At 40.5% G+C, this 59,448-nt stretch overlaps 1 protein-coding gene across 1 annotated transcript; it reads right to left on the bottom strand.

Moving 5' to 3' along the window:
- Positions 1–18,875: 18,875 nt before the first annotated feature.
- MMP2 (matrix metallopeptidase 2) lies at positions 18,876–47,078 on the bottom strand. The gene is made up of 13 exons (XM_058034033.1): positions 46,860–47,078; positions 43,187–43,413; positions 41,596–41,744; positions 39,315–39,443; positions 38,419–38,592; positions 34,785–34,958; positions 32,443–32,616; positions 30,760–30,915; positions 28,828–28,975; positions 25,212–25,348; positions 23,314–23,473; positions 20,576–20,685; positions 18,876–19,847 (listed from the first exon to the last, which is right to left on the bottom strand). Exons 1-13 carry the CDS (start codon positions 47,001–47,003, stop codon positions 19,744–19,746), a joined length of 1,986 nt encoding a protein of 661 aa, XP_057890016.1. The 5' UTR covers positions 47,004–47,078; the 3' UTR covers positions 18,876–19,743.
- Positions 47,079–59,448: the final 12,370 nt, after the last annotated feature.

Below are 59,448 nucleotides of genomic sequence, written 5' to 3'. Positions count from 1 at the left end.
AATCATATTAGTGATACATGAAAACCCAGTAAACATTTCCATAGTGTAAAACAGGAATTTTTTTCTCTCATAAACAAACAGCTCTTTTTTTTTAAAGTGTGTGCAGCTTTATAGTTTTTAATATAAATTGTATATATACAGTCTAAAATGAACTAAGATATCTGCCTTATTTTAGCTGCCTTTGGGACAGTTTACTCTGTTCTTCATTTTTGTAAAAATGTACCCTAACTTATCTTCTTATCATAAAATGTGTGATAGGCAAAAGCATATGCTAAGAATATGAAATATTTGCAGACATTTTTTTAAACTCTTCTGTCAGTAATTCCTAATCTGAACCAGAGGCTAAAAGGAGGATCCCTTTTTAACATTTGTCTGTTTAATTCTTTTGAGGCTGCTGTTTTACCTTGAAATAACACGTGTACAAAGACATTTTTGATACAGAAATTGAAAACCTGCTCGTGTTTGACCTGCTCCCTGATGTTGTCTGACAAAAATCTGCCATCTCCTGGCCTGGCCATGTAACACTGCTGCACACAGCAGTTGGGGAGCATCTGTTCACTGCTTGTGAGGAAAACAACTCCTCTCAAGGACTAGCTAAAAACTTCTTCATGCAAAGTGCCATTCTGATTTTCCAGTTTCTTTCTGTGGTACTAAGTGTGAACTACTTTTGAGAAATGTATATGAATACAGCAGTAGATGGCCATGTGTTTCTGTTCTCAATTCAACAACTTCTTGCTTGATTGCTTGCTTGCTTTCTTTCTTGTTTTCTGGCTTTCTCGCTTGCTTTCTCCCTTGCTTTCTTGCTTGCTGTCTAGGGCATGGTGCCCTAGTGCTGGTTGAGTTTGTGCCCCCCTCCTGGAAGAATGCCCACCAACACCTTCTACATGCTATCTGTGCCCAGCTGACAGCATGGTCTCTGCAGCAAGCAGGGCAGCCAAAAAGTGGGACACAAGTCACATGGAGTTTGTCTTTCTCCACCTGGGACAGTCTTCAGGGTTATCCTGGTAAGCTGTGTGTACTCAAAGGCCTTTGTGCACCATACAGCCTCAGCCTCATGCCGTGTAAATGGCACTGTGGCAGGCTGGATAACACAGGCTGTGAAAGTCCTTAGGGTTCTGTCAATCAGCTTCAGTCTCCTGGGAATCCAGCTCTGCACATCCCTCAGTAGAATTCACTGGTTTAGTGAGACTTCAAGCAAGGAAAGCAGTTCTGGACTGTTCATTTCCCAGTGCTCAGGTACTTGGGGAGTGGATGAGGTGCTGACTTGCTTGCATGCACACATGGGGGCATGCATGTGTACACAAACCCAGACATATCTTTTCATGACTTCTCAGGCAGGTGCTGAGGTAGATGTATCTTGGAATTTTCATTTAATGTCAAATAGAATTGAAGCACCCCTTAAGCTAATCTTTCTCTTGGGTATTCCTAGATGTTTTCTCTTACAGACATTTGTCTCTCTGCCTCTGTCCGTTCTTCCCTAAATGTTAGACTTTCTGCGTTTGTCTTATATTCCTTATATTGATACACATAGGGTTCACAGTGTTTGCTTGGTAGGTTTTCAAATGCTTTGTTCAATTTGAGAGACTTTTAGCTGTTTTTGTCACAGGGATGTTGCTGTCCCCAGTGTGTTATCCATGCCAGCCCATAAGCGCAGGTAAAGGAGTCCTAGTGTGCTGCACCAAAGAGGAAAACTTCATGCTGAAAGTTTTCTGAAGCTTCTTCTGCTGAATTCCCTTATCTTTGCAATGCTTAATAAGGCAAATAAATAAGAGACAAGAACCTAATCACTTCATTTGGCAAATAATTCCTCGTACTGACCTCTGCAAAGGGAGACACTTGAGTAGATGCTCAGCTTGTGTGGTGTTATTCTCAGTGGAGTAGGCAGGACTTGGCTGGATTTTTGGTCCTAGACAGGCAGATAGATTGCTGAGCCAGCTCTGATAACAATTTAGGGAAAAACAGCATTGACTCTTGCTAATGCTGAGTGAAAATGGAGGTGGCATTATCTCAAGGAGTCCACTGGGTATGTACCCCTGGAGATTGCTCCTTCCTCACCTGAGCTGGCTGCAGAACTAGACAACTTGACAAGAATTTCTCTTCTGTTCCTCTGGGAAAGGAAAGCTCTCAGCTGATGATAGGGCATCTCCAGCTCCCAGTGCTCTCAAACTGGCACCTTCCCTGATTATTGAACTCACCTGAAAACAAAAGGAAAAAAGTAGATTTACAAGAAAAAGAGAGACTCCAGTGATTTGTGTGAGAATGAGATATAAAATTACTGGTTGGGTTTTTTTTCCTTTGAACTGAACCCAGGAGCCTCAGTAAAGTTTACCCTATTTAAAGCATTAATTAGGGAGCTGACTGTACATAAAGATAAAACAGAACTCCTAAAAAAGTCTCCAGGGACTCCAAAAAACCCAGGTTTGACTGCATGAGGCAAAAGAATTTTAATTAGCAGCAACTGAATTGAAGTGAACTGATATGAGCAACAAAAAGAGAATTTGTCCCACAATGTATTCAGAGAACATAATTGAATGTTCATTAGCTAAGAGTTATATACTGACTGTTAATGAGCAGAAATGAATATGTATTATTTCTTATTAAGCTGGAAATGTATGGAACTAATTGCATTTAAATATAGTAGCTATAAAGCTGTTTATTAACAGTCACTACTAAGAAGAGGAAAGACATAGGTGAATTTATATTCTTTACTGCAGTATCATTTTAAATATTCATTATGCTAAGTGGTATTAATACATAGTTTTTCAGGGAAATGGTTATTATGTTGTGCTAGTAGGGCTCGGTGATGCCTTCATTTGGATAGGATTTATGCTTTATTTACTTTAAATTAGGGAAGGCAGCACAAACAAACAGAAGCTCTCAGATTCCTTAAGGCAGTATTATTGTTACTTCTCAGGACGAGGGTCCTCTGTTACTTGTGATCAAATAACACTTGGCTTCTAGATATCATACCTTGATAATAATCTCAGGAGAGAGTTTGGGTGAGGTTTCTTTGTTGCAGATGTGCAGGAGAGAGCCGTCTTGTTAGTAGGTGTGGTGCCAAGAGCAGAAGGAATTTGTATAAACACTCAGGATGTGCTGTGCATGCACCCAGGAAGGGCCCAGGGCTGCCCAGGAAGGCTGTGCTTGTGTGGGCACATCCTAGGTGAGCCTGAGAGGGAACCATGGTCACCCATGGTGGGCACCCTGTCTGGTGAGGGACAAAGTTGCAGGGTTGTTTAGGTTGAAGGGTTCCCTTTGGAGCCTTTAGTTAGTGAGGGGTGATGAAGAAGGGAAGGGTAGAAGGAAGGATTGATGTAGCTGCCCATCCTTAGGGCAGGGTGTGAAATAGAAACCCTGGTGTCCAACAGCTCCTCAGCCTTGGAGTTTTGTCTGATGAGGGGTGGTGGCTTTGCCTGAACATTTTATGGCTCCTGCCCTGGTTTCAGTGCTCTCTTGGTAAAGGAGAGGGACAGCAGACAGAGATGGAGAAGGAAAGGAGCAGTGACACCCTGAGTGTGTGCAGAGCAGCAGGGAAGAAAGGAGTGCCACAAAGAGGATGCTCTGTAAAAATAACTCAGTAGAAGTGTGATGGCTTCCCAGTGTTGAGCTAGCCTGTTTCCTCTGGAGTGCTGGACCAAGACCCCCCTGCTCCTGTCTGCAAACTTCACTGGCATCTGCAAACACATTTGGATTTACACCCACAATTAGTGTTTGCAGTTAAAAGGCCACATCTTCTGCATGGCAAAAATAGTTGTTTTCATCCTCCTGCTCTGTTTGAAATTGAAGGATGTTTTGGGGCTGCAATCAGGGATTAACACACCTTTGAGCTAGTCTGTGCATTTGACATCAGTGCTTTAGGCAGTGATTTTGTTGAATTTAGATTACTGTCTTCCTGCTTACATAGAAAAATATCTTGCTAGTTCTGATTTGAATTAGAACTATTTTTAATTTTGAAATTTATCATTTTCTTATAAAATTATTATAGGTTAATAAATTAACCAGCAGACACACCTTTTTATTAACCTGAATTTCTGTTTATTAATTGTACAGATGTGTTTTTACTACAGGATTCTTTAGCAGCAGCAACAACTGCACATTCACTTTAGGAAGATTGTAACTTTTCCCTTATTCACAAGAGGGCGATAAATCCCCAGTCATCTTTATGCAGCCTCTCGTGTGTGTTCAGTACCTCCCTGCAAAACGTCATTAAGAGCAGCTTGCTGTCAGAAAACAGATATGTACTGATAGGATCTGTATGAAATACTGTGATGCCTTTTGTTTTGGTTTATGGGGAGATTAAGCTATGCTCTGTTTATTTCATCCCACTGCAGATCCTACTATGAGCAGAAACTAGATGTGGAAATGTTATTTATAACATGCATCCACCACACACTGCAAATGTTTTCTTCCTGGTGCACATACAGGTATTAAATTCAGACAAATGTCAAGCACATAACAAAAAAAGTGGTTTTGAGCCCAGCACTCAGGAGAATTTCCCATAACCTAAGTGTTTTGTGTATATTTATTTCTTCCTCATATTGAAACTTTCTTTGGTAATCAGAACCTTCTGTTTCTTAATGTTAATATTTTCTTGAATTAAAGTATATTTGGTTTTGAACCTTCCCTTTAAATATAATTTTATTTCATCTAAAACCAAGCCTTCTGTGGTGACAGTATCAGTATGGACAGCTGTCATGAGAACTGTAATTTCTCTATTTTTGTTGACAGTTTTGTAATCTATTAACATGCTATTATATTTCCAATATTTGTATTTATTCACATTCACTATCTCTTTTTAATAGTTTCTATTTCACATTGCATATTAAGAATGATTTAATGAGTCTTACATTGAGTAAGGAAAAGAAAAAAAGAACCACTTGTTCAGTGTGCTGAATTTTATGTCTCTGTTGGTGTTATCTGAGTTCAATCCAGCTCCTGTGTTTGAAGGAGCTGGTTTTCCTCCAGCTCTAAAGCTCCATGACCCAGCCCATGCAGTTTTTAAGCTGTCAGTATTAGAACAAATTCTTAATAATTTACGGTTAGTATGGCCTCTGAAGAATGTTTTCACTTTGTATCTTAATATGAAAAATAAATAAATGCTGAGAGTCTCTAGCAATGCATTGAAGTATTTGCTCAATGTGTTAGCACAGTGTCCAACTGAGTTTAAGGGCCTCAGCTGATGTGACTGCCTTAAATAATAAGAGAAGTGCATGACTCTTGAGGTCCCTTCTGCAGTCTCAGTGGAGTTCTGGGGCTGTCTCAGGTAGCTGACACAAAACCACCTTTATATTGTCTTTCAACAGCTTCAGCTGTGTTTGGTTGCAGAGACTCAGCCTTGCCTGGCCCCTTGCCCAGCTGTTGATTGCCTCAGGCCTGCAGTACGAGGGAGCTCTTAGCAATCAGGGCTACCAACAGCTTATTTATTTTGATATTACCTTGCCTGTAACCTTCACAATTCACCTGCAGCCCTCCTGCAGTGGTGCCTGAGGGGCTGCACCAGTGCAAGGGCAGAGCTGTCCTGGAGTGCAGTGCTGGCTGTGTGCTCTGGCAGCTGGGATGCCAACAGGAGCAGGACTGGGCAGCAGCCACAGCAGCCACAGCTGGGGAGAGGTGCAGATTGCACCTCTGGGGAGAAAAATTTACCCTGGTGAAGGGAAATTAGAGTCTGCCCCGTGCCTTTCCTAATCACCAGATGAGGTCTGTGGCCTCTTCACTGTTTTTGCCAGCTCTAAAACTGGAGTGCTTTAATGGGGGTTTTACAGTCAGTAGTTCCAGGTTGGAAGAACCGCTGTGAACACAAACTCCTCCACAGAGATTCTCTCAGCACAGCCAGGCATTTTGGCTATTTTAGTAAAGACCAAAATTATGTAACAAACCCATGTGACTGTGGCTGTTGGTTTACTATCAGCTTTCCTCTGGACAGCAGCAGAGTCCTGTGTGCTTCATTAATGTCTCCTGACTGCCTTGGCAGATGCAGCCCCAGCTCTGAATGTGTCTGGGGTATGAAAATCTTAACAGGCACATTCAATTGTAAACATGATCTGCCTCACTGTAATGTATAACTCATGTATTTCCAGCCAAAGAAAACAAACTTTTCTTACCACAAAAATTCACCCTTCAAAACTCCATCCGTATGTCAGAAGGATACTTAAGTGATATTTTTGTCATATTATTTGGAGTTTTATGTACACCACAGTAGCAGGAGAGTAAGTATGCAGATGGGCCAACTCTTTTTATACCATTTCAAGAAATAAATAGGAGTTGAGAGTGAACAAGCAAGAGTAAATGAGGCATTTCCAACTGACCCACTAAGTGTGACTCGGCTGAGGTGTCTAAGGAGACTGAGAACTAGAGGTAACTAGAGTTAAGGGGAGAGTGGAAGGAATGCAGTAATTCTTTTTTATTTAGCAACTGGAGGAAGATTCTCCTACCTATTCCTTCTGTAGTACCTCTTAACAGATACTACAGGTATTGAGCTTTGCTCAAACCACTTTCTGCTTTTTTAAGTGCTATCACTGAAGCCATTCTAATGCTATTAATTTGACAGGTGAGGATGCAAGATTGTAAGGACAATAGCAAAATTCAGGTGTGTGAGATCAGTTAATGCTAACATACTCTTCCCTGAGCCACACTGCATCTTCAAATACTGAAGGGGAGGATATTGGGTAATTTAAAGCAAGACCAAGTATTCCTGCAGTCAGGACCCTTGAAGACCACAGCAGTGTCTCTTCTGCACAGGTACTCATAGATAAGGTTGATCTGACATAGGGACCAGCCTAGACACTTGCTGTGAAGCCCAAAGCAGTGATCTCTTATAAGCTTTGGAATACAGGTTAAAAAAAAAAAAATTCTGGAGGAAAAGGGCAGGAAGGGTGGAAACAATGAGACTTGCAAAAAAGGGAGTGAATGCTAGGAAACAGGCTTGCTATAACTTGGCAGTTTTCAGAGATGTGCTGCTAGCTGTGCCTGAAGAATAAACATTCTGCTTCTCTGCTGACTGTAGCCAAAGTTTGTGGCCAGCAAAAAGGCAGGGGAAGCTCTGAGGAAGTGTGTGTATCTAGCAGGACATTTCAGATGCTGATTACAGGTGTTTTGCCAAGCTTTTCGTTCTTTATTTCAAAGAAGGTTTGAGTCTGGAAATGTGCTGTGGGATTAGAAACACTGTCTAAACTCTACCCAGCTGGCTTGGAGAAGCTTTTGGACACTGATATGTAAGGCAGGTTCAAAAAACTGAGACTGGGCCTTGAACAGTAAAATAACCTCTTTTTCTTCTGTGGAATCAGATCACAGATGTGGATGTTAACAAAGGATTATGAAGCTGTAGCTCAGTTCTCATAAAGAGAAATGGTGATTAGTTACAGAGGCTCTCTGCTTCCTTCCCAGCAGCAGAGGGGCATGGACCCAAAGGGGCTGGGTGTTGGAATTTCCCACATGCTTCACTGGGCAAATGACAGTAACTCTGTGCTGGTTTTCCAGCCTGTAGTATGAAGTGGTTATCTTACTGGAGGGATTGAAAGGCAGAATCAGTTGTAAAATGTATTGAAACAGTGCTATCTCAGTGCAAAGTGGTTTTATCTACTGCTGCACACCCACAGGATTTACTTTTGAGGTGGAGACACATTTCTTAATGCCTGTGATGTGTACCGAGACAATTGGAAATAATAAAGCCTTGGGGTAGTGGTGTTGGAACCTTGTTCTTATTGAGGTCACTGGCAATTCCCTCACTGATTTCAGCAGGAAGAGGATCAGGCTGCTTTATCAAGAGGCCTTAGGTAAACACAAGACTTTCCAAGACTAAGGATCTGGGGTTTTTGGGAGGCTAAATTGTGCAGTGCCAGTCCCTGCCTTGGTAGTCCAATGGTATAGTGTAGACACTTTATGTCAATTAATTACTCAGGGATTTATTAACTTGAAATTTTAAGAAAACTGCTTGCTTCATTGTTGTCTGCAAACAAAACATGCAGAGTGAAGAAGGTTCACATACCCTAGGCATTTTGGCAGAAAGTGAACATAAAATGTGTTAATTGAACAGAGGACAGTAATACAAAAGGACGTGTGCCATTCAAATGGGTCATACAATCCATGAAAGAACTTAGAAATAAACACAGTGTTTCCACCACTGTTGTGGAAACTGAAAAATGACAGTAGATTGGGAGACAACAACAGAAAAAGAACCAGGAAAATCTCCACAAACACAAAATAAAAAAGGCCTTGTGGAAATTTACCCGAATGTAAATCAAGTTGAAAATGTATTGATATTTGGGAGATGCCTCTGACAGTTATGAACTTAAACAAGAAGGATGGATATTTCTCTGAAGAATTTCAGAGTGTATAGATCTGCAAACAATTTATATATCAAAGCAGTCACCAAATGGGCTGGAGAGGCAGAGCAACAAATCATTTCCAGAAACTGCCATTATCAGAATTTATAAGTAGTGGTAATCTCAGTGTTGTTACAAAAGTGAATATTAATGTCTGTATTTTAAATAAAATCTGATTTTGATTTTGTTATGGGGCCTTAGAACTCCTTGGAAATGGTCTTGGAAAATTGTGTTGTAGCCATGTCAGCTGAAGTCTTTTGACATATAAATGACAGAAATCTGGAAAGTATTCTAAACTACCTGTACTGTCTTGTTAAATCACAGTGCAGTGTTTCATCTGACCATTGAAGACGTGTATAGTAAGCAGAGTTAACAGACAGATGCACAGTTAACAGACAGATGCACAGGTGACTTTCTTATTAAAAAACAGACTATTCCTTATTTATTTCTAATGTTTTACTAAAGAATTTGTGCTCCCAGATGATTTTATGCTTTTGCATTCATTTCTTGTTTTGGGAAGGAAGATCTTTTAATAATGTTTAGCATCAACCTCTCCCACCTATGCAATTTGCTGCTCTAGTAAAAGTGCTGTTCCCCTGCAAAAGCTTATAATGTGCTATATGAAATGTCAGAAATGATAAAGCAAACCCAAGAACCTCTGAAAGAAAATGTACTGCCATGAATATCTGAAATTTACCGAACCACTGCTTTTATTATACTTAAATTTTAATAAACACTTTTCTTAAGAGCTTGTGCTTCAGTAGGCAAAGAAATGTGTTTTCTATGTAAATAGCAGTGTTTGACTTTTTAAAAAAACTGTATTCTGCTGCAGTAATAAATCCTACAAGCAAACTAAGGCACAGTTTAGTCCATGAGATATGGAATAAAATCTCTGAAACCTGTCTCTATGCTTGTTGGGTTGCCAGTTGTGGCCGTAGGGCAAGAATGCCTTAGAGAACTGATTTTCTCAGTGTTCTCATGTACGTTCAAGTTTTGAAAATAAGAGAGAAGGGAGGAAGCCAAAACCCATGAAAGGGTGCTAATAAGCTCATTTTGCCTCTTTGTTGCTTTATGCCTTGCCCCAGATTCTATAGCTTCACTCTCAAATAAAATGGTATGGCACAGGATTTATTTCTGAGCGCTTATCACTTCTCAGTAGAAAGCATTTACGTTTTCCATAAGAATGCTTTCTATTCATAACTCCCTTTATAGCATTTTTATCCCCTCACTTCACCCTGAGGTGTCACTTAGAACACTGCTCAGAGGTTGGCAGGGTTAGTGTCAATGTTAATGCATTAAAGTTGGCTGCTGGAGGTGGTGATGCTTTGCTGGAGGTTGTGTTTCAGAGCTGCTGTCCCTCGTGTCAAAGGACTTCCTTTCCTAAGTGCCAGGCCAGCACTTCCTTCCATCTCAAGTCTTCCTCAGTAACTCTACCAACTCTCCCAGTTACCACTTTTAGTCTCCCAAGATATCAGGCTTAAAGTCTTACAAGTTTAAATATGTATTTGTGACTGTTTTTACAAATGTGTGCGAATACAACTGATTTTCCTGAGTAGTTCTTTCAGCAGGTCTCCTGTGCATCTCTTCAGGGCCAAGTCAGCAACCAAGCCAGAAGCAAGTGAAAAGGGTAGATTGTAACAGGGCCAGTCTGTGACTCCATCCTATGCAGAAATATCCCTTGAGTATTTTCAGAATGAAAGGCAGTCTCTCCAGTTTTATATTCTGCTTGTGCTTTTTACTGCTCTTCTCCACATATCATTGGAGAGCTTTTGTGTAGTTTTTCAGGCAAGACAACCATTGACTGTCATGCAGAGCTTTCTCTTTCTCTTTTTTCCAAAGATCACAGTAAGGGACTTGTACAACAACAGTAATGCTACCTGTATTACAGTAAGTGATGTGGTGGTTGTTTAGCTTTGCATGGACTAGCAGAAGGCTGGAATTGCAGCATTCTAAAATCTGTTTATGGTTTATTTGGTGAGGTTGCATTGGTTCTCAAGCTGGTTTAGATCTGTTTTTGTGTGGCTAAAACTTATAATGCTTATCCATGAAAGCAAAGTTGCTTGCTTTAACACAGACCTAGGCACATCTCCCATGGAGATAATGTCATGGAAGAATGATGGAAGAATGGAAACATTGGAGAGTTCTTTGGGGTTTAATGATGGAAGAATGGAAACATTGGAGAGTTTTTTGCGGTTTTTTTGAGATTTCTTCCTGTTCTCTGTCCCAAAGTAAATGTTCTGCCTTTGCATGAGTAAACTGAATTGGATGTTAAGACCTCTGAATATCCTTGGATAACTTAAACAGGCTGTCATAACGTGATTGAGCACAAAGTTTGTGGCTGAGTTTAGAAGTATCTGAGAAGAGAATAAATGTGTTTAAGGAGCTTTGAGATAAAAGGCCAGGGATTTTAGCAAGCACATTCATGGCATTGTGGAAATTGAACTACTTAAGAGGACAGTCATTTAATGTGGTAAATTTTCTGTTGTTTATAGCCCTTAAATCAAGGGTAAAAGTGACTGATCAATGTAATAATCAGTGGTTGAATTTGAGGGGACAATTAAGGAGATCAGGTTAAATTATGACAATGCTCCTTCAAGCATAAAAGCTACAAAAGCACTACTGAGCATATGCACAATCAGAATTTTATGTACCACATTTATGTTGAAATGAGCATCTGCTGTTCTAAAGTGCTCTGAGTGGGGAGGAGGGGCCTTCACTTTAACCCTTCCTTCCCCAAACTCAGCATGAATGCTGAGCTGTTTTAAAGTGCCTTGCAAATAGGAAGAAAAGACCGTTCCTCCTTTATCCACAATGCAGTGCTGTTGTGTTTAACTCCAGGTAAATGTGTTGCTTTTTAAAATAATGGTAATAATATAATCGTCTTGCATTTTGGTAAACTGAAAGTGTTTTTATGAATAGCCACCAGTGATACAGATAAAACCTGTCCACACTCATCCCATCAGGGAAATGGAGAGGTCTTGCCAACATAGATTAGATTGTGATGGATATTAGACAGTAAGTGAGAATGGATTAATCTATATAAATGTGAAGTATTTAGTAGTATTCTTGAACTTCAGGTAATGAAATGCCATCGAGGCACAGTTAAATTTCTGTTTATTGACAGATATCTGCTGCAGTAAAGAGCCTGCCAGGAGCATGGTCTATGTTTTGAATTGATTTTATATCCTGATAACTCTCCATAGTTGTGTGAAACATGCCCAGGTGCTGGAATGGAATTCAGTAGTTCTGTCTCTAGTAATAATTTATCTGTTACCTTCCTTATGATTATTCCTCTTCTGGTGATCCCTCCCCTTCCCCCCTGTAAATAACAGCAGAAGAAGACCTCTAATGACAAGTTAGTTCATCTCAGAGTTTTGAGCTGCTTGCATATTTATTTTATACTGTCAATACTTTGTTAGCATTTCCATGATGTCTGAAATTTTGCTGCTGGCCTAAGGGCAGTAGCCGCTGTAACAGCTGTCTGGTCAAGAGGAATCATTTTTGTATTCAAAATGTAGCTTTGTGTTGCTGCCCCTCCAACAGTGAGTGCTGAGAGATGTTCAGGTGGGATGGCACAGGGGAGGTGAGGCCAGTGCAGCATCCCAAGGGTGAAACAGAGCCATAATCTCTGTGAAGATGAACCACATGGCGACTTAGCTGCTCATTTGCCACTTCCCTTGCTCTTTTGCTGTGGCCATTCTCACGTTTTGGATTATCCTGTGGAGTTACTGCCTGGTAGCTCTGTATTTGCACTGTTAATGTGAGACTAGGTGGCACGGCCCATCCTCCTTGGTTTCTCTCCCTAAGTTGTGTGTTTAAGGGTATGAGTGTGCAGCAGTCATCTCTCCTAATTAGCAAGGTTTCCCACTCTATCTCCTGTGTTCTCAAGCACACCAAGATATTTCAGGCTATACTTTAGTTTTATCCATAGAGGCAAGATCTGCATAATTTCCCATTCTCTGAGTTGACATACTAGTCACATGCCAAGATCTAAAAAGAATTACTTTTTAAAGAAAATTTTAGAGTTAAATAAACAGTTTCAGGTGTTGAATTATACCAGAGAATTGCACCAAGGTGACTTGTTAAAATTACATTCAGGTGGTATCAGTTTAAAGAACAAAGACATTAACAAGTCTGGAAAAAATATAGATAATGGGTTGGAATACCCATAGTGTGTGGTGGAGATAGTGCTGAGATGTGGCCAGAGGTCTACTGGCAGCACACTGTGCTGCTCTAAAGACAATATTTGCTCTGCAGACTGGCAGGAGTTGCTGTGGGGGACTTACCTCCTACAGAGAGGAAATTCCTTGAACCTGGCCCAGCCATTTCCCAGCCTGTCCTGGCTGAAGGCTGTGCGGCTTTGGATGGCTTTCCTCGTTTGGCTTAAAGGGATGGTGGCAAAAATGAAGGGCCTGAGGGACATGAGGAAGGAGAGACAGACTCAGGGAAAACCTTCCCCTAAATGAGTATGGAGCATACACATGGCAGAGTGTATATGGGAGTTGTGGAACGGGATTCAACAGTTCTCCCTCTCTTTATAGAACTGATTCCCTAAAAGAATTTTCACACTTATTCCTAACTAAATGTGCTTTTCTTTTGATGTTTAAGCACTCGTTATCTTTTTAAATAGCTTGGTACTACCCCAAAATAACTGACCCTTCAAGCCTCCTGCTCGGTAGCGTCTTACAGCGAAGACTCTGAGGGATGCAGCTGTTCTGTGTGCTGCCTTTGGTGCCGGGGCTGTTGTGGGGCCGTGCTGGAGGAGGAGTGGATGTCGATGCTCCAGCAGCCCTGCCCCATGCCCTGCTGGAGGATGAGCAGGTATCAATGCCCCAGCAGCCCTGTCCCTGTGCCCTGCTGGAGGAGGGGCAGTATCAGCGCTCCAGCAGCCCTGTCCCGGCGCCCTGCTGGAGGATGAGCAGTGTCGGTGCTATAACAGCCCTGTCCCGGTGCAGTGCTGGGGGAGCAGTATCGATGCCCCAGCAGCCCTGTCCCGGTGCCTGCTGCAGGATGAGCAGGTATCGATGCCCCAGCAGCCCTGTCCCGGTGCCCTGCCGGAGGATGAGCGGGTGTCGATGCCCCATCAGCCCTGTCCCGGTGCTGTGCTGGAGGATGAGCAGTGTCAGTGCTATAACAGCCCTGTCCCGGTGCCCTGCTGCAGGATGAGCAGGTATCGATGCCCCAGCAGCCCCGTCCCGGTGCCGGCGCTGCGCGGTCCGGGTGCGGTCCGGCCGCGCTCCCGCAGGGGCCGCTCCGAGCCCGGAGCGCGGAACGCGCCCGCAGCGGGAATTTCAACACAGCTCCCCTTCCCACATGTTTGTGACAGCTCCTCTGCTGGCTCTGGAAGGAAAATCAAACTGGAAGCAATGCTGTGTCAACTGCAATAACTCTCCCTCGGTTTGCTTTAAAGCTGTCAATTATTGTAAGCCACTTCTTGGCTCTGCAGAGGCTTTTATCCCCTTGAACTCCAGGAATTGTTCTAGTTTACATCCACATTTCATAAATGTCCTTCTGAATTAGCCTACTTTGGGCTAATGAGGATGCAGCTTATTCCAAACTTAGGAGAAAGTAAGGCTCATGAACTTTGGTTGTATTTTTTCCACCATAATTTTTGCAGAGCCTCCTTTTGCCTTTTCACAGTGTGCGTGTGGTGTCTACAGCAGCCTAGCTCATGTCACAGTTATTCAGATCATACTCCATTACTTACATTCCTAAGAACTTTAGCATTGGCAAACAATCTTACATAGAAATACAATACTGTGCATGTAAATGTGAGAATGGATGAAAGTCCTACAAATGAGGGGTTTGGAAACCCCTTTGACAACATTAGAAACAACAGAAAAAGGATTTTCAGTGTAGGTCTTCCTACTTCATTTTTTGAGCTGCTGATGAATAGAATTGTGAGTGGCCTTGAAAAGTACATTTACTCAATGGAAAAGCATGAAAATGCTAGAATTTAATGAGCCTTGCCATGTCTTCAGCTAATGAGAAATGAGTCCCTCTTTTCTGAGGCCTGGGTTCAACAGTCAATGCATTGACCACAGAGAGGAGGCAGAGCCCTTGTCTTCCTTCTGCACGCAGGACTTGCCTCTCTGGTGAAGTCCTGTGCCTTGGTTTGCCTTGTTCCCCCTGCTGAGGCACTGAACTCTGCTGTGGGGGTTCCACTGGGTCAGGCAGCTGGAAAGGAGAGCAGTGGAGAGTGGCCGTGGCCAGAATTGTTTAGGTGCAGCCACAGCAGAAATAATCTCTCCATGGCTGAAGTAACTGTGTGATGTGGCACTGGGTGGGAGACCTGGGCTTGAATTTCCCAATTCCTTGGCTTGTGGTGATTAGGAACTTTATGAAGTGGAGCTGCTGGGTCTGCATCATTGCCTGGCACCCAACTGCAGAGTGTGAAGCTGCTTTCAGGCTTCAGCCCTTTTGGCAGCAGTATGGTGCTGTAAGAAGCATAGGCAAGGAGAGTATAGCTGTGAAGCAGTCCAAGGTGGAAGCAGTGGTAAGAGACATGGAAAATGAGCCCACTTGGATAGCTTAATATTGTGAATTCCTGTCTTTTAGAAAGTGGAGACCACCTCCACCTAATTCCAGAGACAGACTGCCAAACTCCAGGCTAATCTAAATTAAAACAATTATCCTCTTACAATTTTAGTTTATTTTGGCAATGCTAACAAATTCTTAACAGCAAAGCAAGTCACTCATTTGTGAGTAATTCTGAGAAGTCCCAGAGGAGAGGACTGGGCAGTAAAAGACAGCTGAAAGTTCAACAGATTCTGTTTCACCCTCTGGCTCATTGTGTAGAGAATCTGTGGCAGGGTTTGCAAGGAAAACACAGACCTGTATTGTCATGAGGCCTTTTATTCTTGTATCCCTCTTTCAGGCTGGCTTGTTGGTTGTCTGGAAGATTCTGAACATGAGTATGGTGAATCTGGCTGAAGCTGAACTTTAGAAGCCTCCTGGGAGTTTGGGGATTTGCAAAATTAGGTGGAAGAATGATCCAGTGATGATATAAGAAGGCAGTGTGGATGCAGCCTTCCCAGTGCTACTTAGGCTGATAAACTTGCCAGTGCTGGTGTGGCCTCTCATGCCGCTATTCCAGAAAGTGTTTGAGCAATAAAACAAATTATTATCTTGGATTTCTTGGCTGTTATCTCCAGTAGTGCTACCAGGGAAGGTCACCTGTGCAGGCTGAACACTTTTACTTTATCTTCCTCTGTTGTTCTTTGCTCAGACTCTGATTTATTTTCTGGAGAAGGGAAAAGCTGGTGTTGTGTGCTGAGCAGGTTTAGGTCAATTAGCCTTCACACAGTTGGACTAGATAATTGTCATTGGTCTCTTCAAACCAAATATTCTATTCTAATACCTATAGGAAATAAAATATTCTAATATAGCCATGAGCTATTTCTTTGTGTGTGCATACGTATTTATGCATGCAGCCATATATTTAATATGTAATTTAGAAAAAGCTATTATAAATACTTCTTAAATTATAGAAATTAATTTAATGGCCTAAGGCAGTTTAAGACTAGAAGAGACTATTTGTTCACTCAATCCATTCCCTTCTTGGTCCAGGCCAGGAATTTGTTTTCCCAAAAACCATGAGAAATAATATGTCTGATGAAGAATATTCTCTGAAAAGGCAAGGAGTCTTGATCTGAAAACATAGCTGTTGGCTTGGTTGTGGTTTTGAGGTTTTTTTCTGATTTTGTTTTTGTTCTTACTACAGTTTCCTACCTGGAAACACCTAATACTTCTGATTGTTTTACATAACCAGTCTGGAACAAGTGTTTCTCTTTGCATGTACCAATCTCTGTGACTCCACAGAGCTCAATGCCTGCTTGTTTGCTGATTTCAGCTCTTCCAAAAGCAGAAGCATGTTCATTCACTTAGTCTTTGCTGCTAAAAACATACATGTCTGAATTTATGAATAGAAATAATGTGTCCAAAATGGACCTAAAGGGCCTTCTTCCTCCTGATTTTAAGAACAGCACAGTTACAGTCAATTCCCAAAATTTATGGGTAACTGCTGCTTTGTAAAATCAAGACAGAGTAGCAGGAAGAAACTGTATTTTTAGCAAATACAAAGTGTTAGTGAGACACAAAGTGTTAAGCATGATTCAGAGTTCAGGCTGCTCTGTCTGTTGAGTGTTTAAGCTGTGGCATTTCATTATAGCCTTGGCTGCTTTTCATGTATTGTGATGGAGCAGTTGCTAAACCACTGCCCTTTGCCCTGCTGGACTAGAGCTGCCCTGCTGGGGGCCTGCAGCCCATCCTGCTCAGAACTGGGAGAGATTTCCTTCAGCCCAAGGAGCAGGAGTGCCTGAACTCTCCCCATGTTGCAACAAGCTTTGATGCAACATGTGTGCAACCCTACCCTGACACCAAAAAGTCCTAAGTGAACCCAACTTCAGTTCAACAAAACTCTAGAAGTAGAACAAGTTCAATAAATGTTTTTGCTGGATTTTGTATGGCTTTGAGGTAAACATTTATACTTTTTCCCTTTGCTTATTTTTGAAGAAGGTAGGTAAAAACTCTTGGTTCTGTTCTGGAAATGTCTTGGGAGAATTGTGTTGAGGGCAGGAAAGGCAAGGGCGGTGTCCTCCTTGACAAGGGCACAGTCTCAAAGTGCACAAGAGAGGTGAAAAAAGAGGCTTGGGAAGGATAATCTGGTTCAGCCAAGGGTCTAGGGATTGTCAAGAAAGTCCATAGTGTTGGGACAGACCTGGAGTTAAAGAGGGAAGCAAATGAGTGGGATGGGTTTGCATGGGACATGTTGGGTACAGGCTGAGCTGCAGTGCTTCTCAGGTAAGGACTTTCCATCTCCTGGTTAACTCATTACCAACAGGAAAGGAGAGGGAGCTTTCAGAAGTGGCTCTCAATAAGTGGAATTAGACCCAAAGACCTTTTCAGGACACGTTTCGAGACTTAGTGTTTCCCAGGTCAGATGTGAAAGGCTAATGAGAAGGTCAGTGTACTCCCCCAGCTTGTCTGGCGTACGTAAGTGATAACCTGGCAAATGTTACAGCTGATGAACAGAAACAGATGTGTTTAGAAATGACCTGTGTTAATCTTAAAGTCATCAGTCTGAAACTGAACCCAAAGAAGTGTGCATTGGGTTAAGGATAGAAAATTTATTTCTGGTTTTCTGCCAGTGATTTAGTCACTGGAGAATGGGTTTACACAGGCAGGAACAAAAGGAGACGCTGAGCAGAACTCCTTACACCCACCAGATGTGCAGAGTTTTGTAGGATTATGGTGCTATTACTACAGAACATAAGATGGTAGATTTGCCAATATTGCAAAACATGCAGGAGTTGTAGACGAAAAGGAAACTATTTCAGTAATCAGTAGAAATGTGATTTAGCAAGTTCAGAGCTGGAAGGCCCATTGCAAATGTTCTACTATATCTGTGTTTGAAACCCCTTCCATATTAAGTACAGATGCTAGGGTAGGCATGTTGGGGCAGTATTGACATAAGAACATAAAAATCTTCAGGGAATGACTATTGAGGATTCTTAAAACAGCTTAAATTATTGCAGTGGAATGCCTGGCAGTCATTAAAGCTAGAGAATATTTTCAGCACTAGTGCAGGAAGATGTTTATGATCAGGACAGATCATACATCCCTGAAATAGATCTGAGAAAGTTGCCAGGTGTTTGTAAAAACTGAAACATTAACATTTTGCAATTAGAGCCACTATTGTTTTGTGTTTTCTTTTGTTGGCTCTGGTGCAAGACTAATTGTGAAGGTGATTAATGATTTCTAATGAGAATGAGTATTCTGAGGAGGAGATAAGGCATCTTTTCTTTTGGCATAAGTAAAAATAGTGTTGGCTCATCCAGGTGAGGATTGTCTATAGTAATTGACAGCATCCTAAAGTGAAGTTATATCTAGATGAGTGCAATTAAAAGATGATTTGGCAAATGCCATTTTAGAAAAAGTATCTTTTCAGAATATCATAGTAAAAAAAACTCTGCTTAGAGCAGGAAAGCTCCGAGTGTAAACAAACATGAAGGTGTAGAGGACATGAGAAGAAACCAGATCATGGGCTCAGGTATTAGTTACTGGTCAGTTCTGTGGATCATGGACTTAGAGATGTTTTTAGAAGGACCTAGGTTGACCCCTTGCCTGATGCATAGAGGATTATGAAGTGTTTCATGTGCATGGAGCAGGATAAGATCTTTGGCCAGATGGTGTCTGATCTCATGGGCAGGATAAGGGTTTACATCCCTGTTTCTCAAGCTTCCATCCCTGTAGGATACATACACCCTCTCTTCCTGCCTGGGCTGTGATGGAGTGTGGAGGACAGACAGGAGCAGAAACTGTTCAGGGAGGGCAGCAGGCTGTGCACAGACATGGGGCCGTATCATCTCTTTAATTAAATTGCTGCAGTTGCACCTTGGAACCAACAGAGAAAATAACCAGGGTTTCTAAATAACTCCCCTGTGTGCTTATGTACTGGGGTAATGTTTTTACCTTTGACAGGTAATGCACTGAAACATGCTACTGGATTTATAATTTCAAGTGATACAAGGAAGCCTGGCCATGAGTAGTGTTGACAGTGTAATTTGATTTTATTGGTATTGTTGGCACTTCATGTGTGGGACATTCTTTTCTGGTTTATTTTTTAATGAGAAACATTCTATCAGATTGTGAAAAGAACAAAGCCTAATTGAACAACTCCCCCAATATTATAAAGAACAGAAAAATAAAACACGTTAAACAATACTTGACTTTTATGTATAACTCATTATCTTCAAAAATCTGAATCGTTTCCATCCATATAAACAAGTTATATAGTAGTAACAAAGTGCATGAAGCAAATTGCTAAATTTAACTAAGGTATTAAAATAAAAAGTACTTTAAAACAATACTTTAACACAGTTTTTTGCCATGATTCTATCATGCATCAACACAAAGCAGATCCTGAGGCAACCTGTGCCTTTCTGTATTATTATGTAAATAAATGGAAGTAATGATCAAACTTGTAAGAGGGTGAAAAACATCAAGACAAACCATCCATTTATAACAGAGCTGTATTTAAAAAAAAATAAAAATCAAAGTGCACTGCTGGTACATCTCATTTGAGCCTATCTGGTATGTGAATAACAGAGGGGCATGATCCAGTCTCCAAAGGTTCCAAGGCTTTGTTTAAGCACCAAGGCAATAAAGAATGATGGCTGTTCTGTTCATAGCACTATGACTCGCATGACAACAGAAAAATTGTACCAGAATATATAGTAAACATCTTTTGTATACTGAGGAGGCAAATACTCTTAAATTATCTGATGTGTACAGTACTGGTACTTAGTGTCTTGGTGCCAGTACCAGACTGGTCCAGTAATTAACATTCAGATCTATTTCTAATTACAGATAAGGCATATAACAAAAAAGTAAATATTTGGTTATTGATATCTCATATGGTTCAGCAACCCAACCAGTCAGAGCTTATCTTGCCAATTTTAACAATCTTCAAACTCTTGTCTTCCATTTGTAGATAGTACTGATCTTTGAAAAAGTAGGTATATCCTGTTAAAATAAATAAATAAACATGCTCAGATTATGGAGCACATAATTCTTGATGAAAGATGTTTTGTCTTTGTGATTTCATGAAGCTTAATGAATTGAATGACTTATTTCCCAAAATATTAATATGTATTTGCATTATTAAAAAGATATATTTTTAAAATACATTGAAATTCCCATCCTGTGTAAGAGAGCTCTTGCTAAATGGAGCCTTATTAAGGTCACTGCTTTGTGAGCCAGAGTTTTCTGGGATGAAATGTTTGCTGGCAAAATAGATGTTGAAAATGTGACTGAGTCAGGACTCATGTGACACCAGCGTTGCTCTCAGACTTTAGTGCATATCTGTGCAAAATTTAAGGCCCCTTAAAACCACGGGCCAGGATCTCAGCTGGAGTGCACAGGAAATAAGAAAAATTGCAACATAGAACCCATTCATGCCTGTGATTGGGGAGATTATCATCCTTGAGTTCTGGCTGTGCTAGGGCAGGATGGTGCTGAAATGGTGCTGGGACTGTGTGGAGGAACCTGGGGAGTGTCAAGGAGCTGGGAAATGTCCAAGCCACAAGGACTGGCTCGGTCATGCACCCTGGTGTCAGGACATCCTGTGCATCAGGCCTTGGGTGGCTCCATTTGGCTCCTGATCATGGACCACAAGGAATTAGTCTCCAGTAATTTTTTCAGCAAAAAAATAAGAGAGTTTGTTAGTGATTTAAATCAGAATTACAGCTTACCACTGTCGCCAAGGCCCAGGACAGCATCGAGGTTATCTGGAACACCATTCCAAGAGTCAGCAATGAATTTAGGGGATGCAAGCTCCATTTTCTTCTTTTCTTCATTGTACCTGAAGGAAATTACATGTCTACATTACAAATCTGCATTTAATGTTAAATTGTAATATAATTTTTCAGGGTGTCTTCAGCAAATGTGACTATACAAAACAAATAGAAATATAATAACTGAGATTGTAACATGGTTTGTATTTCATTATAATTATTACTGATTCCTTTAAAACCCTGTGAAATTTTACATCTTTCCTTCAAAAATGCAATTCTGAATTGAAATTACACTTCCTAAGGAAAGTTCCTTCCAGAAACATAATTTGGATGGGAATCAGTGCTGAGCAGGAGGTGTGGAGGTGTCCTGAGCACAGTGATGTGCAAAATAGTCTGAACCAGGCTTCAAGTACAGCATGTGAGGCCTCAATGACCCCACAGGAGCTCCAGCACCTCTTCAGGAGCAGGAGACTTCAGAGGGGTTGTCTTTGACAGTACTGGAGGGAGAAAACCATTTATGTTCCCAATTTCTATTTATCCATGTCCATAAGTATCTCAGATTACTTTTCCCTCATTGCTCTGTGGAACTACTTGGAATATATCCAAAGTTACACCAGTACTAATAAGCACTAGCTTGGTCAAAATCAATTTAAACGATTAATTTAAATGCCTTATGATTTTTTTCTGGGCTATTTAAAGGAAAATCTAATACCTTGCTGGCTAGCTTTAAAATTTCAGCTGTGGAATCTGAGCCAGCTCCTTTTCCCCTCCTTCACAAAACTTTGCTCTGCTCAACAGTCTTGTTATAATAACACTAAAATAGCTTGTGGCTGGAATGAAGGAGAGAGAAGGCTTCCAAAAACCCCATTTAAAGTAAGTGTGATAATGACACAGGAAGGACTATGGTATGTAAGTATTTTGATTCCACTGACAGAGTCCTTGTATAAAATGTAACAGCCACATACTTAAGGGTTATAGAGTCTCTTCAACAGAGATGCATTTTTTGTTCTGAAATGATTTTCAACTGCTTGCTTTCTTCTTTACACAGATAGAAATCACTTAATCCTATTTTGTTTCCTTAACAATAAATTATGCATTCTTCAGTGACTGCACTTGATAAGGTGCTTTGATAGAAATACTGTCTGTGATTGGAGTGATGAATTACTTGGAGGCCCTGCAGTACAGTTAATCAAAACAATAGTTGGTACAGAGGAAACCAGCAGCTTTTTAACTCATAGTTTGTAGGTTTTAGCAGCAGTCTGAAGTGCTGCAAATGGCTGTATTAGAACTACTTGTGTTTAAATGGTCTCTACAATATGACAATAAAAATTTAATAACATTCTTTAAGTTTTTACAGTTTTTTTTTAAAGCTAATGGGGAAGACTACTGTCCTTAAAGTAATGGAAAATTATGATCAAGTGGCAATTGTATGGAAAGAGTATTTTATTTACTTACAGGAATCCACAGCCATTAGGACAAAATAAAGTCATTCAGTTTAATCATAACATGAAATTATTGTTCACATAAAATGGACTCAATTATAATGAGACATCCTTTGATATCTTATATAGAACATCTATCAGAATGAACCCTTAAAGACTGCAGAATCTTTTAGATTTCTGGTGGTTATTTCTGATATTTAACTTTCCTCTAAATTGTCAGTTAATGAATGGGTCCACTTTCAGCCTGTTGTGTAATGTCTGCATTCCTGAAGTGCAGTCCTGTTCCTGGGACAGGCCTCTGACAGTGACTGCAGGAGTCAGGGCCTCTCTTTTGTTCTGATGCCATCTTGACAGCACAGAGGTAACTCACAAAGATTCTCCTCTGCTTTTTAAGATGGTCTTTTGTGCCAGATCTTCCTGGCAGTTATGGTAATGAAATTCTATTAAATACAATCATACAATTAGTAGACTCTGAAAAAATTCATTTAAAAAAGTAATTTTTAAGGACATTTTTTATTAATCTAAGATGATAAGAGCATGGTAGCAGGTCACCTGAGTTTCACTGGAAACATGAAAAGGATTGAGAGATTGTCCAAATGAATTGAAGCTAAGATTTTTCTCAAAGTACTTACAGATACACTTGTGGCTTGTTCAGATTTCCTCAGTGCCAACTATATAAGTAGAACAAAGGTGTAAGTGATGGTGCATCAGCTGCTGAAAGGATTTACAATCATCCCCAGCAGGTTTTGGTAGTCACACTGCTGTTTCCATTAAATCTGGTGCCTCTAAACCTGATGGCTCAGTGAAAGAATTTCTTAGACAATCCGGTCTGTCTTTGGATTCAAGTGACTGGAGCTCAGTGTATTTTTAAGGAATTACTTGTAGAGTTTTCTCCCAGCATTTGTGAGCTGACAGTACGGACAAAATGCCCCTCTGAAGAGCCAGGGACTGATGTGGGGCAGTTGCTGGTACACGGTTGGCACAGGGATGAGTTGTTAGTGGTGGCAGCCTGACAGACACTCCCAGATACCCTCTTCCATTGCTGTTTTTGAGGCTGTTATTTTCTCAAATACCTGCCAGTTCCCTGTTGCTGTACTGAAGCATTTCCTGCTGACAGCACCGCCCTGGCAGCCCTTGTTCTGCACTCCCAGGGGATGTGCCCTGTGTTTGGTTCCCCCTCTGGAAGCTCAGGGTGCATTCAGCCCTGGAGACAGCTCAGCTCACAGCATCCCACCACCATTCAGTGCAGCTTACTTCCAGTATCTGTCTCCAGCAAAAATGTATGTCCTCTTGTTCCTGCCCCAGTTAAAGGCTGCATCCACACGCTGCACATCAGGGGGCAGCCCCAGGCTGCTGAGCTTCTTTGGATAGCCCCTGTCCAGGTTGCTGGCTGAATAAACCCAGTACTCATTTCCTAAGAAGGGGAGAAAAAACTATTTATTACTCAGTAACAAAAGGGTATTTCTTCCTTTTTGCTTAGCCATATGACTTTTTATTATGCTAGCTGTACCATTAGACTTTCAAGTATTTTACCATTTATGATTACATTCCAAGTGTACTGTGGTTACCACTGCTTTTGCTACTGAAGTGCTCCTTGCCTCAGAAAAACACATCCCCTCATTTCTCTTGCTTCCCCCCTTCTTAGCTGGTGCACCTTTGAGACAGACACTGCCTTGGTACGTTGGAGTTATATGCTAAAACAAGTAGTTTATACAGGAAACTTTTTGTATGTTGAAAATTGAAACCAGGCAGGGTCACCTGGTGTTCAATACAGCAGCTCATTGTCACCCTTTATTTGTTTTGTTGGCCAGTTTTACTGAGTGATTAACAGGAAGTTTTTGCTCAGAGTTCATGTTGTCCTTTGTCACAAAACATTATCTCATGTCTCTCCAGATATGTACTAGTGGGCTATGTAGTAGTGTTCCATATTCTTCACATGGAATTATAATTTGCTTAGTAAATAGCCTCACTGGATTGTCTGAAAGCCATGAAAAGATTTATTCATGAAAGGACATTTTTTTTGATCTTGTTGTAGTGGGCAAGTAAGTAAGTAAAGTATTAATGTGAGAAAAATGTAGCATTTGAGATTCTTGGAAGTTATTGATTCACTATTCAGGAGCAAAGGGTGGGACTAGCTAGTATTAGAAGTAAGGACTATGAGTATTTTAAGACAGTTGGGTTATTTTCAAACCAATCTTTGTTTTTAGATAGTTCTTATTTATTTTTTTAAACAAGCAGGTTAGCTGTGTTTTCCTGGAATTTATAAAGAAAAGGAGAGGTATAGATGTGACAGGATTATATATAATATATGCAATATTTGAAGTGTTTTGGTTTGCCTGACTAATTTTAGGGTTTTTTCTCCCATCCATGTAAACTGAAGCAAATGGCCTCTGAGCCATGTGGAATAGATTATCATTACTTTTTTCTCTCCTGTACAGAAAATGTACAGCAGCTTTTCCATATGGTTTTTACATGACTGGAGATGTTTAGTCATGTTTTTAGTAGATACTGGAGCCTAGGTTTTGCTGGCTCAGTTCTTCATGTTGAAAACAGTCTCACAGCTCTGCTCATTTGGCCACTTCAGCTGAACCTTATGTGACAGACAGAGCAGAGCTTCCTGTCCTCCTCCTCTCCCATGGAGGCAGCTTGCCTGGATCCTCTGCCTGATGAGCCACCAAGGAAGATGCTTGGAAGCCAGAGTGGAAGTCAATCCTTGGCAAAAGACAAGGAGAAGCATGAGGAGAAAAAAAAAATGTAGTCTTCTCAAGCAACATGTGCTGAGATAATAGCTTAAAATGGAAGGAAACAAGAAAGAACAGGGACTGAGGAAAGAGAGTTTCCACTGTTGTTGTTGCTTTGCATTTTAAATAATTATTATTTTTGGTTTTGCTTATTGTTGAATCTCTCTTTTTAGGTGCTTATAGTTCTCCTTTTGTTGTACTGGAGGCTGAATGCTCTTTTGAGTCTTTCAGATCCAGCTTTTGTCCTAAAATCCTCCACTTGTGAATAGGGAGACCTGTCACCCTACCTGTCAGCTCTGCTGGCTCTTAGACAGGCTGTTCCCTGTCCCAGGTACATTATGTAAATGAATACTTATATTTTGAAACTTAAACCCCATACCTGTAAAAAAATACAGCCTTTAAAACCAATACCTGAGAAAAACACAGACTTCTCGTCCTGAGGGGCCTCATAGACAGCATCGATTTTCTCTGGCAGATCAGGCCAGAATGTAGCAACAAGAAGAGGACCTGTGGGTTTTCCTCGGGGGTTTATAGTCCTCCACATGAATCTGAGCAGAACAGAAAATTGTACAAGATTTACAATGAACTAATTCAGCAGCACATCTGTTTCTCATCACTCCTGGCACAGCCACGTGAGCACGCACACACGCACACATGCGCACACTCGGAACTCTTCTCTCCGCTGACTAAAAAGCAAACTCATTTATTTGGAGTTTATGCTGCTAGAGGAGCTGCACCAAAAGCTGGATGCTAGAGTGCAGGTGAAATTGCTGTGCTGATTGCTCCTGTTGCTTTTTTGCATCGGGGCAAAATTTATCCTATGCTTTGAGTACACAAATGAAGTACTTTGAGCATACAAATAAACTCATTTATGCTGTATTTAAACTGATAGAGCCCTCCTGGTGCTGTGGATGGAGGAGATGGATGAACATTTAACAAAAGCAGAGTTTTGCATTCCATGAACTCTCTTGCAATTACTACTGTAGGGACTAAAAGTTCAAATTTAATAGCAGTATATCATAGTGCTTGGAAGTGAGTTTGGCTGTAAAAGAAACTGCTAGCACTAAAAGCATTCATTAGAGAAATGCAAAGGGTAATTTATTGGCTATTTTATGTATAAGGAGAATGATAATTTGATTTAAGCTTTAAAAAGCTCTAATTATCTTTAAATGGCAAAGCTTTGTGCTGAGGGCCTTTGGTATTTAAAATGGCACTGCTATTTCGTCCTCCATAGAACAAAGAACTTTTTTCCCCAACAGAACAAAAGTTGTGACTTGGTCATAAAATGAAAAATCAGCAGGCTGGTGGAATTGCTCTTGCACCAAGCTGTAGTTGTTAAATTCTGAGGTCAAACTGCTTTTACCATTAATATGTTTCTGAAGCTCAAGGTGCTGCTGGCATTTTAATTTTTTGCAGAGTATAAATGGTTATTACCCATTCCTGCCTAGAATAATTATACCTTTGAGCAGCCCAAGACATTAAACTGTATTTTTTTGGTCTAAAATTTGGAGGAGCAGTCTTAAATTAATTTAACAAATTGCTGTATTTTTATCAATAATGAAGATAGTAATATGTCACCGTATCCATGTTTTGTATACATAGATGTATTTTTAACATGTACATCTCTGAGCATGACTCTTAATTTTCATTTACAAAAAAGAGGCAAAGAATAAGCCATCTGTCTAATTACTCCTCTTGAAAGTGTTAAACCACATGTGGCATGCTGTAATAGGTAATAGTGTTCATTTCATGCATCTCTTTTTAGACAGAAAAGAAGATCCAATGTAATATGGAATGGACATTCATATAGAAAATCTTTATAACACAGCATTCATAAAAGTAGTTCCTTTAAAAATCCAAGTTACAGAACTCTCAGTCACTTTGGTTCTGATTTATGGCTGAACCAGCTCCAGTAATTGCTATCTGCATGAATTTCAAACTTTCCAGGGCCAACAGAGACTTAACACCAGGTTTTTAATAAACCACATATTTCAAGGGACTTGTTAAATTGGTGAGGTTTTCTTTTGGAAAGGGAAACTTTGTCAAAGATGAATTTTATTTTGTTTTTGAATTGGGTAGAAGGTATTTCTATTTCTACACATCTTACTGAGGAAATGTTGACATTAATTATTTGGCTTTCTCACTTCAGTTTGAACACAATAATATGTTTTAACTCATCCATAATAAATCTTAATATTTATAGACAGATTTAGTAATTTCGTTACAGCAGGTATTTTACATCATATTTTAACATCACCTATATTTGAAATGATGATGATGATGATTTTTATATGCAGTTATTGAAAGTGGGTCTTTTTTAGTGTCCTGATAAATTTCAAAGTGTGAACTTTTGTTCACTCTCACTCACCATCTGTGGAAATACTGTTTTTGGGCATTCTGTTCCCAATAGAAAAGCTCAGCTGTTCTCTATGCTGAACAGCCATAATTCCTGTAATTCCCATTTCCTGGATATTTCCTTTCCTTGATTTGAGGTGGGGAGGGAAAATACTTTATTTTTGGAAAGAATTAACCATATTTGACCTCCTTTTTGCTATTTACTCACTTCGCCATGTGACAGTTGGATTCTATGGTAATTTTCATGAATCATAAAAGTCACACGACACATGAGACACAGTTGTTTCTTGAATTCCACAAGTGAGTCACAATGCTGTTTGCCTGATACTTGGAAAGCTGCAAGACTGACAGGCAAAGCCATTCCAGAGCAAAACAATTCAACAGTTGTCTGCTTTTGCTGCATGCTGGATGAAGGCTGAGCCAGTCTGAACAGATTGTTTTGGTATTTGCATAGTTCTTAGACCAACTGTATCTAAATGCAAAATACTTCTATTTTGTTGGGATTATATGGAATATTGGATCACACTGCTGGTTTAGGGATAGATTTTACATTGTTCCTGTGTGTGACTGCTGGTTTGCAAGATGGAGGTCTGGCTGAAAACCCAGGGCCATGAGTGAGCAGAGGAGGAGCAGGAGCTGGGAATGCTGTGGAACTTGGTGGGGTTTTACTGCTGTGAGAATGTTTTTCCTTTGGAGGCTCTGAGGCTCTGAGCTCAGGTGAATACTTCAGCACTGTGATGACCAAATTAGCAAAAGTGGGCACTGTTTTTGGGCAGCTTTGTATGGGGTTGTGGGGCTTTGTGTGAGGCTGATCTGTCAGTACTACGGGGCCATTTGGTGGCCAAGGAAAGAATGTCCCTTGCCAGTAGGAGTCATTGCCTGTGGCTGACAGGGCCAGGAGAAAGAAGACAAAAGGTATCAGGGTGATACCCACAGACCAGATTGAAGCTTCTTACAAGCAGAAGGTTTAAATTCCATTTCTGTATTGCTAAAACACAAAGCCTGTGATAAAGATTAAGTCCAACTTCAAACCTAAAGCACTATTATGCTGGATACCATATAGATTGGATCTAGAAGGAAATATATGGAATCATGGTATTTACCCATAAAAAATCAACTAAATAACTCTGTTTTTTTTGTTACTAACAGCTGGTGAGTAGACCATGCAGCATAGTAATAAATGCTTCATTTATCTAGCTGAAAAAGGAGCTAAAGAAAGGAGCTTTAGTGTCTCTCACAATGGTGCTGCCAAGTCCCACACTTCTTAGGAGATGCTGTTCATGGCTGAGCAGTTGGGTAACACAGGCCCTGGCAAAGGCAGGGGGAGCTGCAGCTGAGCTGCCGCCTCATTTTATGAGGAATGTCCCTGCTTTTGCATTCAAAATGCCTTTGGTGCCTTCTGTCTTGGAGGCTTTGCACACATGTTGCCCATCCCAGTCACCAGTGTCCTTGATGTGTTACAGCAGCCATGAGTCACATAATGCTGTTATTTAATGACTGAATTAAACCATTTCCATTTCCCTTAGGAGCTGATCAGGATACTTTCCCACCTCTGAACACACAAAACAAAGGGTGGATTTTGTGCCTGATAACAAATATCTAGATTTTGGTGAATAGGTCTCACAGATTCCTTCACTTAAAATTCTCTTGATAAGCAATTTATCTCACTTACCTATCTTTGAAGAAAAATATTTCTCCTCTAATTTGTGCGACTCCATCAAACACAATTTCATGCTTGCAGAGCTCTGGAGTGACAGGTCCCAGGGTTGGCTGTGGGCCTGGTCCTGGTCCTGGTCCTGGCCCCACATCAGGTGACACCTCTGTGATGGTGAACAGAGACATTCTGTCACATGGAAATGAAGGGCTGCACAGGTTACATGGAGAACAAAAGCTGCCATGGTTTCTAAAAGGGTAATCATTTGGAGAGAGTTCTTGAAGGAGGAAAAACTGATAATAAAATCTCTTCAGAAGAAGGGTGGTGGTTGAGCAGAGCTGAGGAAGCCTTGACTTCCACTCCTGCCTTTATCCTCTTTGTGGCCTTGTTTGAGACATGGTGCCTGTCTGTGTCTGTCTGGGCTGAGCTGCCTGGTTAACCTGAGAGATGACTACAAGTGATTACACTGGGTTCAGAAGTGAACATTACAATTTTTATTTTGCTGGCTTCTAAAAAGAAGATAAAGATTTCAAAGTCCTTGCACTCAGAATTATGTGCAGCTCTGCTGAGAAAGAAGTCAAAGTGGATTTATCTTTTTTAAAGAAGTGCCAATATTTGGCAAGTTACAAAGCTGCATTTTGAGCCATTTGTATGATCTTTCTGCCCTCATCAAGAATCAAAATGTGCTTTTCAGAGCACGCATTTTGCCATCTGGTTTATTTTATTTGGTATTATTATTTGGCTTGAGGCATTTGCCTCTTTTTCTCAGACATTGGGTTAATTTACTGTATGAGAAAAAAATTGAGTGTAGTTGATTTGTGATGATAACAAAGCAAGATAAGTTTTTTGAATACTTTTTTACTGTATACATACTGTATACATAGGAGCCCTGGAGTCATGTTCATGGAAAGCTGTTTGTAAAGGGTTATATGAGTTAAAAAGAAGGATAGTTTCATCTTGGATCTTGAAGCATGCTTTAAGACACCTGGGTTAAGTTCTGAACTCTTATCAAAAGTATGGGCTCAGAAAACTCACTTAATCTTGACCATGTCTCAATTCCCATTCTTAATTAAAGCAGCTAAGAACAAAGAATAATGAAGATTCAAATCGGATTTTTGTCTCATGTGATAATATTTTTGGCATATTCTTATTAAAATTTCTGAAGTGGGAAATACTGTAGAATATAGTCACAGTTAAAAAGATCTCTCAGTAGAAAAGTGAAAAGCACAGAAAGAGAAATGGAATATGGCAATGACTGCTTAATTGACTGTAGTGTACTGGTGCCTCTGCAAGGTAGAAAATGTATCCTTGGAAGGAATCTCAATCATGATACCACTTATGCATTTTACTGTCTGTGGAGAAAAGAACAAATGCTAAAGATGTAGCTACATAAAAAAACTTAAATTCACTTTTTCTTTAGGAGTCTGCCTAATACATTTTCACTGAAGTTCCAGCTCCCACACACTTTCTGCAAATGTTATTGTGATGGTATAGCTTGAATTGTGGGAAGGCAATGTGAGCTGTTTCCAAGCTGGGACACAGGAAACAATGTCCTTCCCCTCTTGCAGGGGGTCACAATCTGGGAAGCTCAGATTGTTTCAGAAAGTGACATCCAAACCCACCCACATCAGGTATTTCAAGCTAGAGACAAACACGGCATTTCAGTGTCCCAGTAAAGGCACTAGAAATTCTCATCTAAAATTTTGTTTATGGGGTGCTTTGATGCTCCTTTCCATTCAGTAAATTTAGTGATCCGTCATCCTTAAGTTGTGATATTTGATTGAGGTAGGAGGCCTGGTAATGTGAATAAAGCAGAGGGAAAGGAGCAGAGGATGTTTCTGGCATTGGTGGGATTGTGCCATTTGTAATTTACTGCAAATTCTGAGTCCCAGATTTCAGCCTGTGCTGGCTGATTTTCTGATGAGTTCTGCTGATGGGAGAGGACCTTACCATACAGCTCCTGGATCCCTTTGATGTCATCCTGAGAGAGCCTGAAGTTCTTGGTGTAGGTGTAGATGGGGGCCATGAGAGCCCCTGGGTCCTCGGAGTGCTCTAATCCCATTGCATGGCCAAACTCATGGGCAGCAACCAAGAAGAGACTGTACCCTGAATAACACATGAACACAGTGTTAGCTGCTTGCATTTAAATATGATTGCACCACAGAATAAATAATAAAAAAGGTTATTCGCAATAAATAATAATGACTAATATTTACAGCCTCCCATGGGGAGCATCACACCTATGGCAAATAATGACATTTCACTGGAGAAATTTTAAAACTTTCCTTTGTGGGTGATCTTTGCTGCTCTCTCCCATGCAGGTGACTCTGAGCACAGCCTTAATACTTGTGTGAGAAAAGGAAGTGTAGGAAATAACACTGGACATCCCTTTTAGGTACAGAAGAATTGTACTTGCAATCTAGATATAAAATCTTCCTTTTCACCATGAAATGGCTTGTAGGTGATAACCAGGTCTGTAAATATGTGCCTCTGAATCAGTACTGGTGTACCAAATATTGTTAGGTTAGGAATAACCTTTTATCATAGAATGACATTTTATCAATTATGCCTGAACAGTCTCTAAAATTTGTCAGGTTTATCTCTTCCTAGAATAACCTCCTAAATCTAGCATTTATTTGTAAATATGTAAAAAGTCTTTTGCACTTGTTAAATTATGGCAAATATTAACCAAAGTAATTTTAAGTAGCAATATTCACCAAATAAACTTTATACTGTCTCACTTTTTGAACATGTTTTTCATCCTTCCCAATATCACTCACGAATGTATTAATTTTTTACATTTAGTGTTTGTTCCTAATTTGTACCTGTGTATAATTTACTGCATACTAGTGAAATACTATAGTACTTGTGGCTTTTAGCCTCAGAAGGAAAAACCAGTGGGGAGAAAAACATCTATTTATTTATTAATTTATTTAATATTTTTGTGTTTTGGAAGGATCCCCCATCACTATAGCTTTAGGAAATCTGAATATTTCAGATGAGCTCTGGGTGTGACTCTCTAGCTGTCGTCTCACGCTTCAGTACAGGGACTTTGCTGAGATTTCAGCAAAATGCTGGAGTGATGAGCGTGACATCGTGGCAGAGGTGCTGCCGTGGGTGTGGGCACTGCCTGTTGGAAAAGAAATGAAATTTAGCAAAATATTTAATTATAGTGAGTTGTGTGTGAACTGGTTTGTTAAAAAGTAATTTTGTAGCCGTTGAAAGTGTGTTGGGTTTTGTGTGTAACCTAGCAGGTAGTCTTAGGGATTTAATAAATAATTAAACTAGTGCAGGAAAGTAAGAATGCTAACCTGTCTGGAGGCAGCATACAATGCTCTTAGAATAAGATAAGCAGAGGATTAATGATCTTGTTTGTGAACCAAGGAATGTATCACAAGGGGTCTGTGACCAGGCAAGGGGAACGGGGAACTGTTTCTTGGAGACTTTGTTGTGAATCGCATGTATAAGAGGGAAGCACCCATACGTGAATTTGGGGGCTCGGGTTTTAGGGACGTGAGTCCCCCAAGCTCCCCGGGCCCTTAATAAAGCACCCACAAAACTTATCCGAGTTTTGTGTCATTTATCAATCGGGCAACATGCCCAGTGAGCCCCGTGTGTGACAGGAGGTGTCACCTTGGTCGGGACAGAAGCCCCACTTGCGGTCGTCGTCGTAGCTGCTGGTGGACGCGCACCAGAGCTTGCCGTCGCTGCGCCCCGCGCTCGTGCACGACTCGTACTTGTTCCCGAGGAAGATGAAGGGGAACACACAGGGAGCTCCCTCGGAATTCCCACCAACTGTGGACATGGCTGTGCAAAATGACAGGAAAACGCAGTGAGAAGGGGGTCCCTTTTGCATCTTCTTAAATGCACTAAAGCGGGAAGGAAGCAGAAATAGCGCGGTCCTTCTAGGAATGTGAAGAGTAAGGTTAGAAGTATTACTTGGAAGTTGCCTGACAGAATAAAAAAGGAAAAAATCCACACATTGCCATTGTGATGGACTTGCAAATAGTTTTGGTGGGGGTGAGAGGGAGCCCTGGAGTCATGTTCACAGCTCTGGGAAAACAGTAGTTTAATTTATCCATTTTAATAAGACTATCTGTGGAGAAAACAACAAATGCTGAAGATGTAGCTACATAAAAAAACTTGAATTCACTTTTTTTTTTAGGAGACTGCCTAATACATTTGCACTGAAGTTTCAGCTCCCACACACTTTCTGCAAATGTTATCGGGATGGTACAGCTTGAATTGTGGGATACCTTTTTATTTTTTTTATAGATTTGTGAAGTTGGTAGATAATTTTCTGCTTTATCTTTTTTGGAAGGTGATTGCCCAGGAAGTATCTTGTAATGCTCATTCCTGGAGTTATTTTAAAGTGGCTGAAAGTGTTTAGGTGAAAGGTAGGGTTAGTGTCAGAAAGGTTAAAGAGCTGTTGAATATCCATCTGGCTGGTGGGTGTCCCACTGAAGAAAAAGCTTTATATATCCTAATAAATAGAATATTTAATTAGAATATAAGATAATACAATATATTATATTATATATATTAATATATAATTTATATAAACTATAATATAAATATAATGTTTAATATGCTATAATAAACAGTAAGATACTGTTGAAAATCATGTGATTTGAAACATTTTTTAAAGAAAAGGATATATTAAATGGGGATAACTTTTTTTAACCATTATGTTTGCAAAAACTTGAGAAATTTTCCTGTGTTCTCATCTATGTAGTATATGGTAGTAATATATAAGAAATAATACTTGAATGTGCAGGTACAAGTATTTCTAGAGGGAAGAGGATGTAAATGCATTTAAAATAACAGTTTAAAGTAGGTATCATGAACAGAATATGAAAAGAATATAAAACTAATTTAAATTCATTTCCACTGCTACCTGGAAATTACAGCTCCTTTCCAATTATGGTCTGTCTTCTGGGAAGGTACACGACAGCAATACAGAGGCAAAGCTGGTTGTGTCCCTAATTATTTATTAGTGTTTATTTCTAATTCATTATTATTTATTAATATCCTTTTATGCTGAAATAAAAAAGGTTAAACTAAGTGTATTTCCTACTTCCAGTGATAGCTACTGTGTTACCTAGGACTTTGACTATATTGATTCTAGATATACTGCTTCTTTTGTCTGTTGAATGATCCTTTAGAATTTTCCTAACCTTGTAGCAAGTTCTAATTAATTTGATCCTTTCTTGTCTTTTCTTTTTTAACATCTGAAATGTAAAATGGAAGGGTTACACCTGGTTATCAAAAGTAACAGAAAGACGAATACCAGTAAGGCCATTTTCAAGAGACCTCCAAAAATCAAAAAGCAGGATGCGTGTAGGTTTGAATGTAGCTTCCCATTGGCTCTGTTAAAAAACAGATTTTAGAGCTGCCATGGTTCACTTAATCTCTATACTTATGGCTATAGTGTCACAAAATGAACACTTGCCAAGCTATTCAACACTATAAATTAATTTTTGTTCCTTTATATAGTAAAACTCAGGTTAGGAAGTATGAAAAAGGGTGAAGAAAGCTGAAATTTCTTTTCATGGCTAAACCATTTCACTTGGCTTCTTTGAATTGCTGAAAAGATCTATTAACACAAGCTTAACTTACTAACCAGGATTCCTTTTTTACAAGTGTACATTGTGAGTATTAAGCTAAAATATTAATCAAACTTTCTTCTGTCTCATGAGACTTCCCTTCCAGCGCCATTAACAAATTGTAATCTGATTGTTATTACCCTGCAGTGGTAGCCAGGCATTTGTAGGTTCATTGCCATTTGTGTTCCTGACAAACCTGTGCTGTGACACACCAGCAGATTGTTCCTGTTCCAGTTACATCCTTGGCCACCTCTGCTGAAATGGTGTTTAACTCATCAGCTTTTGTGTGCTCTGGGGGAAGGGTGCCCAAGGAGACTCGTTAAAACAATGCCCAGTTAGTCTGTGTTGTGCAAGCAACGTTCCTCATACCAGTCTCTGGGCAGAATCCGTATTTCTTATCCCTGTCGTAGTCCTCAGTGGTCCCACACCATCGGTACCCGTCTGTCCTGCCCTCTGTCGTGCACTGCTCGTAGGACTGGCCTTGGAACTTGAAGGGAAATTTGCATGGCTGCCCATCACCATTGCCACCCATTGTAAAAAGCGCTGCAGGGAGAAGAGAGAGGAAAATGTCAATGCACAAAGCTCAGTATCAACAAGGAATCCCAGTGTGCCTGTGGGAATGTGCCCAGACAATGGACACCCATCAGATGTGATGCACTTCACACTCAGAACCTCTGTTTTACACCTGCAATGAAATGCCTTGGCTGGAGACAGCAGGGCTGTTACAGCCTCACAAGTGTACAGAAGGGAATGGCTGATTGATCTTAGCACAAACTCATAACACAAACTTGATGTTCCTTCTTAAAACAGCATTTAGAAACAGGGTTCTGAGCAAGTAATTCATGTTCCTGAGCTCTGTGCTGATTCACTTGCCTTCTGTCAGAGATGTTAGCTGGAATGGCAGATTTGGGAAGAGTTTCTCAAAATGCTGGTGTACAGTAAAATTGAATATTAACCTGTAGCTTCTATCTCTATATTTGCTTTTCATTTCTGAGAATTTCTGCTCAGCCACTCAATAGTGAAGCAGGAGACGACAAGTATGACTGGTCCAAGAAAGCTGAACACTGGAGGCTTCTCCTGTCCTTTGCTTGGCCAGTGTTCCTGAAGGTTTTGTATTGGTCTTCTGGGGGAGGAGAGGGGATGAAGAGTGTTTATTGTCAGTCCATGTGCACAAACAAGGCCCCATGGCTCAACCCTGAGAAGCAGAAACCTTTCTCATGGATGAGAGATTAAAATGGTTCATATTAAAATGACTTGAGTTCTGGGGTTGGATTTAGGATTTTACTAAACTTTCTGGAATATCTAGAGGAAGACAAATACAATCTCACATGCTGGTATTTAAAAAATGTGTGTTCAATTTGATTTCTATGAAAATGCAGATGGCTTGGAGTATCAGACATCTTGTGAATGTGACTGTGTCTTCTCCTGGCTGCTCTATCAGTGGGAATCCTCTGTGTTAGGACAATGTGCTGTGCCATGTGCTGGTGAGAGGAGACTGTGAAGGCAACAAACTGCTCTAGACCTTGCCCTGAACAGAGATTAAAAGTCCTTCATGCACTCATATGCTAATTCCCCATGAGTTTTAAGCAGAGCACTGCATGATTTGGCCCTTTTGAGGTGTCCAAGGGCGTCTTTTCCCCTCTCTCTCATCCAATTTAAAGCTGCAGCTAAAACCCAAACATGTATGGGGGAAGCTTGGCAGGTTAATTTGAACTTTGCTGCTGTTTTTGATGACTCAAGAGCCACTGCAGCCTCAGTGTTTGTGTAGAGTCTGAGGGGTTTGCCTTTGCTTAGTCTGATGCATCAGTGGGAAGAGGCATTGTTTATGTGTGTGTTTCTTTAGAGTAGCGCCAAATAACTCCCCCAGACATCTCCTGGCTTAAGGGTGATTGGGAAAGGGCTCTGACAGAGGGGTGGTCCATTTTGCTTTTTACACTTAAACCAGTAATTGGCCACAGCATCAGGGACATGAAGCAGTAGGTTATAGAAGTTCCAGTCCCACTAATGAGAGCACTTGGGGCTTTGCAGGCCTGGCTCACACACTTCTGCTCTGCCTACAGAGTGATTCTGTCCTTCTCCATCCTGGGCATGGATGGGGTCCTGTCTGCAACACACACTGTGCCTCCCCAAAAGAGCAAGCTGCAAATGTTGGTTTTTGTCTCAGATGCTGTACTAATATAGGAAAGGTGCATTAACTAGGACTGTGGCTATTGTGATGGGAGAAGGAGTTTATATATATTTTTAAGTAATGATAGAATTGGAGAGCAAAGTTAAACTGAGTTGTTTAGATGACTCATTTACCATGAACTGCTTCCAGCTCTAGGTCTGGCAAACTCTGCATTTTAATAGCCTTTTTTATATTGGTTTACATGTGGCTAAGTTGCAAAAACCATATGGAAAGCCAGTCTCAGTTTGCATGCAGCCTTTCTGAGTCACAGAATGCAGTTTTTCATTTTGCTTGAGGCTCCATCATGTGATGGTAGCAACAATGGTTTATTAAGTTTTCAATCACCCCCTCCTTACTATAAAATTTCTTTAATGTAAATGGAAGTTGGAGACCGGGGCAGTTTCCCCAGAACAAAGGGGCAATTTACTTGTAAGGGGCCTTGTTCTGCATCATGGTAAGCTCAGAATTTAAAAACTGAAGATACACTGACGTGAGAGCAGATTCAGACTGGGCATTACTGATATGTGAACTTCACTTTTAGCTCTTCCTAGAAAAATCAACCAGTTGTGATGTGAGGAAACCTCAGGCTGGAAAGCTGCTAAAACCCCAGTGGCACAGATCCAGGGTGGAGGTGGCTGCAGCTCCAGGAGGGCTCTGTAGGAACTGGGGGGAGTGTGAGGCAGCTACAGGCAGTGACCAGATTGTTAGACCTTGGAGGACCAAAGTCAGGAGCCTAAACTGCCTCTAGTGTCAGTGGAAATAATTGATATTGAGATCCCTTGATCCCATGTGGCAAAGGAGAAGATTTGTGTAATAGGTAGATAAATTTCTGCTTTACCTTTTGCTTTGACAATCTATAGTTCAATCAGTTTACAAATTGGGGTACAGATATGGGATTGACTTTAGAACGGCCTTGTGCAGCACCATAGCAGTGAAGATGTTTCCATATATGCACTGTGGCTCTATGATGAGAAGAATTGAAACTAACTTCAGTGAGTTAAGCATGAGAGAAACAAAGGCCAACAACCAGGAATGCTGCCCCCAACACAGAGTGTCTGATGTAAATCCTCCCCTATCTGAATGTATTAGCTGGGGTTTAGCAAATGGTGCCTTGGAATAATGAGTGAACAATGCCACTCTGCATTTAATAGGAAACATCTGTGCATAACTGTTCATGGGTCTTGCAAAACAATTACATCAGAAACAAAAGGCTGAAACCCTTCTGTTCCATTTCAGAAACCTTGACACTGGCATTTCCAGGAACTTCACTTTCAGAACCAGCTCTCTCTGACAGGGTTTCACTGCTTACATTTTCAGCCTTACATAACTTTAGGATGTTACAAAGGTGTATCAGTCAGGGTATGTGGATTTCCATTTCTCCAGCTGCCTACAATCTGGGTTTCCTTCTGACTGTATCTGAGTGCTTGCAGTATTTTAAAGAAATAAGCCAAATTTTTATCTTTTCTGGGTGAAAGAAAAGATCAAAATTTGTGTACTTTAAAAATTTTAAAAGTTATGGCTACATGACAGCATTATGCATTTTGTCTAATCTGCAAATTAATGTTTCCAATTATGAAATAAAATTCTTGTGAAAGAGAGTTCTATTCAAATTCCAAAAAAGTAGAAATAAAATACAGTCCATGAAAATTTCTAAAATATTAGAAGTTTTCATGGACTTTCAATAATTTTGTACAGATACTGGTATATTATGATTTCTGAAAGACGTGAATTGTTTATCTGAAAGGGAAGGAATTTGGAAAAGCACAAGAAGTGGATGAGCAAAGAAGAAGGGAACAGTCTTCCAGGAAAAAAACAGTAGAATCATTGTCTACTCACACTCATGGGGACAAAATCCATATTTCCCATCTGTATCGAAGTCTTGGGTTGTGGAGCACCAGAGGAATCCATCGCTGCGTCCTGCATCTGTGCAGCTGTTGTACTCCTTGCCATTGAACCAGAAGGGAAACTTGCAATATTCACCATCTGCATTTCCATACTTCACTCTGACCACTGAGAGGAGAACAAATGCAGTGGTGAAATTAGCCACCCACTAATACAAAAAATACAGTTTCTGGGCATCTTCTTTTCCTGGAAGGTACTGATATAGAAATGCAGTCTGAATTTCCACTTTGAAATTCAATATGCTGCTGGTCTCTCTATTGGCATGATCATAGCTGAAATATAAACTGGTAATTTTAAAATAATTCCATGGATATTACTCATGGTGAAGTGTTAGAATCAGCCCAGAAAAATATATATGTTGTTACTATGGCAAGGCAAAGTTAAAAAGGTGCTGTTAATACATTTAGTAATTTAGTTTCTTAAGTAATATGTTCTAAAATGTTCAGTATAGTTTCAAAGGTTCCAGGCAGCAGCTGAACATGAGCTGAACATGCCTTGTGCCTCATAAACCCCTTTGGTATTTCCAATGGGCCTTGCATGACATTTGCTGTAGCAGGGGGGACAGGGTGGAAACAGAGACACACCCAGACCCTGGGGTTTATTTCAGTTTGTCACATGGAGACTTATGAATACAGTATTGGTGCTGGAATATATACTAATGCATAGATAAGTCACTTATCCATAGCATTTTTTAATGGCAGAATTTTAAAATTATGTAAATGAATTTTCACCTTCTCATATTTACTGACCATCAATAAAAGCAGTTTATGCAGCATTAAAACAGAGCAGCCAGCAGGCCATATGTTCTGAAACATGAAAAAGTCTGGTACCTTGTCCCTCCCCAAGAGTCCACAGCTCATCATCATCAAAATGGGAGTCTCCTCCAATTCCTGGTCCTGGTGCAAAGGCATGAGCCAGGAGACCATCCTTGCCATCAAAGGGATAGCCATCACCATGTTCTGCAGGAGTGAGCAGACAAAAAAGAGCAGTTTCTAATGACCTCAGGCAGAGTCTCTATATGAATGATGATTATCATGTGTACTTTCCCATCCAAGACAGCAGCAGAATACTTTAGTGAGTGAATTTGCTGGTTTGGGTTGTGCTACCAAGACTGATCCAGAGGAGAAGCAGCCAGTTCTTACAAAGAACATGAAGTGTCAGCACTGCAGTTGTCACAGGATGGTGTTTTATATCTCCTGAGTGTGGTGGAAAGAAATCAAAAATTGTGAAGGACAGTGAAGTAATGTACCTGAGATGTATGACTGCACACACACTGCTGTTTCTTCTTGGAGGCTGATAGGGAGTTGTAACTTTAATATTGTGTATGAGGGATATTTCCAGGTTGTTCCTGCCACTCTCCAACACAGAGACTGGAAAGTAAAGGCAGGTTTCACTTTTCAGGCTGCTCTTTTCTGCTGCAGCTGGGATTGCTGTGCCCTCTCCTCTGTGCAGGGTACTCAGTGCCCCAGCAGGGAGGCACAGCTGGCTGTCTCAGCAGTGAGCTCTGCAAACCAGCTTGCTCCTGCTGCTCTGAGCCCTGAAGGAGCCTGTTCCTCCTTCCCTCCAAGCCCTGCAGGACTCAGCAGCTCACAGGGCAGCAGCAGGTTAAGCAGCTCTGCTGTTATTACACTGTGGGCTTTTCTTGGAAGTTCACCGCTTGTGGGAAAGGAGGCTGGCACGGGCATAGCCCTGGTATTCATAGCTCTCCCACCACACTGACCTGTGCATCAAAGCTGGCTGCCAGCATCTCCACTTGCATCATTTCTGGTCTTTTGGTCTGATGTCTTGGCATTTACAGAAGCCCTCAATACACAGGCCTGATTCTCTCCTCTGTTGCACTGATTTCAGGCTGGTGTCACTCCTAATACAAGCTCAGTTAATTCCTTTTAGGAGACCAGTGTGTCAGTTGTGAAGGACAAGATTTTGACCTATATTAGGTGCTGCCCCTCCCATTTATTTCAAAGTAGATCCTTTACTTAAGAGAAGGGTTAAAAGTGAAGAAGCCTCATGGATGTCTCAGCCCCTGTGAATCTGACCTGCAGTACAGTGATAGCAATGACTGAGTGTGGAAGGAGCTCTTTGCCCACAGTTTCTTAGCTGGCTATAGCCAAGTACTAAAACCAGCAGAAACACTTCTGCTTTTGTAGACTTTTTTTTTTTTTTTTTTTTGCAAACCAAGCCAGTCTGGATGAGGATCTGAAGTCCTGAGTGTACAGAATCTCTGCAGCTTTTGAGGTCAACTCATCAGTAACTAAAGCAAAGAAAACCAGCTTGAAATGAAACCTTTTACAAAGAGTTCAGTTATTCTTTGAACTGTTCACTCAACTTCCAAAGTCTACCTCCCAAGAAATTGGCTGCAGAAGTATCTTCATTAGTATTAAAAATTCTGTGACTATCCAGAAGAAGTTAAATGTCTCATGTTTACACTGAAAAGCCATAAAATTTCTTTCAGGGGGAACCAAGATTAATTGAGAAGACATGCACAATGAAAATTATTCAAGCCACCCATCATCAGCTGTACTCAAACCATAGTTCAGCTTATGATATTTTAAATTCTTCAAGATCAAAGAATGCATTGCAAGCTTGCATTCCGCCATGATAAGAGAATGGGAACCAGCTATAGATTCAAAATTTGAAGTCAAAAATCCGTTTTTAAGCTCTAGTATATTAGAACCCTCACCACTATCACTGGAAAACAGATATACAGAGCTATAAATAACAGATATACAGAACTATAAATAAATGGTATGATGGCATTCCATTCTCTTCTGTGGCAGGAAGCCAGCTCACACCATCTGAAGAGCTGTACCAATATGTCTCAGTTCTATTTCTGATTTGTAAATTTAAAAATAAAATGTTGCCCCTAGCAATTCTCTTTTGGAAAGATAAATACAGTGTAAGAATATTGTATAAATACTTCTCTCTCTCTCTCTAATGTATAAGAAAAAGTCTTAGTGGAATGAGATCTTAGCTTGTATGAGCCAAGTGTGAACTAGGACAAGGCTTTCCAGAAAGGCTCATGGGTGCTACTTATTGAGGGTGGATCATTCTAAACTGAGGATTAATGACAGGAACAAAACCCAAAACATAAGTAAAAATAGAAAAATGTACCCCATCGACCAAAATTAATCATAATGTCTGCTTCTCCATCGTGTATCCGGTTAAATCTCAGTGGTGTGACATCACTCCAGACTTGAAAGGCTCGAGCAAAGGCATCATCCACTGTCTCAGGGTCCAAATCCGGGGTGTAGCCTATAATCCTTAGAGGTAAAAGCAAAATTAAGTAACACACAAACATCCTCCCTGGATTAGCTGTTCACTCCCAGCACACCGAGGAGGCTCAGCAGTGAAACCAGCTAAGAGGTAACACTGAGACCTAAACACCTCCCTTTGATTCAGAGATGAGTTTAGATGTGGCACTTACTGGTTATTTTCTTTTGGAATTGACTCAGCATAAAATTATAAACCCAGAGGCTGTAAAGCCTGGATGGCAGTGGGCCTTGCACAAAACATTCTGGGTTTTGCATCAGCACTGAGACCAGAAAGGGAGCTCAGTAACATTCTGAAGGTTTCAAGTGTGAATTGTTTTGCTCTTTAATAAGAAAGAAAAGCAACCCTTCTCCCTCACCTTTGTTGCTATCCATATATTGTTTAATCCCTGTGGAATGCTAATCCTTTACCTGTATGTGGGGTACATGGAAATAAAACACATGGGGAAATAGGAGGAAAAAGCATGTAAGACAAAGCTGTAGGCCTGACCTGAGAAAGGGACAAACTCTGAAGTGTGTTACTTTCTTCTTCTTCATATGTTTTAATTGGACTTCTATTTTAACTGGACTTCTAATATAAGTGCCTTAGATTATAACCTGTTATATTCCATGTAAAGACAAGTTTCCAATTCTATGCAGCACAGACAATGTGCATAGTGAGAGAAACTATTTTGTGCCTAAGGAGGATGAGGAAGATTCAGAGGAAACACATCAAGTAGGGGCTGTGAGAGCTGCCACAGGTTTTTTCAGTTGTTATTAGGTTAGTTGCAGCCCAAGGGGTGCTTTGAGTCCAAACTTGTGAGGGAACAGCAGACTAAGTCAGGCAACTACAACAAATCTGCTGGTTTTTCCCATTGGTGGTAAATGTTTGTTCATGGGCCACCTAAGGTAATGAGTTTTTTACCACCATGAGGGTTGTATTGGTCCCTAACTCATCAGAAGAAGATGAAATTAGAACATGTCAAACATATTGCAATAGGCTTGTTGAAACTCATGTTTGTATGTGTCTGAAATACAATTGTTTGATTTTTAGATTTATTTAATCATCTCCTTTTTAGGACTGGAAAATGAAGAGAGTTTGGCCTCTGCAATCAATGAGTACTTTGCTCGTCCTGGAGCAGATGGGCAGGTGAGATGCTCCTGCTCCAGCCCCCTTGGGATGCTCTCTGCAGAGCAAAGAGTAAACCCAAAATCTCTTCAGTTTCAACCAGAACCAGAAAGTTCATGTCAATACGATTCTTCCTAATATGTTACAATTTGAAATGACAGAGGTATTTGTTAGAGCCTTTGGTAATTATCCAAACACCAGGGGGTTCTAACTCAAGGACTCTTGTCTAGCCCTCTAAACAGTTACTGCATTTCTATGTGCCTTCCTTATTTCTTGGAAGTGCTATGGGTATGAGTGATCAGACCCCACCCTCACCAGTCTGTACCTGTATGTTATATGATTCTTTTCCCATTTTGGCTTTCTTGCAAAAAAGTTGTAATTGGCTACATCAGGGTTACCACAGCGGGGTTTCTTCATTGTCTCAATAGTATTTTGATCCAGATCTCCTGTTTCAGGCAGCCCAAAAAATTTCTGCATTTTCTTCAGGGTATCTTTCAGGACAAATAAATTGCAACTGTCTTTTGGGCAGCCATAGTATTTATTCAGGTATTGCTTGGGGAAGAAAAAGCACAGAACAAAGACTTAAAATTAATAAAATAAATAGCTAATCATTATAAATAAATAAATACTATAATTCCATGTTAGCTTTCATTTTGTAATTTGCAAGTTTTCTTTTAAAATTTACAATTGCTAGTAAGTGAAGGACCAGCAGAATCTTCTTAATTGACACAAAGCATCATTGATCACATGATGTTGTCAATTAAACAGTCATTTCCATTCTTAGCTATCACCTTTACTTAATGAATTGCTTTTAGTTGTTAGAGCATAGAGCTGTTATGTAGAACTACAAAGTAAAAATGGGCTTGTCTTTTTTTGTTTCTTTATTATGTATAAATCTGCTTACAGTTTTAGACTCTGAGCAATGTTTTCTTGGAAGATTCTGCATTATTGAGAAACTTCTCAAGAAATCAAAGCAACCCCACAAATGAGACCACACTGATTGCAAAGAAAACCCCATTCTTTATTCAAACCAAAGAGTTATTTGAATGTTTGGATGGGTTTGCTTTTGAGTCAGACGTTGCAAAGGCCTGAGGAAGAAAGTATTTGGTAACATCTCAATTGCTTGGACACTGCTGCCAATCAATATTTGTGTACTTTAAACTCCACTGAATGCTCCAGCACATTATGGCCAGACTGATGTTTCTGATACAGCTGTGGTGGCAGTTCACAAAGTTCTTTCTCATTAGAAAAGAGTGGTCACAAAGGACCCAAAAGATGGCACAAATCACATTATTTTCATCTCCTAAAACAACACCCACGAAAGTCTCCTCCCCTTCTCTTAAGGATGGGTTTGCAGTGTTTTATGCCCCTCTGTGAAAGAGAAGCCATGTGAAATGCAGGTATTCCCAAACTGCACCCACGTGGGTGCTTGGCACTGCACAGAGCTGGGGAATGCCCTTCCAGTGGTGCTGTGAGTCAGGAAGGTTGCAAGTTCCTGATCTTCCCAGTAAAAACAGTCTGCAGCTGAGGAAAAAACACCCTTCGGGTATTGCATCCCAGATGATATTAACTCTGAGTCCAAGGGAGGAAAACACCTGAATAACGTAAAGGTACATTTGCCAAAAAAATATGAGGAATATCAGGGAAACAATTTCAAACTGACAAAATGACTGCACGTTTGAGTTCTTGTGCCACCAAATATTCCCAAGAGAAACCTTGTTTCATGTGTGTAATTAATTGCTTAAGTTCACCCAGGAGACTGGGGATAAAACCACAACACAGCAAAATAAAGCAGAGGATATTTGCTAACTGCAGTTGGTCAAGCCTAGCTTTCACCACTTTCCTCAAAGTCCAGGCCAACCTCATCTGCCCAGCATAGGAAATGGCTCAGGGATTGCTCAGAAAAGGATTTAATCAAGATGTTACACCATTTCCTTCAGAAGGTCCTCCATCCATCATGACTGAGCACAGACTGTGGCTAGTTTTTGTGATTTTTGTAACCTCTGATTTTTGTGATTTTTGGAACTTCTGATGTGCTATTTCTCCATTGGGGACTGGCAAATGAAGGACACACAGTGGCTTCATCTTTGCTTCCACTGAGCTGCTCTCCACACATAGTTAATGGGGTCTGGTGGAAATTATGTGAAATGCATTGAGAACATAATCAAACAAGCCAGTTTGGTTCTTATACTAATTTTCATTTCATGTAGTTTGATGGGTTTTCTTATGCTTCTGCTTGCATCCCCCAATCATGTACCTCGTGTGTGATACAGACTGCATGTCAGCACTGACTGAGGAACCAGGCTGCTGCTCTTGCCATTTTAGGTTTAGGAGCAAGCTCTACAATCAAAACTATAAACTGAGGCTTGGTGAACAATTTCACTTGCTAAGATTCTAAATAAAAAGCTAACCAACCCCTTTCAGTTTTTCCTAAAATGGAGATTTTATTGAAGATGAGAAATGACCAAGATCAGCTGTTCTATGAGGAGAGAATCTTGAAGAAAATGTAATGTCTATGCAAACCACATCTTGGCCTAGGCTGTGAAATGCAGTTTCCTCAGAGTCAGCAGGGAGCTGAGGCGATCTGGAATTTTGATCCAGCCCATTAATGAAACGGGGTCCAGCTGCAACATAGCAATTTGTGTTCTGATGCTGAGTGCTGGGGCTGTCCTGATGGAGGGCGTGGGGAAGGGCAGCCAGTTAGCATTGCCCAAGAGTGCCCCAAGAAAGACAAAGAAGGACTGCAGTGTGAAACCAGCTTGTAATTTTCCTCTGAGTACACATAATAAATAGGTTGTTTGAAAGAAACAGAGATGAGGGGAGATTTGGATTGCAGTTATTGAATAAAAGCCTGGCTGTGTCTAAGAAAATAGATTCTCTTAGGGTGGTTAAATTGCTCTTAGACACGTGGGACCCCACTCTCCTCTCCCAAATGCACTGCCCCTGCCCCCAGCTCTTGGCCACTGTGCTGCTAAGGCAAAACCTTGGGTGAATTTGTTTTGTTAACTGCTGAGGAATGCCCTATTTGGGTCAGTTTGTCTGTGTTTTTCCTAAACTTTCTGACACAGCTCCCAACTGGAAATTCTCTCTGTACCCTCCCCCAGACCTCCTTTAACCTGGCAAGCTTTCCCAAGATGTACACAAACTCCTGAAGAAAAGTGACCAACTTTCAAGTCTCTATGTCCTAAAATGAGAATAATTTATCTAAATCCTCCTTAAAATGGATTTACTGCTGAAGAAGAGAAATAATTAGTCTATAATTTACATGCTAAAATAAGGATAATCCATCTCAATCTCCCTTTAAACAGACTTCCCCATAATGTCACTTTTATGAACATCCACAGGGCTAAAAAAAAGGTTAGAAAATAACGCTGTAGAGTTAGAGCTATAATTTGCTAATATACAAAAATACAAACTCCTTTTTTTGTTCCAGATTGGATTTGGGAAAAAAAATTCCTTAAACTTCGATGAGATTGTTTTCCAAAGTCAAAACCAGTCACAATGGCTTCTGAAATTCGAGCCAGCTTTCAGTTGTAGTGTCCCTTAAAGTAGTGTTTATGCAACCCACAGTAAACATTCTGGAAAACTCAATTCTGAAACTGTGTATACATTCAGGGAGTCTCTACTGCCCTCACTTCTATTTGATTTAAGTAAAAAAATTAGATGTCTCTTATTTGCCCTTCTCCCCTCTTACCATTGCAATATTTTGATTATAGTCATGATGATTTCATGAAAATATTTTGTATCTTGAGACTTAAGAGGAAAAAAACCCAAAAAACCGACTTTCTTTGCTGGCTTAAAAATTTTTAAGAGAGGAAACATTACTTGGCTCCAGTTTAACTTTTGAAAGCTGATACCTTTGCTAGCTAGCTAGCACTTCCAGAGACTCCAGGGAAAGAATGCCACAGTCATTCCTTAGCCTCAGCTGAATCAAGAAAGAAACATCTGCTTATGAAACAACAATAGAAATCCAAAGCAAAGATGAAACCAACACTTACCACTGCTAGCTCTTTGTCTGTTTTGGGAGTGCTGTCTCCAGGAAACTTAATGATTGGTGACGGCGCGGCCAAAGTTCTGTGAAAAAGATAAACTTGGACGAATAGCACTTTAAAAACGAAGCCATGGCCAATGTGAGTCTTCATTCTGCCTAAACTTGTGCTCTCCTCTTTGGAAAAAAGCTTTTCCCGCTGTCTCTCGGTTACTTTAGCTGCAAAGTGCACCAGTTGCTTATCTGCACATCTTGACTCCGAGCACCGTGCTCCCTTTTGCTTGCTCCAGCAGTTCCTTTGTATGTTTAAAACATCCAGATGCGCAGTCTCAAGCTACCACAAGAGGAAGTCTGAAAACTAGTGGAAACATGAGAAAAGGGCAGTTACCAGATGTGATTGCTGTGATTTTAAGGTAGCAACAGGCAGATAGTTGCTACTGCTGAAAGAGGCCACATTTTTCTCCTCATTTGCATGTATGAAAGTATTTATTTATGCCAGAGAAGAGGAAAAAACAAAACCTGACTTAATGTTGAAGACAAGGTATCTCACATATATTTTAAATTAAGAAAAAAAAAAGAGAAAGAAATTGCTAAACATTGTTTTCCTGTCTAAGAAGTTTTTACTATTTTTTGGCCTAATTTTATGTCACAGATATAATGATATATTTTAGTCATGTGTGATTATACTCCCACACAGTGCTTTACAGCAAATATTTTGATGATGGAGTTTGAGACAGACCCTGCACAGGGCACTGCAGCTGAACAAGGCTTCTTGTCCCCCTGCTGCTGAGGCTGCATAGAGTGTGGGTCTGTACTCAGGGCTCACCGTGTTCCCTGTGAGCCTCACTCCCTCCCTGATCTCTGCACAACGTGCAGGGCTCTCAGTAAGATCATTGTGGCTGGCTGGGTCCAGAACCAGCTTCAGGCTTTGCCACCAGTAGGTATCACCTGATCCCTACAGGGTAAAAGATAATTAGGCAGATTCAGCAACAGAAATTAACAGAAATAATGGATGTCATGGAAATTGTACAAAATTCAGTGTTTGCTTGTAATGGGAATTTGAGCGCAACTGCCTTAATCTGAAATTTTGGTGTAAATATGACCATTGTCATGGACAGTAATTTGTTGTGTCATTCATAATACTGCTGGCTTTGAGGTGCTGTTATAAGTGGAATATTATTATGGCTGAATTTCCCTAATCTAGGGATTTGGCTCACGATTTTTCAAGATGGGAGGCTGGCAATTCTGCATGATTGCAAACTCTCTTCTGGCCAGCCAAGGGTCTACTGTTTCTACTGAACACAAGTCCAGCTATGAATGTTCCTCTGACCTGTATGTTGCCATAAAGATTGCCAAGGCTTTCCAATCAGTGCTAAATGAAAGTTTTCCATGTGTGACCCGTAAAAAAATGGGGCTGCTAATGAAAATAAGGTACTTTGCAGGTGTTTGGTGCTTACTGATATTTGATAATTGGTTGTAAATAGTTAATATTGGCAGTTGTTAGATTCATGCTAATATCAACCTATTTTGCTAACTGCACCCATCATCCATGATGTGAACAGCCTTTCATAAAGGCAAGGATTTCAAGGACAGGGCTGAGGGGCTTAGGAGAAAAGCATTTGTAGGGGATTTTGCTGCCCATACCCTTCCACCTGGAGGCCAACACAGCAGCTGTATGCAGGGCTGCTGGGTGAATCAGCCATGGGAAAGGGCACTTGAGGCTCAGGAGGGAATGAGGAGTTACGGGAACTTGTGTGTGAATGGAGATGCCTTTGTCAGCAAGTGGCTTTGTATTTATCCCCACTCATCCTTTGAGCAATGACTCTGACCTGACTTGAGTTACAGTGAACAACTTTCCCCTAATGGCGCAGCTTTGAAATGACACATCCTTTTTTAGCTTTTCCCCATCAGCAAAAATCCATGGTCATTTAAACTGTTGCCTTAATAAGCACAACAGCTCTGAAAATGTGATGCAGTTTTTCCAGAGCCTGGTACTTGGTTGTGGGGAATGACTCCTCTGCTTTGTTTGTGATGACAGCTCATATTTGTATGTGGCCATGTGACACTGTAAGAGAACAAAGAGCAAGGAAGCCTTCACTGTATGGGCCAAGGTACTCCTGGGTCTCCTTAATTAAGCAAGTACAAATATTATGTATCATGTTGCAAATTCTGCAGTTATCTCTGTGCTGCATGTCAGGTCAAAGACTGATGTAAATCTTAAGGCATGAGAACCACGTCATTTTCATAAGAATTTTAATGTAATTTATGATAGCTTAGCAGCTTTCATTTAGAAGGGTACTGTGGTGAAGCTGTTTAAAGCCAAATATGTCCTGGAACATTCCAGTTGCACTCATAAGCCTCATTGAAAACTAATGAATGCTCTGTTCTCTGTCTGTCCTAATGAATATCGGATCAGAAATGGATGAGGAAACTTTGAATAGACTGGGAGGTCTGTGCAGTTTGAAAATCTCACTGCATTCTGTTTCTTATCCTTGCTGGCAGGGAGGGTATGTTGAGGTCATCTTTTAAACACACTTTGTAAAAGAAATTGGCACCAGAAAGCAACAGAATAGACCTGCAGTGAAGCATTGTTTCTCACCTTTTTTGCATTTTTGCTGGTAAATTGCTTTGCTGGTACCACTTCAGTGTGTGAGCAGTTAAGCAAGTTATGTTCAATTAGGAAACATAATACATAATAGAAGATTTGATTTATGGGTATTGGGTGAACCAACAGATTGAGTTTCTGAGCAGTGAGTGAAAACCTTCTCTTTCATTAGCACACGACATCAGAGTTACTGGCTGAGCTGCCCTCTTTCAAACTGGCAAAGCAAAATAAATTCTGGTGACACTTTGTTAGAGTAGAAGTCCTATTGTATGGAGACTATATTCAGGGTAAAATGCTTCTTATCTCCTTGTATTTGTCTTTAAGCTCTATGCCATCATCCTGTTCTTAATGTGCTTCAGAGGTGCTGCTTTTACAGGCTGGGAGTGCAGTGATGCTCAGTGCTGGCACTGGGGACATTCTGCTGAGCCTGGCCTCTCTTGGAGCCAGAGGTTGGGGTAGAGACCCCAGAGCTCTGTTACAGCCCAAATTACCCCATCACCCCACCACTCTTGCTGAATTTAAAGAGATGGTCTGATGTGTTTTCTTATCTCAGACTAGATAAGCCCCCAAATCAGGGAGACAGGCTCTGAGGGGTCTGAAGGGATGTGTTCTGACAGTGATGGATTGACAGGATAACTGCTGTTGGTGTTTGCTGCACAGACATTCCTCAGCCCTCCATTCTCTGAAGAGATTACCTCTGACAGTAATTAGTGACTGCTGGCTAGACTTCCTAGAAGTTAAACATTAAAGAAAGAATACAAAGAATACATTAAATACACAACACAGGGGAAGAAGAAAAAGGCCTGCTGAGAAGAGAACCTAAGGCCATCCACCAAGTTTTTGGAAGAGATGAAGCAATAGTCTAGTTCTCCTTTCTTTTACCTTAATCCTCTGTAAGATATTTTGGCTATGTAGAGAGATGCTACCTGTGGATTAGCTACAGAAAAAATAGCTGCCTTTATGTATCTGTGTAAAAAATTAATCTATTGCATGTAATTTCTATATTAGGTATTTATCTCAGACACACATTGAGGTATCTCTCCTGAGTCATAAAAGGCTCCTCTATAGTTACTGAGTTTGTTTCAGGCTAGAACCACTCTATATTAAAATTTTAAACCATCTGCTTTGTAAGATGCCAAGTGTACTTTATAAATGTCTACTTTTGTGCATGAATAGTTACTGTATGGCAGACGCAGTCTGAGAAGGCAAATACCTCTTTTGAGGACATACTTCAATAATAACAGTAAAAAGGGAATCATGATGTCTTTTGAGTTGTAAGCTACATATCTAGGTAGATCTGACTGTGAAAAGAGAAACATGAGCATGCATTAACATGCTGTTTTTATCAAAGGATTTTTCTGTTTCAGAAAATGATTTCTGAAATGATTCAGAAGCACTCAGCAGTTTCAAGATTAGACTTCAGATGGTGTCTTAGATAATTTGCTTACAGAGTAGTCACCCCTCCAGAAACACACTGTAGCAATTCCTACTGTCACTAATTCCAAAGTTTTTTCAGAAGCTGATCATTTCCTCATGGTTTCAGAAGAGTATGTTAGGCAGAGTGTCATGAGCACAGGCCATGGGAGGATAGTGAATTTATTCCTGGTGGGGTTTCATGTTTTAAATTGAAACCTGTTGCTAAGCTGAAGAAATAAATAATCATCAGGACAATTAAGGTCTTAAGAAAACAGCTAATCCTCTGATTACCAACTCAGCTGGTTCTAACTGGGTGCAGTGGGATGTGTGTCTGCAAGTAAACTATTGCAGTATTTGTATATAACCTCTTGTGTTCTCTAGGTCATGTGCTGTCAGTTTATAGCTAGCAAAACAAGTTATTAATTTAGAGGGACTTGCATTGATTTTAGCAGGATTTGTGGAAAAGAAATAACTCATTAAAGTTGTCAGAGCTGTAGTGTTCTCAGAGTTTTGCAATCAGAACTTCTAAGGAACTGGAAAACCCAAAGCTCAGGTGATGGAAAAGTTTGCCTGAACTTGAGGAAAGGTGCCAATGAAAATATCCCAAGGTCCAGTTTAGCCAGACCTTTGGCTACTTTTTGGTTTTCCAGGGTTGCCTTGTGACTCATTCTCTTTTCAGAAATCCCATTTTGCAATTTCTCCTGGATCAGCATTCCAGAGCCTTTCTTCTTGTCTGAGGAAGAAAAGCTCATAAGTACCAATAAAGCAAAGAGCTTACAGAAGAAAGCATGGGACTGGACTATGCTGAAAAAGGGATTTTGGTGCCTTTTACCACATGTCTGACTTGTAGGGCACTGTGGGAGAAGCAGCAAGGCCATGAGTGTGATGCCAGATTGAGACTTCCAAAGCCTGAGGCGTGTAGGAATCATGTATCTGCTCGCTGCTCTTTCTCAGTGGTACCTGTCCTGAAGGTGGGCCATCTACACAAATAACAGCAGGGACACACCAAGGGTCTGCATTCCTTCTGGGCTTTGACACTGGCAAGTCACTGAGCTCCAGGCAGCTGCTTTCAGTGCCTGTAACAGGAACAGTGGTGCCTGCTGCAGGGGCTGAAGGAGATGTGTAGGAACACAGGAAGGTGTGATATCAGCAGTTTATCTGTTTTAGCAAAGTGGTCTCTAGGAAGCAATGGTTAGCCACAGCAGTCCCCACTGAGTTTAAAAGGATTAATAAATTCAGCAAGAACTCATTTATGTTGCAGGCAAGAGAGCTCATCTAAGCCCTGCATGTTGAAGGATTGATCCTAACAGAAGATTTAAACATCCCATCATTTATGATCTGGATGTGCTCTCTGTCTGCTCAGCAGCTGGCTCAGGCCTCAGTGATCTGATTCACCATATCTGACCACCACATGAGGGAGTCTTTAACCTGTTGGAAGTCAGTGTGTGTGTGTTTGTGTGCATGGAGGGGTGAGAGTGGAACAATGTACAAAGGGTCAACCACTGGTACCAGATGTGATTTTCACCATTTAAGGCAGCAATTATATTCGCCTTTTGTTTCTTTTATCCTTTCTGTTTTAATAAGTTAGGTCCTAAGGATGTGAAGTTCTGCTGACACATGGATATAATTTGTTAGCTTGCTACTAAATTAGAAATGAATTTTAAAAATTTGATAATGAACTGTGGATACAATGTTCAGAACTATTTTGTCCTCAAACATACAGGTGACTCCCTACTGGTGCCTCCTCATACTGATGGTTCAGAAGAAGTCCTGATGATGCTGTATTTGGTTAAACTTGGCAAACTCAGCACGATCCTGAGAAGCACTGGGAACAGATCCTGCTGTCCACACTGTTGTTGCCTTGTTGTGAATGGGCCTTTGGAGCTCCATGAGGAATCTTGCAGTGCAAAATGTGAGTAAAGATGATGGGACCAAGTCCTTTGCTAGCCAGGACTGCACTGGCCTATTGTTACAGCAAGAGCCAAATGGATGTGACTGCATGGTCAGCCACAGTGCAGAGCTGTGGCATTTCTGCTTTCCAGATTCCAGAGGCAGACCCCAAGGAATGCTGCACTGAGTGACACATTTCTGAAATCCTGAGAAGAGGCACTTTGCTCCCAAACAGTGCCACACCAAAGCCTGGCTATTCCCCACTGCTGCTCAGTTTGTATTAATGGGAGATCTCTTTGCTGTAACAATGGGCAAGTGCAGTCCTGAACATGTCAGAATAATGGTTCTGCTTGCTTTGCTGCTGCTGCTGCTGGGCAGCTGCTTGTGGCTACTCACTGTACACCTCACTTGTCATCACAGGGTTGGTATGCAGACACAAAGGGACCTTAATTAATGACTTGGAAGATGTGGTCTTTTATAATTTATGACAGAAATTTAATTAAAATCAAATATATAGTAGTTGAACTAGCAGAGGATTTAAAGTGCACAATCTTTGAAGGAGACAGTGATTCCCTCTGACCACTGGTGGTGGATACTGAATGCAAATTCCATTTCATCACAGCAGATTCAGAACAGAATGGACTTGCTCTTTTTTTTTTTTCCTTTTTTTTTTTTTTTTTGTTGCAACAGATCTATGATCTTACCATCAGAAACCAGCAAACACACAAACAAAACCAATCAACTAGAATAACTATCTGCTACATATACAAAAGCTAATAAATGAAACAAAATGTACAATTTATTAGAGCTAAGAGAAACTGGTCAATAGTCACGTCAAGCTGTTTTAAAACAATTGCCATGAGAGGGAGATGAATAATAGAAAAAATGCATTTGAATAAATTAGTCACTGCAAGCTGGTAAAAAATCAGAAATGTCTTATTTAGTAGCTATATAAGAGGTTTAACAGTAGGATTCAAAAATGTCTTTGCTAAATATTGACCATCAATCAACCATCTACAGTTACCATATTTACCTTTACAGTAGCAATAATTTCTTAGTTATAAACAACAATACGAATATATCTTATAAATAGTTAAGAACTTTCCCGGAACGGAGGAAAGGATTTCCTCAGTGGTTGCTCTTGCTAATGTTGCAAAAAGTTAATTTGTTTTCTATAACGAACTTTTCATGTAGTACTTCAACCATCTGCTAAAACTACAATTTATGAACTGTTCAAATGGAATTCCTGGGCACAATCATGGGGGATATTTATTTGAAGTTTTTTTTCTTTTGTTTTTAATGTCAATTTGCTACAGCAAATTACTGCTCATATTGGATTATTTAAGGCTGTTTGTCTGGCAGATATATTTATATGTGAGCCTTAGTAGCACTGGGCTAACCACCGTCAGGGCAGTGGAGGCTCAGCTTTCAGAGTGCTAAACCAGAGTGAATGTCACAGAACTGCAGGCTCCTCTCTGGTTGAGCAGTATTTTGTGGCATCTCACTGGAAAAACTGATTTTCCATCTGCAGTGTGCAGAGGGATGCCAGGGCCATGCCAAGCGTGCCCAGCCTGTTCCTGGCCGTGCTCACGGGGCAGGAGCTGCTGGAGCAGGGCTGGCCAGGGAATTGGGCTCGTGACCTCCCTGCTGGCATCACTGGGTGTGGGGGCAGACTCTCTTCCTTTAACCAGGTCATCATCTCATCACAGAGATCCCAGGAACAGGATCACAGCCTCAAAGATGCCAGAAAGGAGAGAAATCTAAGGGAATCCCACAGGGGAGCAGTGAGGAAATGCTACAGGCCCACAGAGCCGCTGAGGTGGTGTCGAGTTCAAAGGGGAACTTCCATTAGCTGGGAAGGCAGAGGAGTGGCAGCACCTGCCTGTCTTCCAGCAGGCTGAGTTCCCTGTTAATGGGAATGACTGAATAAAGGCAGCACTTTAATGGGCAGGGAGAATGTTTCTCTCAAGGGATTAAATTCCAACTTTCTGTCTTTCAATGTTTTTATTACTCTTCCTATGCTTTTTATGAGCCATTAATTTCTTTTGTACTTGACCATTATTAATACAGGGCAAATAAATGGCTAAACTACTTCCAGAGGCAGCTTGATGGCCCTTAGAGCAGGTCTACATTTTCCTGTCAGGAAGACTTACTCGAGGACCATTTGCAAAGTTTATACTGGGTTTTACTCCTGATTTCAAGATGATATTATAAAAAAAATGAGTGCTGCTGCACACAAAATCTGGATCATGCATTTTTTTCCCTCTGTTTCAAAAAATAAAGTGCTTAAGGTTTTACTCTGAAATTTAAATGAAGATTTATTTTGGTTTTATCACTGTGCTTCCTAGGCTCCCTCCCTCTCCAGTCTGCTGTGATGTAGGAGACAAAGATTTGAATTGAGAATTATGATCATAAGAAGATCAATACATGTTTTTCTGATGATAGTAAGATAAGCAGGGGGAAATTCCATGTAAAATTCTGGATTAAGAGGCATTACTGAAAACATGGCATCTTCTGTGGAGCGGCAGCACCTGTACAGTTTCCTTATTGTATTTTTTTTTGGATTATCAAAATGGAGTCATCTTCCTACTCCAGGAAGAGAGAGACTTTAAAATGCATCGAGTTGTCTTGCTTTCAGCTCTTCACAGTGAGAGCTTTTGGAACTTTACAGTCTCAACAGTTGTAGCTAACTGTTTCTTCCTGCTTGATCTCCGTAATAGCTTTGGGAGTGTCAGTCCACCTGAGATGATGTTTTACCCAGAACAGTGGTTTCATTCTGGATGCTGCTTTTAAAGAGGAGCTTTTGTCCACTCCTCTGATGCTTCTACCTGCAGTCTACAAATCTTTCTCATGTAATTCACAAAACAGAAATCTGTAAGCTTAAAACCCCCCGCCCTCTGAGTTCCCAAGGGGGAGGTAGGACATTTAGCCTTCTTTGGGGAATTAAAGATGAGATTTATCATTTATTTAATTCAGAGACCTCATAATTAAGAAACCTTTGCACACTCTTGGTCCAAGATGCAGTTTGACATCTCCAGCACACCTCTCTGAGCATAGTAGCACTCAGCATTTGCTGCTGCCAGCTGCAAGTCAATCTGAAGTAAATTCCTACAAGAACAGATCCAATACCGTTCATCTTGGCAGAATTTAATTTTTGCTTATGTTAATAACACCAAAGTTTCAGGGAAGGAGGGCTCTTCAGGTGTCTCAGCTTTATTAGGTTTTGCATTGCATGTCCACTGGAGATTCTTATTCATTAGCTCTTCCAGTTTTCTGCTCCAGACAGAAAAGCCCTAGATTTGCCTCTCAGAATTCACCATTTCAAGAAATATTTACAAGAATGTTGGTCATGAAGTCAGTCTGAATATGTGCCAGGCTGTTTCATAGGTACATCAGCTCCTTTGCATAGAAAATTCCATTTTCATTTGTTTCATTGAAGTTCCTCAGGTCTGTCTTTACAATAAAGCTAGCAACATCTTTCTAGGAACCTCCCTGATACCATACACAGCAGGGAAGATAATCTTCTGCCTTTAAAGTCAGATGAAATCCTAATAATCTGTAACATTGCAGATTACAAACTGCAGCCCTCTCACAATGAGTCTCTGACCTAATGCACCATCTCAGGAAAACCAGCCTAAGTGAGCTCAGTTCATGTTACATTCTGGTTTATTGCAGAGAGCATGAGAACTGATTGATAGCAGTTGTTTGTTATTAAGGTGAACATTCAAGTCAGAACTGGTGAAATATGGATACACTGTGTGTACTCCAGAGGAATTCAGGAGCTGCAGCTCACAGGCTGCACAAACCTCTTTGAATTCCAGATCAGTCTCCTGATTATATAAGAAATACAATTACTACTTATGAGTAAAACAGAAAGGCAGCAGAAATGGTCAGAGACATTGCAGGTGTATTAGATTCCTGTAGATGTAGGAAATGCACCACAACAGATGAAACTGCAGAAGAAAACCTGGTCCCTATGATGAAGGTGAAGGGAAGACTATTCCTCTTCCCTCAAACTTGGACTTGCAGTTTGTGTTACTGTCCCCTCCAAAGTCAGAACAAGGTGTAACAGGCAACACTGAAGTTCTAGAGAAGTACAGAGTATAAGATGGGAAATGAATTTATTTTTTTCTTAAATGTTTGAGTTTTTTTAACCTGTGTGTATAGATACCACATCAATTTTGGTGGTATAACAACGAAAGTTATCCCATAACCATAGTTTCTTCAAGACTTGGAGAAGAACTTTTTTCAAATCACAGAGTTTAACTGCCAATTGCTGCTTATTCTTGCAAAAACTCTTATGGCCTCAATTTGACAGAACACTTGAGCGCTTGTTTTTACTCAATAGTCATGTGAAACAAAAGAGATTAGTCTTATCCTTAAATGCTGGGTTGGAACGTATTTGGTTGAAGAAGATTAAATGCATTTATCATTGCAAAGAATGTAAATTCCATACTGTCTAATTCTAATGGGCTGAAGTTCATTCAAAAGAATTGTGCTACTCATAAACAATGCGAAGAGGAAAGCAGGCATATTAGCAAGGAGAATACTTCCAAAGCACCTTTTACCCAATGAGTTCACATTGCTATGTGCATAAAAATGATCAACACTTTAACACTTCTGTGAACTAAGCTGAATATCTCCTTTCTCAGATGGGAAAGTCAAAGCACAAAGACTTTGAATGATTTATCTGCATGAATTGGTAGCAGAGCTAAGAATCAAATCTTGGCTTGCCTCAATCTGCCATGGTATTATTGCTCATATGAACTATTCAGTCATTTATACTACACAGAAGTGACAAGCTCTGTCATTCAACTGAATAAAAATAATTTAAAAATATGATTTCAGTACAGCTCTTTCTTGCCATTCTCCAAGACCCTTTTATTAGAAGTTTGCCTTTTTGTCTCCCATGACACCAAGCCTTGGATTTAAAGTTTACTGCATTCATTTCTGCTTTTCACTTCCACCAAACAAAAAGTTTGGGCTGGCCAAGTCACTTTATCCAGTGTTACAGCACTGCTATAATAAAAGTGAGAACAGGCAGGGCTGTGTGGGAAAGTTGTTTCCCACCTACAGGCAGATCATAGATGTGAAGTTTGTTATTTGTTTCTCATTGTGAGAGCTGTGCAGCGTGAATATTTAGAAGATGTGTAATGTACTCTCCTGAAGCATGGGCAGAGCTTTTTTGTCACACAGCTCAGCCTTTTTCTCTCTCTCCCAGCCCCTGGGGGTCTCCTCTGCCAGTTGTGAATCATGAGAATGAATCATTTACAGTAATTTTGCATAGAATGTAACACTAAAAGTAATGTTCTTCTCAATATGTTGCAAACTGGAATTTCTAGATCCTAAGGAAAATTATGTCAGTATCTTAAAATGATGAGTTCTTTACAATTTATGTGTTTTGACCAAGAACTTTTCAAGTGCAGTAAGCCCCAAATATCTGGTCTTTTACTCCTGCAAGTTGTGAGGGTGGATCCTTCCTCTTGTAGACCTTGGAATGTTGGTCATTCACTTTGCTGGGGAACAAGATAGGGTTCCTTAATTTAAAGACCTTTGATTGCTTTAAGGTTTAATATTTCTATTGTATAGAAGCCAAATGCTTTTCTTAGTCCATCTGTCTCTCACACAATGCCCACATGCAAGCCTTCTAGTTTAGATGCTGCAAATAACTTCTTAAATGCCATTGCAGTGAGGGAAATAACTGTAAAACAATGGCACTTGCCCCCTAGACCTGCTCCCATATATCTGACATATCTGCTTACTTAACAGAATTGAGCTTTTAATATTGCTAGCAATTAAGAGACAATATAGTTAGTTGTGGGAAAGTGAGCTGGTTTTCTGCTCTGTCTGGGACGTTAACAGCATCACTCTCAGATAAATCTCTGATTTTTATTATTGGTGATGATATTTGAGCCCTGAGCATCAGACTTCTGATTCCAGGTTGCATTTGCACAGAAAAAGAAAGGGTAAAAAAAGGGAGAAAAGAAAATCCCTTGCCTCATAAATTAAGTAGACTTAGCCTGGAAGATATTGAGAGACACTAATGGTTCATTAAAGCACACTTTCCTTATTTTTAACTTCAAACAAAGTTGGTGGGGAGCAAAGAGAGTTGTTAATGGTGTTTGTAGAAAAAAATGCATCAAGGTAGGGAGATATCAAGATGGGTCTTTCTTTTTAAAAGCTGTTACATGATTCCTCTGCTGCCTGTTTTATGATGTGCCTCTTCTCCAGGACTTCAGCTCCACCCCATCATGTGGCTGCACACACCCACTCTTCTCTGTGCCCCTCCAGCCACAGACCAGGCTTCTGAAGATCATGTCACTGTTTCATCCAGATGTGACACTTCCAAAGATATCTCTCATCTTTCTCAAATACACACATTCTTTGGAGGCTCCAAGGGGGAAGCAGACACTGCTGCAGGCTTGGAAAAATACCTAAGTCTAAAAATACAAAAGCAAATGAACTTTGAGGGGGCTGAGCCATTCCCATATTCTGACTACGGCAGGAAATATCTGCTGTCTCTTTGCTGATCAGTACAGCTTCCATATACAGAGTTAGAGCTGGAAGATGTGGGGATTTTGTGGATTTTTGGTTCTGTTTGTTTGGTTTTTTGCTTGCTTTTTTGTGTTTGGTAATGCAAAACAGTTGTCCCATTTAGCCATCAAGTTCAGCTGTATGTTTGGCGAGG

Source organism: Melospiza georgiana, chromosome 14 (genome assembly GCF_028018845.1).
Source record: "Melospiza georgiana isolate bMelGeo1 chromosome 14, bMelGeo1.pri, whole genome shotgun sequence".
In the NCBI taxonomy this organism is placed as follows: Eukaryota; Metazoa; Chordata; class Aves; order Passeriformes; family Passerellidae; genus Melospiza; species Melospiza georgiana.
This window is presented reverse-complemented; position numbering and strand designations above follow the sequence as displayed.

Bases quoted from the DNA above. Each gene is read 5' to 3' on its own strand.
- MMP2 (XM_058034033.1), bottom strand. From the start codon at position 47,003: ATGAAGACTCACATTGGCCATGGCTTCGTTTTTAAAGTGCTATTCGTC. The intron at 43,414-46,859 runs GTAAGTGTTGGT...TTCTTCCCCAAG, and splicing joins CAGACAAAGAGCTAGCAGTG to CAATACCTGAATAAATACTA. The intron at 19,848-20,575 runs GTAAGCTGTAAT...TTATTTTAACAG, and splicing joins CCTGGGCCTTGGCGACAGTG to GATATACCTACTTTTTCAAA.